At 38.0% G+C, this 72,089-nt stretch overlaps 1 protein-coding gene across 2 annotated transcripts; it reads right to left on the reverse strand.

Annotated features, from left to right (window-relative positions):
• Positions 1-4,991: 4,991 nt before the first annotated feature.
• Positions 4,992-44,483, reverse strand: HSF2 (heat shock transcription factor 2). Of its 2 annotated transcripts, XM_040239021.1 has the most exons (13): positions 44,269-44,483; positions 25,103-25,211; positions 24,810-24,937; positions 23,839-23,963; positions 21,535-21,610; positions 18,117-18,178; positions 17,112-17,199; positions 15,235-15,383; positions 14,571-14,810; positions 13,821-13,926; positions 9,696-9,749; positions 6,443-6,524; positions 4,992-6,020 (listed from the first exon to the last, which is right to left on the reverse strand). In XM_040239021.1, the coding sequence occupies exons 1-13, from the start codon at positions 44,359-44,361 to the stop codon at positions 5,728-5,730; spliced, it is 1,605 nt and encodes a 534-aa protein (XP_040094955.1). In that variant the 5' UTR covers positions 44,362-44,483; the 3' UTR covers positions 4,992-5,727. The 2 variants fall into 2 exon arrangements, with proteins under 2 accessions (XP_040094955.1, XP_040094956.1); XM_040239022.1 differs by lacking the exon at positions 9,696-9,749 and having other exon boundaries at positions 5,247-6,020.
• Positions 44,484-72,089: the final 27,606 nt, after the last annotated feature.

The raw sequence follows: 72,089 nt of genomic DNA on the forward strand, positions 1-72,089 counted from the left end.
GATAAAATCAACATTGTAAAATTATTATACTACCCATGGCAGTTTACAGGTTCAGTGCAATCCCTGTGAAATTATCAATGGCATTTTTCAAAGAACTGTAACAAAAATATTTTTAATTTGTATGGAAACACAACAGACCCCAAACAGCCAAAACAGTCTTGAGAAAGAAAAGTGAAGCTGGAGGAATCATGTTCCCTGATTTCAAACTACTACAAAGCTACAGTAATCAAAGCAGTATAGGACTGACACAAAAACACATCAATGGAACAGGTTAGAAATACCAAAAATAAACCCAAATGCTTCTGATGGACAATCTACTACAAAGGATGCAAGAATGCCCAATGGAATACAGTCTCTTCAATAAGTGGTTCTGGGGAAAAGATCAGTCTCCCAGAATAATGGAAATAACCAACTGTTGTGACCTGATTAAAGTTTTTGCACAGCAAAGGAAACCATAAGCAAAAGACAAACTACAAAATGGGAGAAGATACTTGCAAATGATGCTACTGATGAGATTAATTTCCAAGTAATACAGCTCATGTGGCTTAATATTAAGACATCTTGTCACTGGCCAGTGTTACACCCTTTTTAGTTCTGTCCTGTGACAGTAATAATTGTTCAGTCACTCAGTCATGTCCAACTGCAATCCCATGGACTATATATATGTATGCCAGGCTTCCCTGTCCTTCCCCATCTCCTGGAACTTGTTCACACTCATGTCTGTTGAATTAGTGATGCCATTCAACCATCTTGTCCTCTGTCACCCCCTTCTCCTACCCTCAGTCTTCCCCAGCATCAGGGTCTTTTCCAGTGAATCTTCAGGGTTGATTTCCTTTAGGATTGACTGGTTCGATCTCGCAGTCCAAGGGACTCTTGAGTCTTCTCCAGCACCACAGTTCAAAAGCATCAATTCTTCAGCGCTCAGCCTTTATGGTCCAACTCTCAAATCCATACCTTGACTACTGAAAAAACCGTAGCTATTTGACATGTGGACATTTATCAGCAAAGCGAAGTCTCTGCTTTTTAATACACTGTCTGGGTTTGTCATGGCTTTTCTTCCAAGGAGCATCTTAATTTCATAGCTGTAGTCGCTATCTGCACTGAATAAAGTCTGTCACTGTTTCCATTGTTTCCCCATCTGTTTGCCATGAAGTACATGATGGGACCAGATGCCATGATCTTAGTTTTTTGAATGTTGAGTTTTAAGCCAGCTTCATTCTCAAGAGGCTCTTTAGCGCCTCTTCGCTTGCCCTAAGGGTGGTGTCATCTGCATATCTGATCTTGATATTTCTCCCAGCAATCTTTGATTCCAGTTTGTTTCATCCAGCCCAGCCTTTCTCGTGATGTACTGTGCGTATAAGTTAAATAAGCAGGGTGGCAATACACAGCCTTAATGTTCCTTTTCCCGATTTTGAACCAGTCTGTTGTTTCCATGTCCAGTTCGAATTGTTGCTTCCTGACCTGCATACAGGTTTCTCAGGAGGCAGGTAAATTGATCTGGTATTCCCATCTTCTAAGAATCTGCCAGTTTGTTGTGATCCACACAGCCAAAGGCTTTAGTTTTTCTAGAATTCTCTAGCTTTTTCTGTGATCCAGTGGCTGTTGGCAATTTCATCTCTGGTTCCTCTGACTTTTCTAAATCTAGCTTGTACATATGGAAGTGTGTGTGTATTTATAATACACATTTATGTGGAGTTGGCTCACCAATTACAGAGGCTGACGAATCCAAAATTGGGCTGCTTGGGTTGGTTTTGAGACTGGTAGATATTCCATAAGTTTGGGGCTCAGTCTAAGTTGTAGTTAGTATCAACAATGAAAAATCAGGTTCATACACTGAAAATGGCACTTAACCTGATCTTCCCCAAAACTCATAATCCCATCTAGTTATGGCAAGAAACAGTGACCCCAAATGGAGGGACATTACAAAGTATCAAGCCAGTACTCCTCATAACTGTCAAGGTCTAGCTTATGTGTATTGTTTGTCTGAAACTAATTTCTTGAAATTTACTTTATGACTTAATCTGCAATTGATTCTCAAAGTATTTTTTACCTATGCTTGTTGTTTCATGTAGGTGCTAATTCTCAAATGTAGCATTTTATGTATGTTTATCATGTCATCTGGTCATCTTCCCAGCCTGTGGACCTTCTGTTCTCACACTTCAGCTTCTAAACTGAGTATACCAACCCTATGAAGCACTTAATGAAAGTCACTCAGTCGTGTTTGACTCTTTGTGACCCCATGGACTATATAGTCCATGGAATTCTCCAGGCCAGAATACTGGAGTGGGTAGCCATTCCCTTCTCCAGGGGATCTTCCCAACCCAGGGATCGAACCCAGCATTGCAGGGGGATTCTTTACCAACTGAGCTATCATGGGAGCTGGAAGCACATAGTGAAACACCCTAAAAGAACATTTATCTCTTAAGTCACTAGCTCTCTTATAGGCTTACTTGTATCCCAACTGAGGCAAAAGAAATTTGGAGGTGGTATGAAGATGAGGGGTACATACCTGTAAACCATACTGTGCTGTTTTCCACATAACACACAGAGACTTTTTGCAATAAACACAAGTTTATGTTATTTTTAAAGGAAGCAGTTTCCAGGTGTTCAATTTCCATGTGTACATTTTCCTAAAGTGATGTGCTTGAAAAGATGTCTCAGGACAAGGCATCATCCCTTTTAACAATTACTCTCTTCACACTTGAAACAAATCAAATAATTACTCCTCTTAATTCATCCTGAATCTTAATACCAAGGCACTTTGGATAAACTTGCTAAATACCCAAGTAGAGACAATTTTAAATACTGGTAAGAGAATGACACTTATTTAAAAAATCCTTTGCAATTCAGGTGATTTATATTTCTTTTCTTTCACTGAAATAATCAGGATGATCTAATTCAATTACCAGCTAATACAATTTTTAAAGTACTTGAATGAAATTTGAAGGACTTCATATTTGGTGACATTGCTGGAACAAAATTCCTTCTATTTTCATCTTTTTTGTGTGTGTTAAAAAGGTTCCTTCGGACTTGATAAAAACAAATTGATGCTCTTAATATATTAATATTATAAACCTACTGCCAGATAATAAAACATTTCGGGAAAAAAGTCCCTGAGATCTGTTCACCCCACAAAAAGATGTATTTCTGATAAATTTTTACTTTTTATGTTAACAGTTCAAAATTTAAACTACCTTAGTGAACAGTGAAATCTCTTTAACAGATCAATCCCCCAAAATTCAGAGGTAGAACATAATAAAGGTTTGCTCCCCCCTCACCTGAAATCTAAAGGAATATCCAAGATTGATGGATGGCTCTCCTGTAAGTGGTGATCCAGGAAGCCAAGTTTCCTCCTTCTTGTGTGTATACTCAGAAGCCACATACTCCTCTGCATCAAGCTAGCAGATGAGTAAAAGGTGAGGAGGGTTGCATGGGGGAAATTTCAGACCAGACCTGTAAGTTCTGAACACTGCTTTTCCTGATTTATTAGAATTCAGTTACATAGCTACCCTGTTTATAAAGATGGAGATAACACAACTGCATGATATGAAATGGTTCAGCAATCAGTTAACAGTCTCTGCCACATACCTTTATACTGTTGTGATCAACTGTGTATTTATAATTGGAGACAAACTTTAATGCTTGGAATTTTAAGGTTACAGGAAGTAATTTCCAATTTAGTTGCAGAGAAGTGCAACAATTACTGTCAATGTATGACTATCATGCATAATAAAAGTAGTATAAAATTCTTCGGAGGAAGTAGAATGGATAATGATGAACACCAAATCACTATGGTATTTAGATATACATTTAAAAGCATGTAACTTTTTTAAAATGGCAGTATTAACAGTATCCTAAATTCCTCCTGGCTACTTAAGGTGAAAGTGAAGTCGCTCAGTCGTGTCCAACCCTTTGCAACCCCAGGGACTGTAGCCTCCCAGGCTCCTCCGTCCATGGGATTTCCAGGCAAGAATACTGGAGTGGGTTGCCATTTCCTTCTCCAGGGGATGTTCCCAGCCCAGGAATCGAACCCAGGTCTCCTGCATTGTAGGCAGATGCTTTACCATACTTAAGATGAAAAAGTTTAAATGTCGCCTTAAAAAGTACTAGGAGATACAAGGTTTTCAAAATTATTTTTAAAATACTTCTAGAGTTATCCTTAAAGGAGAAGAAACTTAATCATATCCCCCAGTGATGAAAGGAAGGGAAAAAGAAAAAGTCTCTGAAGCGCTCTCTCCTGTAACTCTTGGCACTTTATGCAGAACACTGTTTTGAGTTCTTGAATTTGTTCACCAAGATCCCACTGTCAGAGCCAAGTATTTTAGGATCTGCTAAGGAAGGATTTCTTACCCCTCTGTGCTAGGCTTTATTTGAATTTTTCTATCATGTATGAGAAATTCCAAGATCCTAAAAGAGAGTCTATAGCCAATAAGGAAAGCCATCTCTGTAATTTCTCATCAAACAGCCCTATTTAAAAAAGCGTTCAGATACTAGCTCCCTGCTTCCAGTTCTCTGCTCGAAGGTAGAATTCTTCAGGTGATAGTTCTCTGGCCTTGCATTAAGTCTCTCTAATCCTTCTAAGCAAATGTTTCAAAGGGAAAAAAGTGATTTAACTGTTTCTCTTTTCTCTCAAGGTGAAAATTAAAAGGCACTTTGCATCCAGTGATAATGTTCATACCTAAATCTGGACAACTGGAAGCATACTTTTCTCAATTCTTTATTAGAAACATAGAAAGTAAGCCAGTATAATTTTTAAACAAAGAACTTAAAACACATTAAATTTGGAGTCATTATATTTTCCTCCTTGATATTTTCCTCCTTGTTGCAATACAACCTATCCTCTGAGATGAGGCACAAAGAGCTTGGTATGATTCATGTTTAGAATAATGGACAACAGACAAAGCTCACAGTCTACATCTACCTACTTCATATGAAAAAGAAAGACTCACATGTGGATGTCACTCCAAAGAAGACACGTAACAGACACTAGATACGCAACATTCATAATATTTATTTTACTAAATAGTATGCTTCAAAAAAACACAAAACAAACCAGAAAACTTTTACTTAAAACTAGTCCAGTGAGCTGGATGGGTTGACACCATCCCATCCCCTTCTGTCTATAATATATGCAGCTGAAACTGTATCAGACAGCAAGCACTCAAGTATATGTTGCCTTCCTTTTGAACATGAATGAACTTCTCTGAACCAAGAGAGACAAATGAAGTTTTACAAGATACAGGCACTTTATGTTCCCAGTTTTATAAAGAAGCCATGTGAAAAATACTCAATAAAAGCAACTGGAACAGAGAAAGCTTTAGGAGTTCTACCATTAGTTATAGTGACTTACACTCAATGCAAACAAGACAGCATCAAACAAGTAAAACAAACAAACGAAAAGTTTAACTGGGGTTAATGAACATATACGTAAAAAAGAAATCCAATTTAGTGTAACTGGAGAAAAATGGCCATTTGAATCCAACTTAAAGATATGCCAATAATGTGATTTAACACATCAAATCTTTATGTACCTACATAATTGAGTAACACCTGAAAGCTTTGCAAGAGTGGGTGGTTAGTGAGAAAAGCAAAAGGTGCTTTTGATTCCACAGTTATCTGATAAAATGAAACAAAGAAATTTACAAAAAAAAGTACCAAATGATACTTTAAAATAAATAGTTCATCATTTTGATGAATATATACACATAGAGTCCACTTCTTGGGGATTTAGCTATCTAAAAGTGGCATGTCACTATCCAGAGGTGCAGGAGCAAGTTCACATAAATAAAACAGTGTGGCTTCACTAGCTTCAGCTTCAGTCAATGGCTCCAGGCGAACAAGCTTACTTTGGGTTGGTTCTGGGTCCAAGCTGCTATCCAGAAGCTCATCAACTTCTATGGGTTTATCTACAGAGGACATAACTTCTGACGATGCGGTACTCCCCTGTTCAACAGAAGAAGCAGGGTTCCCATCGAGGAATGCAAGAAGTGGAAAAGCAGTGTACTGGATAAGCTGCTTATCTATAATGAAGATAAGAAAAATGCTCTTTTACCACCAGCTTATACAGAGTTCAAGCTAAAGGTGGAAAAAACGGAAGTAGATGTGCATATGTGCAATCATTACCCTTATATACAGTCAAACACGATACTTTGTGTCAGTAAATTTAAAAATATTTAAGTCAGAAAATGTAGTCTTCCCTAATTAAGAAATGAGGGTTCTTTCAGTTCTTCTGAAGTTAAACAGGGCAGGAAATTACAAACTTTAAGAACTATCACCACACCAATTTCCTTTATATGCTGGAACCTTGATTTGTTATGAATAAAACAAAGACTAATACATATCCATGTTCAATAATTAAGCATGGCAAAATCTTCCTTTGCTCACATTAGTTTCTAAATAGAAACTTTAATTTTAAAAAACGAATAACTACATTTACACCTACCTGTTTTGGGTTTAGATTTTCTCCCCTCTTCTGAAACTGGCTGAACTACATTGTTCTTGGTTTCTAATCCTTTATTCTCAGACTAAAAGAGAAAAAATAGTATAAAAATCCTTGTCTCATATTTTTTATGTTCCTGAAAAACAGCAAAACATTTAAAATTGGTACAATATAAGAATACTGGTATGTTCTCTGAAATTCATGGGAAAGGGGAGCATCAGGAGAGATGAACTAGAGAGAGAGAGAGAGAGAGAGAGAGAGAGAGATTTGAGTAGATGTAATCAAACTGGCTAAGAAAACTATTGCTGTCACCAAGTGGATGAAACAAAGAACTTGAACTAGGATGACAGTAAGTACAAAAAAGGAGGGCATTTCAACAGTAGAACAGACAGAATTTCTCAAGAGTGGAAGATGGTAATGAATCAAAGATGGCTAGTTTCAAACTGCTAATGAAGAGCTAATTCTTTAAACAATTTTAAACAGTTTTGACTTAAAATGTATTACACATTTCTTTTTGCTCACAAACAGAATATTCAGCATAAGTAAACATATTTATAGTAGCCCAGGATGACATGATGACATCCTTAAAACTATTTATATTTGGAAGCCTCAAATGTGAGGTGGTATTTCTTCATTTCCTTTTTGTGGCTCTTTCAGTTCTTTTTCTGTCATTTAAATTACTTCTTTTGATACTGTCTTCTCTCCTTACACCTGACTGTAAGGGAATTAAATCTTTAACGTTAAGTTCTTCAGTGCTCTTTTCAATCATGTTCAAACTGAGGTGCTGACGTTCACAATTTTTCCTGAATAGCTGTTAAGTCCCAGATATCTGCCTGCTTGTAAATTATATACGGTGTAACAAACATACTAATTCCTATAATTTCCCTGATATCAACATAAAATTAAGCAGTACAAATTTCCAAAATTTACAGATGATAATAACTTCATGACATAATAAAAACTACTTAAAACTTCCCCCCAAATTATTTCTCATTTAGCATTCACAATAAAAAAAGCATTAATGCAGTAATATTTTCTTTGTGTTTCTAGTTCCTGTGCTAAGCTGCTTCAGTTGTATCTGACTCTTTGCAACCCTACAGACTGTAGCTTGCCAAGCTCCTCTGTCAATGGGATTCTTCAGGCAAGAATACTGGAGTGGGTTGCCATTTCCTCCACCAGGGGATCTTCCTGCCCAGGGATAAAACCCAGGTCTCTTATGTCTCCTGCATTGGCAGGTGGGTTCTTTATCATTAGCACCACCTAGGAAGCCCTAAATATGTATTTTTCAAGGATGCCACTCTTGTTATTCTAATATGAGAACCAGGAAAACAAATGGGTTTCATCTCCCAAGCAAATTTGTGCTTATTCCTAGCGGCCACTGAGACTGCTATACTGAGATTGCTATACTGCATACTGATTCATTAGCAAAGAGTGCTTTAACACACATTGTACAATACTTGTCACCGGCAAGGGAATGAAAGCTGATGTGCCAATTATTTAAAATTAATCGGAATTCTAAAACATGATAAAAAGTCACTCTCAATTTTAATTTTCCTAATGTATTGTAGAATACTACAGAATTTGGGCTTCCCAAGTGGCTCAGTGGTGAAGAATCCACCTGCAGTGCAGGAGACATGGTTCGATCCCTGGGTCGGGAAGATCCCCTGGAGAAGGAAATGGCAACCCTCTCCAGTATTCCTGCCTGGAAAATCACATGGACAGAAGAGTCTGGTGGGCTACAGTCCATAGGGTTGCAAAAAGAGTCATACATGACTCAGCAACTGAACTAACAGTATTGCAGAGAATATGCAAACTTGCCACTTAACTGTTATTCCTGAAAGCTTTTGGGAACAAGATGACCCAAGAACAGAGAATGCCTTAATGTCTAACAATAAACAAACAGTACAGCACATTCACTAAACATATGCATGGTCCTTGTTCACTCAACCTAAGGTCTAACATTCAGTAATACTGTCTTACTAAAACACAATCAGATTGCGGTCCATAGATTCTTATAATATAAACCTAGGCAAACTATAATCCACATGCCAAATTCAGCATTCTACCTGTTTCTTAAAAAGTTTTACAGAAGCACAGCCACACATATTCTTTTACGTGCTGTCTACTATGGTTGATTCTGCAGACCTTAGTAGTTGTGAAAGAGAATACCTGGCTTCCTGGAAAGCCAAAAATACTTAGTCTTCAGAGAAAAAGTATGCCAACCCCTGATATAAACCATCCAAATACTGAATATATAACCAACTTCCTAGTTCAAAAATTTACAAGTACCTTCAATTTTTAAGTTACCCAAGCTATAACTTTGAAAATGTGGTGAGGCTATCCTCACACATGACAATAGTTAGAAAAATTCCACCTCCTCACTCTAATACCTCATATTTATTAGATACATGTTCATTTTTTATTAAAAACAAAAATAAAAATTAAATTTTGATTCTACTAAAGAATTTGTACAAATTTCAGGGGAACTGATTTACCTTTTTATTCAATGAAAAATAGGAATTATGAAATGATTTGGTATAAATACAAGATAAATGAAGTATACACCTACTCAAGACAATAAGTCATACAAAGTAACAGAATGATTTCTAAATGTCCACTCTAATAACTTGATATTATCCTTATTACTCAATGAAAACCAGTTCTAAAGAATCTGTTAACTAGTGCTAATTCCAACTATAGTTACTATGGTTAAGAAAATAAAAACTCCCCTTAAAAAAGTCCCAAATCCATACTTCACTGATTCAACCTGCCTTCCCTACAAATAATACAAATGCTTCCCTACAAATAATATATATGTTTTTACTATACGCTAATAAAATGAAGGAACTTGTTTCCAATATGAATACCCTTAAATTTCAACAAAAATGCTGAGTTGTTATTTATAGATGGAATAAGAATGTAAAATGAAGACATCAAAACATGAAATCGTATTTTAATAATTTCTTTCAGCAATATACCTAAGTATGCCAAATTTAGTCAGTTTATCTTCCAGCATGTTGAATGCTAATTTCACATTCACATTTAACAGCACAAGGCACAGAAGAATTGGGCAATGATTCACCCCATAACCAAAAGCGAATTTTTTATCTAGAATTTTATTATCTCGATTACATGTATTAGGTAAGAATATAAAATGCTTTTCGTAACTGGGAGTGACACTGCTCTCTATTTACTAGGATTTTTTTTTTTCAATTCTTACAGCTATGGGTCCTGAGCAACATGAATTAAAACTTACTTTTGTATTATTGATGTAATCTGTGGGATTCATCTGCACAGAACTAGTGAAAAGCTGAAAGACCAAACAAGAAAGATGATAAGTTTAAAAAGTATTTTAAAAAATTTAACTGTGTGTTCAAAATTTTATACAGCTATGTAGGGTGAAGAGATGTAGTTCCTGCACTAGGAAGTTTCCATATAGTAAAACAAGTTTGGAAGAGAAAAGCAAGAAAGCAGAAAGAAAAACAAACAAAAGCAGAGCAAGCTAGCCCATGCATTAGATGTTCTAAGAATTTCTACCCTATAACAGCAGTAGGGTAAATCACTTGAGACAAATGGTGGTTTTCCCACCTCCCCTCTCCTTCATTTATTTTTTCCTCCCTAAATGCCTTCAGCCTTAAATGGCAACCGGGGCTGAATTCTTTGCCCTTACAATGATCCTTCACTAACCTGTTAATTATGTGATAATTGTACAGAATCTGCTCTATGAGAATGGTTCCTAAATTACACCTCAGGTGGAGTGAACTGATCAAATGGTATAACTCCACGTTGATTATTTCACATAGCAAGGGAAGCCACATAGCAAGGGAAGCCACAGATGCTAAGACCACTGCTTACTGCACTCCTGAGACCAGCCACTTTACAAACATAATTTTTGTTTAGGTCATAAGCTTCTAAGTCATCCCTTCCACAGGGATTTACTGAGCATCTAAGAAATATTTGACATCATGAAGAATAAAAGATGACACTATATCTGCTCTCCAGGAGCTTACAATCTAAAAGGCAAGATAAGAACAACATCAAATAGCAACATATGATCAGATACAATCCAGTATTATAATAATTAATGGATGGTGGGGCTCAAAAGTACTAAGGAGCTAAGAGAAAGAGAAAATAAAATAGGGTGAAACAAAAAGTATTGATAAAACTATGTGACATGTATCAGTTCCTGGAAAATGGTTAGGACCCAGAAAAGAGAGGATGTCATACAGCATTAGCAACAATAGAGAAGAAATGGTTGTGACGTAAGTTCTACAAATGAAATGACTAGTCCAAATGACACAGAAGTTCTGACTTGAATAGTTAAGTTGTATACATAAGGTTTTAAAAAATAAGGCAAGGCCAATGGACAGGACATTCTGTCCACAGTAAGTGTCTTGGGAGTGGCCTGAGTCATGAAATATACTGACTAAAGCATTTTAAGAGAATGAGCACACCAAATGGTTTGCAGGACAGAATGAAATGCAGAGGCTCCTTCACCCTCTATAGACACTCATTCCTCTCCTTTGAAGTTCCACATTCACTGTGGCCCTAAAAATATCCTCAGCTCTTCCTTTCCTTTCATTCACTTTCCCTACTTTCATACCACCTACTGATCCAGGGAGAAGCAACAGCTCAGGTTCTTACCTTTAGGCAGGTAACTATACACGTCACTGCCAGTCTCCACCAGCTCAGCTTGCACACGCCTCGGAGGCCTGACCAGATTTTGTTCCTACTCAGAGTAGCGTCTGAGGAGGACCAGCAGTATAAGCTGCTCTCTCCTCCCTGGCCCCAACCCCCTATACGCTGACTCGGGACACCTTCATGTATTCCTAGCAGACGCATGGTCTCAAGTAGGAAAAAGTAGATCATATATGAGGAACTGACACGGTTCAATTCCAAGGTCAAGTCTCTCCTACTGATTCCACATTGTGTCACTTAGTACTGAACTCTGCAGCAAGAACCCATGAACTTCTCAGTATAGTTATTCACACATATACTTATCTTTTCCATTTCAGAGAACAATGCAACTTATGAGTAATTTTTCATTTATAACAACACCTCATAATTCAAGAATGAAACAGTGAAGGTCTTAGATGGGGAAGGCAACAGTGGAAACAGAAAGTAGGTGTGGTTTGTGAATGCTATTTTGGAAAATACACACTACTTGGTAAATGGGGAGATTATTATCCTGTGTCAGTAAAGAGAAGTCTGATACCACTACAGAAAATAAAACTAAAAGGTAGCTACTTTAGAGAATAAACAAAATTTTGGTGTTAAACACAAATAATTTAAGGCAAGATGTAACTGATGACCCCAAAGGCATGGAATTGGAATTCAAGAGAAGTTTACTTCAAAAAATATTAAGAGCTGGAGATACACTTTTGAGAGCAATCCTACAAGCCAAAATCCCTTGAGAGGCAAGACAGAAAAAAGAAGAGGCAGAAAAACACAGGATAAAAGACTGGGTACTTTGAGGAATAACCACAAGTGTAAGACAGCAAGAAAAAGAAAAGCTCTTAGAAGAAACAGAATGGTTAGGGACACAGGAACAGAACAAAGAGGTCCAGTGCCTTTAAAATCAACATAAAAAGTTCTATGGAAGAAAATCATTAGTGTTAAATAATAATAGTGTCAATTATTTATAATCTTTACAAAAGCCCTTCATGTCAGGCATTAGCCATATTTAACAGATGGGGAAACTGAGCAAGGGAGGTCAATTTTTCCAAGATTAATAACATAGCTAGTAATTAACATGAGCCAAAAATGGAACCCAAATCTGTCTGATTCAAAACAAACCTTCTTCCACTAGCCCAGTGGCCTAATTTAGGGTGAAAAAAAGTTGCAGCCTATTTACAATAGGTAAACCAAGGCAGCATAGAATTTGAGTAAATAAAGATATTTACTGTCAGATTTACTTGACATACATATATATATGTCAAGAAAATCCAGAACTTCAAAAGAAAATATGGAATAAAAAAAATAACAAACACAACCACTCATTTGTACAATTTTGGAGTATAAGGATTAGAGGAGCAGAATGGTAAACGAGCAGAACAACACATGAAAACGTTTTATAAGATGGAGATTACCTGTACCTACTAAAGGCAGTTGGGAAAGATCAAGGCTAGAGATAGAAAAATAGAGTGGCAGAGGGCAGGTGTACAAACTGGCTTTAAAGAGGAAACAGGTACTTACTTTCTAAGAAGAAAGTATATGAGACTGTACAGCTGATGAGAGGACTAGGGCATGGTGAATTATGGTGACTTATGCTCTGTGAATAGGGAAGAATTGGCTAGATAAGGTCGTGAGGACAAAAGAATGTGCTAACTGTTCCAAAGTTAAATGACCTAGTTGAAGACAGAGGATTTGTAGAGAGTAAGAATTATAGGATTTTATTTCCTTCTATGTGACGTAAGGGACAGATACTCTAAAAGGTCTCTAAATTCAGACTGGGAACAAAGACCGTAGAATGAAGAAGGGCTGTCAAGTTATTAGTGTGGATGTTAAATTTACTAGAGAGTAACATGGAAAGGGGTTCTTCTAAAAAGGTGAAATCCGTCCTGTGAGGCACTAATCATTTAGGAAAAGTAACAGTCATCTGACACTAACAACGCTTTCCAGGTGGCTCAGAGGTACAGAATCTTCTGATGTGAGAGAAGCTGCATTTTAAGGGAAAAATATACCAAAAAAAAGGAACAAAAGTTTTCAAGAAAAAAACACAACAGAAAATGGAAATAGAGGAAAGAACAAGATTCTTCTGGATAAGACCAGGCCACATAGGAATCTTTAGCTAAGGGAGACAGGAGTGGTAGGAACAAGAGAAAAGAAAGCAAGGAAGGTGGTTAGTGCCAAAAATGATAGACAAGGATTCAAAGTCCAGACAACACTGGAATCAAGTTCATACAGGTGCTTGCAAGGACTGGAATGGGGGAATCTTGGGACTCAAAATATAAAAAATGTTTAAAAACAGCAAATATGACAATGTATACTACATTTGACTGAAAAATTAATTCCCAAATATTGAGAAGTGTCTCCATGATCTTTTCTACAAATTTCTACTAATTTCTATTCAATGACAATTTATTCCAGAGCAAAATATAACACAGCAACAAGTCCAGACAAGACCTGGATTTAACAGTACTTTTGAAAAGAGTTGATATGTTGTTACAGAGGGATTAACTGAACTTCTACTCAGAGACAAATAGTGATCATCCTCCTTCACTGTCCTGAAACCATCTGTCCATTCTAACAAAACCATTTCATTTAAAATAAATGAAATGCAAAAACAGTATAGAATTCAAGAAAATGATGCACTGATTTATAAATAATATTCACATATACATAAACTGATAGTACAACAAAGAATATTCAAAGTACCTACATCAACCAGGAGATCTGGGTCTATGCTGAACTGTCTTCCTGACAGCATGGCTTGGAAGTCCTCTAAACTGCAATCAATACTGTCAAGATAATCCAACAGCTCAACCCTAAGGAAAAGATATCCAAAAAAAAATCAAATATACGTTTCCTGGCTTTTATGTTTATAATCACACTGCAAACTTGCTAGGCAAAATATTCCTAGCAACTGCTGAATCCTTACCAATTCTTAATCTTAAGAGATTCTATTCAGAACTTAGGATTCAAAAATTCAGTTAATTGAGAACCTATAGCCTTTATATAAAACTTTAGTTTTTAAAGAAAAAAATTCTGCAATAACACAGTCTGACTTTATCTTTTTCCTTTGTATTATAAATTATAAAATGTTTCACCTCTTATTACTGGTCTTTGCTACTAACTTGTTTTCTTATACTATGAATAAGCTCCTTAAGAGATTGTATTATTCCATAGTCCTGACAAAAACAAAAATACACAAACACACACACACCTTGAAGACATTCAAAAACAAGTATTTCATTAAATAAATCTAATAAAATGACAAGAAAATCCCAAACTGCTCTTGGAATAATCAAAGCTTTCTCAAAATAACATTTGCAGAGGTCAGTCCAGACCAAAATAGAAGGTTGACTACCTAGGTTCATAACTTGAAAGTAAAATCATTCGAAAAGAAAAAGAACATGTGAAGTAAAAAAGAATGCAAATAAATTTAAACAGCATCCAGACGAGTACTCACTTTCCTAAAAGATTGATGTTATCATTTAAAATGGAATCCATCATGGTCACGGGATCTTCTGTGGTCAGACTAGATGAGCCATTTAGCTGGACGGCACTAGACATGAGAGGGCTGGAGCCATCACTGTCTGAACTTAGGGATTCTCTGGCTGGTTCACTCTGATCTCCACTTTGGATGACAGGTGCATATTCATCTTCATTGTCATCTTCAACAATGACAATATCAGGGTACTGGCTACAGCTAGATTAGCAATGTGAGAAATAGCCAATTACATTTTCAGACTATTTCAATCAATTCACCCTATCCAGTCATTCTCTAGGGAAACTCTCCCCCTATCCCCAGCAAAGCACCTGACAAAAGGTTTAATTTTCTTGAGTGTGTAGTTTAACGACAAATATTCATACTTCATACAATGTAAGAGAACAAAGACTCAATTAAAGGTCTTAAACTCCAAACCTTAAAAATGAGAATTCTCATTACTTTTTGCTGAGAGTCTTTTCACTGGAAAGAGGGAGGTACTTGGTCGAATAATTTGGCTTAATTTTTCAGTTCAACAATTAAAATATGGCTGAGATATTAGTTCATCAAAGAATAAAGTAGTTTTAAATTTAGATCTGTTAAGAAAAGTATTATTTTCATAAATGTTACTTCACAATCTCCTTACTTGGAGGGATCAGATATAACATCCTCATTAGTTTCTGGAATAACTGGGATATTTTCTTCATCTGCATTATCATCAGTAACGTCATAAATAATGATATCATCTGAAATCCGCTCCCTCGACTTTAAACCTTCAGTCCTACTGTGTGGAACCTAAAAAAATCAGGTAGAAAATATATCAGAAAACAAATTATTTTGACTACCAAACAACGTATCATTTAAAAAATGGTAACTGGGCTTTGAGATACAATAGTAAGCAAAACATATTTTCTCTGCCCTTATGGGACTTATACAGTAAATTGGTATTAGAAGTACCAATTCACAAAGGTATAAAGTGTATTATCTGCATGCTACTTAACTATTTCTTTCACTGTAAGGGGCTGTAAAGATGACATACCTCAGAATGTTTCTAAGAAAAGATCTTCAAATTTTAAAGTATTTCTTATACCCAAAGAGTTGAAAAGCTTAGGAATTCAGAAATCTCAAGCATAACCAGATGGCCACTGGGCTGGTGATTATATCATCTTCAGCTACTCTCATTAGACACGTTTTATTCTGACTCATTAGATGGTTTCTTTAACAGGGAAAAAAAAAACCACTTCAACTATCCTACAGCTAGATGTCAGTTTGGCTTTTTAGCAATGATTTTTTTGTTTTAATTCAGCTACAGATATATTCAGACCATAGGTACATTAATAAAAAAGCATTCATTTCTTCAGAGCAAACTTCAGTAATTATTATAATGCAAAATTCTATCAATTTCAACACTAGATAATAGGGAGGCATAAAATATAAATCAAATTAAATTATGAAATCTTCATCCATTACATTAATCTTCAATCCTAAAAACAGGTATCACTGATTATTTAGAAACACTGGGAAGAGGAACCAGATAGTTGGGTGACTCTAACTTGCCTGAGAACAAAAATCTCAACACCCTAATAAATCTAAAACAGTATTCAGAATTCTAGGACTTTAAAGTTACAATGATAATCAGATATTAATAAACCTGGATTCAACTCATCTTCAACTGGGTATAAGTTTGATAATTTATCCAGAGAGTTTGTAATAAAAATTAAAGTAAACAAAAATATATTTTGCAGTTGCTATACTAAAGGAGTCTAGTCTGTGTATATTTATAGTAAAAGCTGGAAAAAACTTAAAATAACCAATGGACAAGTACATAATTACATTATCATAATATTCAATTAATCCCACAGAGTAGTTAAGATGAACTAAATCTCTATGTTTAATAAATCACAAAAGACCAAGTGAAAAAAGCCACACTGCAAATGGCTATGTACAAAATAATATTTGTATAAAGTTTAGACATATACAGGCTTTCCTTGGTGGCTCAGATGGTGAAGAATACGCCTGCAACTACGATGCAGGAGACTTAGGTTTGGTGCCTGGGTTGGGAAGAGCCCCTGGAGAAGGAAAGGACAACGTGCTCCAGTATTCTTGTCTGGGACAGAGGAGCCTAGAGAGCTACAGTCCATTGGGTCACAAGAGTTGGACACGACTAAGCAGACTTTCACAACAGAGGTATACAACATAATACTAAATACTGTTCATGGATTCACACATCAAATAGTCATGGGAATAATAAATACTAATTCAAGATAGTGATTTATCTCTGGATGAGAGGCGAGACTGAGAGGGAAAGAAAAACGAACTTGGAAATAGGCAACTAAGACAATTGTATGTGTAATAGTTTATTTTTAAAAATAATCTAAATTAAATAATAAAAAAAGTCACAATTTTTAAAAGCTGGAGGATGAGCAGTTAAGATTATTCAGTAAACTTTTTTAAATGCATGAGATACAGCTGTATAAAATTTAGTTAGAGATAATAAATAGAGAACAGAATTTGAAAAATTACTTTATGATGATGATTATCAGCTGGTTCTTTTACTATGTGCTGAAACAAATTCTTCTTTTGAGCTCCATTAGTGTTCAGAAGTAGAGGCCTGAAAATCAGAGGATATATATGAAGTTTGGTAAAGCAAACATACAAGGAATTTAGGTTGCTTCTAATAATTTACCCACATATAAACACATTCACTTTAACAATGAATAAAAAATTTCAATAAGGGTCAAAGAAATTCTTGAAAAATATTACATCTTAAGAATAGAAAGTGGGGGATGAGTGTGTCTAGGACTTTTATTTCTCCATTCTTCTGTACTGTTATAATAAACATAATAAATTACTCTCCCCAAATACACTTCATTGTGACTGAACTACATTAACTCTTTACAGTACTTACATAGTTTAAAAAAAAAAAAAAGGTAGTATCACAAAAAATTAGTAGAAGCAGTTATTTTCACAGCATAAGTTGTAAGGATAAACAAGGTCTGCTAAAATCCTCAGCCTTACAAGATAATCTTTTTAATCTTTTTCTCCTTCTCCTATTCCTCTGTCCACTGTTTTTCTTGTTTTAACTGTGACAAACGTAGTTATTCATATTTATGGGTATTACAACCCATCATCAATACACAGGTTTTTAAAGACCCTTATGAATGGATTAAACACGAGATAAAAATTTAAACAAGTAAAAATTTTTTGTTCTCTTCAGCATGTATCCTCTTTTAACAGTTTCTCTCATGAGGTCTTCTAATACTATAATAATTTGCTAATGTAAATGAAAAATGAATTATCAACCATATGTACGTAAAATGACCATTCAGGCTATCCTGATCTCTCAAAAACACAAGATGACTATCGTAGAAACAACGCCACTCTTGAAATGTTGAAAGATAATACACAAGGGAGGACCGTTCATCTGGGACAACAGGCATATTAAGCAAATAAAGGCCATTCATGATTAAATTCTAACATGTTTGGTTGTCTACAGATAGGTGAAAATGAATTATCAAAAAAACTTACCTTTTACGTTTTAAACTCACAAGTTGGTTATTCTGAACCAATGTAACAATAAACTGGACGATCTAAAAGGAAAATACAGGAAATATCCCATCACAGATTCCTAATTCTTCCATCTACATTACAAGTCTTATAAAATTAATTCAGGTACTATATGTCCTCTATTCTTAGTCACATAAGCTTTCACATTTAATAACACTTTAAATTTGGATGCATCTTATAATGATACCTAAAAAAAAATACCAGCTTCCAGGCAGAATAACCTGTGATAAAGTTGCTGCTACTTAAGATATAGAGGTACCCCTGGTGGCTCAGATGGTAAAGTGTCTGCTTACAATGCGGGAGACCCGGGTTCAACCCCAGGGTCGGGAAGATCTCCTGGAGAAGGAAATGGCAACCCACTCCAGTATTCTTGCCTGGAAAACCCCATGGATGGAAGAGCCTGGTAGGACAGTCCATGGGGTCGGAAAGAGTCGGACACAACTGAGCAACTTCACTTTCACTTTCAGGACATCCATCTTCCTATATATATCTATATCTAGCTTCCTCCCCTGCCATCCGCCTATCTCTCCGATATTCAGTTCAATTATCTGTCTTGGTGATAAGTACTAAGCATGCCTGGATATAGATCCTTATTTTTAAAATTCTTTCAAGATTATGATGCAAAAAAGAAAACTGATGTTTGACAGATATTTTTCTTGTACTGGGTAACAATTAGAAACAAAAGAGACTGCCAACTCTCTCAGATCATAATGTTTTCAAATTACAAAAGTTATTGGCTAATTCTAGAAAATTATTGAGACACTGAACATCTGTCAAAGCTTCCAGATGACAATCACAGGAAGCTGATCTTCAGTCTCATTAAATTTAGAAAAAACTATTAAACAGATCCAGACATGCAATCAATTTTTTATATTTTATGACAGTGTTTCTTAAAATATAGTCCATGGACCAGCAGTATTGGCCTAGGAGCTTTTTAGACATTCAAATTATCTATCCTACTCCAGAAATGCTCTAAAATTCTGAGGATAGGGTCCAGCGATGTGTGTTGTTCACTAGCAAGAGCTCCAGGTGATACTGATGTGAATGTGAGAATCACTGGTTCAGGGTATGCCTTGAAATTGTACTGCCTAAAGGAGTTAAAGAAGTAAACTGTGAAAATCAGTATATCACTGAGATGCTATGAATAAAGCTATAAATAAAGACTGACTACTATCTAGAATCTTTGCAGAAGAGTTCCTTGTACAAGCTTATAAAATGTAATTACATGATTAAAGAGAATTGACAACTGAAAACACATAATGTATAGCTTTAATATTGAACACTCTTCCCCCAAATGAGGCTACTAAATAGCTTGCCAAAATCAATATTAACTTTTCCACAGAGAAAATACAAATATTTTAATTGAAGAGTTAGACAGCATTAGTCTATGATGCTTTCGAACTGTGGTGTCTACAGATAAGTCAAAATGAATATTTATTGGAAGGACTGAAGCTGAAGCTAAAGCTCCAATACTTTAGCCACCTGATGTGAAGAGCAGACTCAGTGGAAAGGCTCTGACGCTGGGAAAGATTGAAGGCAGGAGAAGAAGGAGGCGATAGAGGATGAGACAGTGGGACAGCATCACCAATTCAATGGACACGAACCTGAGCAAATTCTGGGAGACAGTGAGGCACAGGGGGGCCTGGCATGATGTCCCCCTGGCATGGAGGTCACGAAGAATGGGACATGACTTAGTGACTTAACAACAGAGTCTATGCAAAGAAGGTTAGCCACTAAATTTACTTGTTTAAAAGGAAATGCTGACAGCTGATGAAAAGACAATATTTAACCTTAAAGATATGTATGAAACAGTTTAATTATTTTTGTTAATTTATAAAAAACTGTTAGGGAAAATTCTAAAAGCATTAGTTAGCGGAATTTATAAGAACATGAAATGCTGGTTCAATTTCTCCTGAAATCTGTTTTAAGCTTCAGCTCTCTTTTGACACTTTGGCACTATGTTGTACACAGTCTGTTTCCTGAAGATGAGGCATTTAACATTTATATCACTGGACTTCTGTACCTGACAAGTTCTCTAACAGATACCTCCAATATATTATTCCAGTTAATCCAAGGCTAAAGAGGAAATGGCAGAGTTAGAAACAAATTCCAGGAACAGGGAAAAAATTATCAGCAATCTATTATGCATTATGGAAACTTCCTAACCCCAATAAAACACATAGGTTCAAACTCAAATTTGAGGAGACAATGGTTGCTTTCATGAAAAAAATGAAATATTAAGTATTTTACCAACTATTCTTGCTTTCAAGGAAAAAGCAACAAATTATGAAGTATTATGAGTTAACATTTAACCAAAACATTATTTTGTATTGTGTATCTGAGAAAGATACACAAATTTTTTAAAAATAAAGCACAGGTTAAGATACATCTATTATTTAAAATCAGGTATTCCTAAATAGGACTTCAGGTTGCAATCAACTATGGAAATTATAAAAATACATGTGCTTGGACTAAACAATAAAAACTGAATCTTACATTCAACCTTCCCCTGAAACTTATTTTTAAAAATCAGCATTATCTATTCTGACTATAGGCCAAAGGGGGCAGCTACCATTCATCTTTGTATTCTAAACCTCTCCACTACATCCAGATCCTTTCAGTCATACTCCTATTTTTAGCTAATGGCCTCTGAGTAGGAACAAACTGAAGCTCTCCCACCCTCCCTCCCCCCATAAAACCTGTTGCTTAAACTTAAGAGTACAGTTTACTCATGAGCAAAAAATAGCTGCCTTAATTACTTTTATGTTTCACCTCTTATTAACATATGAAAGCTGATATGAGAAGATTAAATCACAAGGACACAATGCAGCAAGATTTTCAGTTCCCCCAGTAATTTTCAGCTCAGATACTAAAATTTAGGATTTATAGTACACCACTACCTTAACTGCCTTTCTGCACAGGCTAATAATGACATACTTTGATAACTAATTTTTTTGTTTGGCTGCTTTGAAAAATATTCGTCATTCATCTTTCATGACCGTATCTTTGCCTTTTAGAGTAAAAAACAGTAAAACAAAACCAAAAAATTTGACTCGGTCTTTTACATGTTAAAAAATTAGTAGTGTATTAACTATGTCCCTAAGAATGAAGTATATTAAAGCTGTCATATCAGGCAAAAGATCTTACTAAAAGCTAAAGAAACATTAGCTGGAAGTATAGTATGACTATATTTAGCTAATGAGAAATTTTTTTTATTCAAAAGAACATGTAACACTTGGCTTGATTTCATAGTTTTACTTCTGTGTACTCAATATATGTAAGAAACTAAGATCAATCACTGACTATTCAACAGAGGGTTTTTTGAGGGTCAAAAATGATACTCATTAAATTCAGATTATAGTCAGAGAAAAAAACTCACCTTTCGAATAACTTGTTGCTGTTGTGCATGTTTTGCTCGTAATTCAGACACCTCCTTCCAAAGGGACTCATTCTCACTGTTATCATTCATCAAAAATAAAAAATTTAAAAATTCAGTCAGAAAAGCCAGATCTCAACATCTTTAAGAACGCCAGAAAAATGAACTAGTTTTTACTATGTATCTTCGTTAGAGTAGGAAAATTTTGGTTCAATTACACAGAATGGCAACTAACCTTGACACAACGCAGAATCCTTACTTCGTTAACAGTAGTACCCTGTACTCGTGGCAATACATATATTCAAAAACTAAGACACACACCTACATCCATAAAATAGTAGGCCATTTACTCCTCTGACAATCTGGTTCATTATTTCTTGTTTAAAAAATTAACTTTTCAAATATCGTTACCATGTGAACTCTGGACTTGTGCTTAGGAAACAATTCTTAAAAGAAAGTGACATTTACTCAACACTTGTTACGCCAGGCACTATTCTAAACATTTTATGTGTATTACTTAAACTTTTCTAAAATCTGTCAAGAAAAGAATCATCTCTTTTTTTATAGATGAGAAGACTGAGACTCAGCTAATTAAGACGACTTACTCAAGATCATACAGACAATTTGGTAAGTGTTGATTACCAAGATCAATGATCAGTGATTACTATCAAGACTATAAAACAGTCTAAAAATCTGTCTCAAATACAATCATATAAATGTTTGGTTTTTTTTAAAGCATATTAAAAATGTGTTCTGTTTTGTTTTAAGGCATACCAGAATAATGACAGAGACTTTCCAGGTGGCGCTGTGGTAAAGCATCTGCCTGCAATACAGGAGACGCAAGAGACAGAGGTTCAATCCCTGGGTCGGGAAGATCCCCAGGAGAAGGAAATGGCAACCCACTCCAGTATTATTGCTTGGAAAATTCCATGGACAGAGGAGCCTGGTGGGCTACTCCCATGGGGTTGCAAAGTGTCAGATACAAGCAAGCACACACACACACAAATACATTACAAACCAATTACATGTCCAGTAGCAATAGCTTTATTTTTTCCCTCACTCATCATCTTCTATGGAAACTGCAGTTATTAAATGTTAATAGCAATGATAATTTTGAGTAAGACATGAAAGAATTCATCTATTAAATGCTTTAATTTTTGCTCTTTTGTTAATTAACTTCCACACAAAAGCAATCTTCCTCAATCCAGACTACTACAAAAGATACTGAATTTAAATATGGAAGTATAGAAAATAAGATTTTAATACTTACTAATAACTGTACTTTCTCTGACTCAGAAATATAAATATACTGTCATTTGCCTACTAAAGATAAGTAGGAGAATGGTTACCATGAAGATTTACAGGATAAATTTGGGATCCCAAGCCTTAAAAGCTAAACCTGAGATTCAAGGAACTGAGTCAAAGGACACTTTAGTAGACACAAGATACAAACAGTAAACCAACATAAGAGTTTAAATAAAACATGCAGAATGAGTAAGCTTAAAATTAATGCTTATTCACAAAGGACTCAAAGTTCAAGGTTACTCTCAATGAAAATACTTAAGAATAGCTAAACTAATGACCTATGTTACAAATGGGAGAGACAATACATAAAATAACTGCTCTTTAAGACCTTGGTGCCTATTTACATTGAGAATTCTACCTACTTACTAAGAACAGAAATATAGGTCTACTTTATATACAAGTTGTTAATGTGGCATTAGAATAATGGTGCCAAAAATTCTAGTAAAAAAAAAAATTTTCTGTAGATAAAAAGTATGACCATGACCTTCTCAAGACTATGTAAAGTATCAAGTAGGGCAAGTCTCTTGTGACCTTTTTCCCCTATTTTTTGTGTCCTACTTTTTCCTAAAAGATAGGCCACACAGAAAATGTCTTAAGAAATTTCTACAGAAGAAAGGACAGGTGACATATGTAGTTTTTATGCCTTGTGGTCCTCACATGTGTGTGAACAAATGAAAGTCAACCTAAACAGAATCATAATTTCCTACACCAACTTAATGATCTATTATTTCATCAGTAAGACTGTGCATCAAATTGTTTTGATTGCCCATGTTTATATATTCTTTTCACCACCATCATGAAAACATAATATTGGGGTAAAGTCTATGGCTACCAATAAAAATAGAGGGAATTAATACTTTAAAAAAATGGTTTTTGATCTTGGCTCCAACAACATAATCTAGTTACCTAAAGCACCAACCTCCAAACCTCAACACACACACACACACACACACACACTCAAACACCAACCCGTTATGATGATTATATTTGGAAATACTTTACCTTTTTAATTCAGAAAGCCTGGACTCAATTGTTTCTTGTTTTATTTGAACCTTTTGAGCACTACTTATAATTTTTGTTAAATCTTCCTGACGAATTTTATTTTCTTCTGGTTTTGAAGATGAAACCTTTCAAAAAGTAAATGTAGGAAATTAAACAAATACTAAACACTGTGGTTATAACTCAAAGTTTTCTTGTTATAAACGGTTTTATACCCTGTCAAGAAGGTAAGATCTAGTTCCAAAAGCCCAGGAAAATAACAGCATTCATGGCTCAAAGAGACGATGAGGAATAATCTATTTATTTATTTTCAATGTGGAAAAGTTTCTACGAACAGAAGCAAATAAGGGCTTTTTTTTTTTTAATTTCCTTCTGCCAAATTTCCTGTAATTCCCCCAAGCCTCTTTATTATCACATTCCACTTTTAATTAAATTTACACAGAATAGCTGCACACTAAGGCCATGTTCTTTCATGGTTCACTACACTTTTATCCCTACTTCCCTTTGTGGATTTAGCCAAAATACCTCATTTCAGCAAAAGATATCATACATTCAAAAATGTTATTATTAAATACCTACCATATATATGGGAGTTAACCTTGGGCATAGGATATTCAGCAGTGAATTAAAGAAAAAGACCCTTTAAGCAGCTGACTTTCTAGTAGGAGTGTATGTTTTTTAAGCTAAATTATAAGGAGTGAGCCATCATAATACAGTTGACTCCTTATCCTAAGTCAGAATGTAAATATTTCCTTCCCTCTAAAAAAGTATTTAAAGACTGAGCCCTGTACAGCTGAACACAGAGGAAAAATCAGAAAATACATAGAGGGCATACTTAAAGCATTATTAGGCTAAATTGTCCCCAACAAAATCTGTCTATTTCAGTACATTTTTACTTTCAACAAATGAAATATGTCTTGACCAAGTATAATACACATTAACGCCCTAATTAAATCATGTTAACAATAACTCACCTTCCTTTTAATGTTCTCCAATAAATCATCCTGGCCTTGTTTGAAGTAAGGATGTTGAAATTCAACAGGACCGTCTCGTTCCTGCTTCACAATTCCAGAATCAATATGTACTACTTTACGAAAACCATCTGAAATACATTCAAAATTCAGGTAAGTTAAATAGACAAAAGTAAAAAACTTAAAAATTAATGGTGCTTCTATGAATATATTTTCCTTTATCATCCCAATGGGAGGAAAATGGTTTAATCAGTGACTGATGACAGTACTCCAGTTAAACTGTTGTTCTTACTTACACATATTCAATTGCCTCACAAAGCTTGCCATGTTATTGTGCTTGAAGTATTTGGGAAGAATTTCTTTTGCAAATCTTTGTTCATCCAAAACCAGAAAACTCTGGCCATTCTGAAAAAATTTGAAAATATCAGTGTTAAGATCCTCCAAAAGTAGGTGACACACATGAACCTCACAACTCAGCAGCCCTTCCATACACCTCAGACCATCATTCTGTTCCTGTTAACAGCAACAGAAACAAAATGAAATGAAGTTCTAAATTTCAATTAAGCTCCAAACTGCAACCGGGCATTTTGATGTCAATCTCAGAAGTTTAGAAGTACATCTCAAATCAAAAAATGCATCAGACTCTATAGCTAAATATTAAAAAGACTTCCTTCATCTACACAAAAACAAAAAGAAATACATTATCTAGCCAGTATAATTACTTAACACTGTCTTAAAGTCAATGGAATTAAGACAAAGATGAGATAAAATTTGAAAAGATGCCGTATTTTATTGGTTAAACATAATTATATCTTTGTACAATCAAAGGAAAAACCACAGGAGAATTCAACAGGATATCTGGCTACTAATTAATACATTAACAACAAAAGGGTCAGATGAGAAATTACAGAAACAATCTCATTCACCTTTGTATCAAAAAGAATGAAACATCAAGGAATGAATCTATCTAAGGAAACAAAAAGCCTGCACTCCAAAAGCTGTAAGACAATGATGAAAGAAATCGAAGACTACACAGATGAAAAGATATACCACGTTCTTGGATTTGAAGAATCAATACTGTCAAAATGACCAAAGGACCCAAGGCAATCTACAGATTCAATGCCATCCCTATCTAATCACCAATGGTGTTAGTCACAGAATTAAAACAAAACAAAACAAAATCTTAAAATTTATATGGAGACATTGAAGACTCTGAACAGCCAAAGCAATATTGAGAAAGAAAAACGGAGCTGGAGGAAATCAGGCTCCCTGATTTCAGGCCATATTACAAAGCTACAGTCATCAAAACAGCATGGTACTGGCACAAAAACAGAAATATAGATTAATGGACAAAATAAAAACCCCAGAAATAAAACAATGAACCTATAGTCAATTAATCTATAACACAGGAAGCAAGATTATACAGCAGAGAAAGGACAGTTTCTTCAATGGTGCTGGAAAAACTGGACAGCTACATGTAAAAAAATGAAACAAACATTCTTTAATATCATACACAAAAATAAATTCAAAATGGATTAGAGACATAAATGTAAGGCTGGATACTATAAAACTCTTCGACATAAATCACAACAATATATTTTTTGAGCCCTCTCCTAGAGTAATGGAAATATTAAGTTGATGAAAAAGCTAACTGCAGTTTCAGACTATGAATTTTAAATCATTATAACTAGACTCAAACACATCTTTAATCAAAATATTAACCATTACAAGATTACAATCAACACATTTTTGCCAACAAGACATAAGTTTACTCCTGTAGCATAAAAAACCATGTTTCACAACTGGCATTTTTTGCCTCCTGCTGGCTGTGGGAGCGTTTTCCCAGCAAAACATTGTTGAGATGCTTGAAGAAGTAGTAGTCAGTTGGCAAGAGGTCAGGTAAATATGGAGGATGAGGCAAAACTTCATAGCCCAATTTGTTCAACTTTTGAAGTGCTGGTTGTGCGATGTGTGGTCAGGCGTGATCCTGGAGGAGAACTGGGCCCATTCTGTTGACCATTGCCAGCTGCAGGCATTGCAGTATTCCGTGAATTGCATCAATTTGCTGAGCACACATCTCAGATGTAATGGTTTCGCCAGGATGCAAAAAGCTGTAGTGGATTAGATGGGCAGTAGACCACCAAACAGTAACCATGACCTTTTTTAGGTGCAAGTTTGGCTTTGAGGACTTTGGAGCTTCTTCTGGTTGTTGTATAAAAACCACCTTTTGCTGCACCTCATAATCCGATCAAGAAATGGTTCACTGTTGTTGCTTAGGATGAAGGACAAAAATACTTTAAAATGATGATTTTTTTGATTTGTGGTCAGCTCATGAAGCACCCATTTATTGACCTTTTTCACCATTCCAATTTGTTTCAAATGCCGAACGACCACAAAGATGATTGATGTGGAGTCCTTTGACAATTTCTTGTGTGGCTATAAGAGGATCAACTTTGATGACGGCTCTCAATTGGTCACTGTCAACTTCCAATGGCCAGCCACTACGCTCCTCACCTTCAAAGCTCTCGTCTCCTTTACAAAAGTTCTTGAACCACCACTGCACTGCATGTGTGTGTGTGTTAGTTGCTTAGCCGTGTCCGACTCTGCAACCCCAAAGACCGCAGCCCATCAGGCCCCTCCGTCCATGGGATTCTCCAGGCAAGAACACTGGAGTGGGTTGCCATTTTCTTCTCCAAAAGAATTATATAAAGAAAGAAAGTGAAGTCGCTCAGTCGTGTCCAACTCTTTGCGACCCCATGGACTGCAGCCTACCAGGCTCCCCCATCCACGGAATTTTGCAGGCAAGAGTCCTGGAGTGGGTGCCATTGCCTTTGTTAGCAGTTCCTAGGCCAAATGTGTTGTTTATGTTGTGAGCTGTCTCTGCTGCTTTATGACACATTCTGAACTTGAATTAAAAAATTGCTCAAATTTGCTTTTTGTCTAACAGCATTTCTAGAGCCTAAAATAAATATAAAATAAACAGCAAGTAATACTCACTGCAGCACTATTTACAATAACTAAGATATGGAAACAACCTAAATGTCTGTAACAAATGAATGGATAAAGATGTGGTACCTATATAAAATGGCTATTACTTAGCCATTGAAACAATGAAATAAAACCATTTGCAGCAACATGGATGGACCTGGAGATTACTATACTAAGTCAGACAAGGAAAGATAAATACTATATGATACCACTTATATGCGGGATCTTAAAAAAAAAAAAAAGGTACAATGAACTTACTTTTAAAACAGAAGCAAACTCACAGACTTAAGAAAATGAATTTATGGTTATGGGGTAAGAGGGAGGAACAGATTGGGATTTGGGGATTGACACGTACACACCACTATATTAAAAACAGATAACCAACAAGAACTTACTGTATAGTGCAGGGAACTATACTCAACATTACATAACAACCTAAATGGGAAAAGAATCTGAAGAAGAATGCATGTATGTGCTTAGTTGCTCAGTGTCCAACTCTTTGAAACCCCATGGACTGCAGCCCACCAGGCGCCCCTGTCCATGGCATTCTCCAGGCAAGAATCCTGGAGTGGGTTGCCATGCCCTTCTCCAGAGGATCTTCCCCACCCAGGGATCAAATGCGGGTCTTTACGCACTGCAGGCAGATCTTTACCATCTGAGTCAATGTAACAACCTAAATGGGAAAAAAATCTGAACAATAAATACATGTATGACTGAATCACTTTCTGTACAACTGAAACTAACAGGACATTGTTAATCAACTATGTTCTAATTTAAAATAAAAATTAAAAATAAAATAAAATCACTAATGTTTTTCTATATAAAAATAACAATGTGAAACTTCCTCCTAAATAACCAAAAACAGTATGGTACTGGCATAAAGACAGACTGACCAATGAAAGAGAATAAAGAGCCTAGAAATAAACCCTCATAAATACATACAGCCCAAGAATTTCTGACAAGGGTGCCAAGTTAATTCAACAGAGAAAGAGCCTTTTCAACAAACAACATCAGTAAAACTAGATCTTCACATGCAAAACAATAAAGCTGACTCCTCATTTTATACCACATATAAAAATCAACTCAAAACAGATCAAAGGCTTAAACACGACAGCTAAAACTACAAAATCTTAAGAAAAAACACAAGAGAACCCAAGAGGGAAAAGCTTCATGACAATGTATCTGGTAATAATTTCTTAGGTAACACCAAAAGCACAGGGACCAAAAGCAAAAACAGACAAATGGGGCTATTTCAAACTTACAAACTTCAATGTAAAGAATACTATTAAGAGAGTGAAAGGACAACCCACAAAATCAGAAAAATGATTTGCAAATCATGTATCTGACAAGAGTTTAATATCCGTAACAATTATTTTTTTAAAAAACTCCTATAACTCAACAACAAAAAATAAACTACCTGATTAGGAATGGGCAAGGACTTGAATGGGCTTCTCTGGTGACTCAGTGGTAAAAAATCCACCTGCCAATGCAAGAGACTTGGGTTCAATCCTTGAGTCAGGAAGACCCCCTGGAGAAGGAAATGGCAATCCACTCCAATATTTCTGCCTGCGAAATCCCATGAACCAGAAGAGCCTGGTGGGCTACAGTCCATGGACATGACGAGTTGGACATGACTTAGCCACTAAACAACAACAACAAACGACTTGAATAGACACTGTTTCCAAAAAATATATACAAATGGTCAATAAACACAGAAAAGATGCCTAGTATCACTAATCATCAGGGAAATAAAAACCAAAGCCACAATGCAATACCATTTCACTCATTAGAATGGCTATTAAAAAAAAAATACAAAAACCTAGAAAATAATTGTTGGTGAGGATGTGGAGAAACTGGAACCCTTGTGTACTTCTAGTGGGAATATATAAAATAGTGCAGCCACTGTGGAAAACAGTATGGTGGTTCCTCAAAAAAATTAAACATTTTTTGTTGGTATTAGTAATGACCAATATATCCAAAAGAAGTAAAAGCAGGGACTCAAAAAACGTACTTGTACACATATGTTCATAGTAGCATTAGTCACAATGGTCAAAAGGTGGAAGAAACCCAAATGTCCACTGAGAGACAAACAGATTAACAAAATGTGGTACCCACATACATTGTACAATGGACTATTATTCATCTTTAAAAAGGAAGGACACATGCCACAATGTGAATGGACCTGAAGACACTATGCTGAGTTAAACTGGTCACAAGAGGACATATACTGTATCATTCCACTTACCTCAGGTATCTGGAGTACTCAATTTCATAGAGACAGAAAGAAGAATGGTTACCAGGGGCTAAGAAGGAGGGTATTAGAAATTATTATCCAATGAGTACAAAGTTTCAGTCTGGGAAAACGAAAAACATTCTGGAAATGGATGGTAGTGATGATCACATAACCGGTGAATATACTTAATGTCACTGAACTGTATATTTAAAAATGGTTAAAATGGTTACAAATGGTAAAAACGGTTAATTTTAAACTAAAATGGAATAAAGATTCCAACAGTATAAAAATTCAAGAATTTAAAAATAAAATTTAAAAATACACAAGACTTACTTCTGCGGTGGTCCAGAGGTTAGGAATTCACCTTGCAATTCAGGGGATGGATCCCAAGACAGGGAACTAAGATCCCCCATGCCAAGGAGCAACTAAGCCCACATGCGTCAACTACTGGGCCCTCATGCCACAACTACAGAATCTGTACCACAAAGAGAGATCCCAAGGCTGCAACTAAGACCCAACACAGCCAAATAAATAAATACTTCAAAAAAAAAAAAAAAAAAAAAAAAACCACAGGACCTTTAAGAAAAAATTACAGAGGTTCAAATAGTGTTATAAAGATGTCAAGTCTCCTTAAGTTAACCAATACATTAAATTCTGTCTCAATTTTAAAAAAAAGTTTTGGAGACAAGATGAAGAGGTGCTACCATGACCAAACACTAGGCACTAAAGTTCATTTCATGAAGACAATTATGTAACAAATAGGCAGGAAAATACTGAAAACAATGGGGAGAGAGAGAGAGAGGTTAATCCTATCCTACACAGATAATAGAATTATAGTGTTTACAAAATTTGATACCGAAGATGGATACTAAAGTTGGAATAGCTGAATGGACAGACTAGAGAGAACAGAAGCAGCAACAAATCTATCTGAGAATTTGGCAAGTAATAATTAAGGGCAGTATTCAAACCAGGAGGAAAAATTAGGAGGAAAAGGACTAGTTAATAAACTTTCCATTTGGAAGGAAAAAAACAGAAGCTCACTGATAACTGAAAGCCACCTCACTTTTTATAACCAAGCTTCTGAAAGCACCATAAAAAAAAACAAAACAGAAGTCATAAAGGTAAAAATTAAAAAATTTATTCACGGAGACTGCTACCTGCCCACCCTATCTTCAGATTTCTCTACTTTCTTATTTTTAAAACTAAAATTGTATATATTTAAGGTGTACATGAGTGGGCTTCCCTGGTGGCTCAATGGTAAAGAATCCAGCTGCCAATGCAGGAGACACGGGTTCAATCCCCTGAAGTAGGAAATGGCAACCAACTCCAGTACTCTTATCTGGAGAATCCCATGGACAGAGAAGCCTGGCGGGCTACAGTCCATGGGATCGCAAAAGAGTCAGGCATGATTTAGCAAGATGTATATGATGATCGGACATATATTCTCACACATGGTGAAATAACTATTACAGCCAAGCTAATTCACCAACCTGAAAAGCTTCTGCACAGCAAAGAATAATCAACAGAATAAGATGGCAACTTAATGGAATGAGTGGAAATATTTACAAATACATATCTGATAAAAGGTTAATATACAAAACATAAAAAAGAACTCTCACAACACTAAAAAGACACACCCAATTAAAAAACAGGCAAAGATTTTGATCATACATTTTTCCAAAGACGACATACAAAAGGGCAGCAAGTATGTGGAAGATACTCAAAATCACTGATGAGCAGGCTTCCCAGGTTAGTGGTAAAGAACCCATGTGCCAATGCAGGAGATGTAAGTAACATGGGTTTGATCCCTGGGTCAGGAAAATCCCCTGAAGGAGGGTATCACAATCCACTCCAGTATTCTTGCCTAGAGAATCTCATGGACAGAGAAGCCTGATGGGTTACAGTCCACAGACTCACAAAGAGTCAGACATTTCTGAAGTGACTTAGCACACACTGATTATCAGGGAAATGCAAATCAAAACCACAATGAGGTATTACCCTATACTTCTCAGGATTGTTGTTATTGTTGTTCAGTCGCTCAGTCATGTTCAACTCTGCAACCCCATGGACTGCAGCATGCCAGGCCTCCCTATACATCACCATCTCCTGGAGTTTGCTCAAACTCATGTCCCATGAGTCGGTGACGCCATCCAACCATCTCATCTTCTGTCACCCCCTTATCCTCCCACCCTCAATCTTTCTCAGCAGCAGGGTCTTTTCCAATGAGCTGGCTCTTCTCATTAGATGATCAAACTAGCGAAGCTTCTGCATCAGCCCTTCCAGTGAATATTCAGGGTTGATTTCCTGTAGGACTAAGTGGTTTGATCTCCTTGCAGTCCAAGGGACTCTCCAGAGTCCTCTCCAGCACCACAGTCTGAAGGCATCAATTCTTCAGCGCTCAGCCTTTTTCATTGTCCAGCACTCACATCCATACATGGCTACCGGAAAAACCATAGCTTTCACTATACAGACCTTTGAAAGCAAAGTAATACCTCTGCTTTTAAATATGCTGTCTAGGTTTGTCATTGCTTTTCTTCCATGGAGCAAGAGTCTTTTAATTTCAAGGCTGCAGTCACCATCCACAGTAATTTTGGAGTCCAAGAAAATAAAGTCTGTCATTGTTTCCATTGTTTCCCCATCTATTTGCCATGAAGCGATGGGACCAGATGTCATGATCTTCGTCTTTTGAATGTTGAGTTTTAAGCCAGCTTTTTCACTCTCCTCTTTCACCTTCATCAACAGGTTCTTTAATTCCTCTTTGCTTTCTGCCATAAAGGTGGTATCTGCGTATCTGAGGTTATTGATATTTCTCTCCACAATCGTGATTCTAGCTTGTGCTTCATCCAGCCCAGCATTTCCCATGATGTACTCTGCATATACGTTAAATAAGCAAGATGCAACATACAGCCTTGATGTATTCCTTTCTCAATTTGGAGCCAGTCCATTGTTTCATGTCCAGTTATAACTGTTCTTTCTTGACCTGCGTACAGGTTCTCAGGAGGCAGGTCAGGTGGTCTGGTAGTTCCATCTCTAAGAATTTTCCACAGTTTGTTGTGATACTTGTCAGAATGGCTACTACTAAAAAAAGATTTAAAAAAAAAAAAACAAGTTTTGGTGAGACATGTAGAGAAAACAGAGCACTTGTGCACTGTTGGTGGGCATGTAAATTGGTAATGTCATTATGGAAAATGGTACTATATATTTCATAGTACCAGAACTACAATATGATCCAGGGGCCCTTTCTGACTATACACCAAAAGGAAATGAAATCAGTACGTTTAAGAGATGTGTGCTCCTGTGTTCACTGCAGCATTACTCACAATAACCTCACAAAACCACCTAAGTGTCCATCAAAGGAATAATGGATAAAGAAACTGTGATATATATATATATATATATATATATATATATATATATCTCCAACACCACAGTTCAAAAGCATCAATTCTTCAGCACTCAGCTTTCTTCACAGTCCAACTCTCACATCCATACATGACCACTGGAAAAACCATAGCCTTGACTAGATGGACCTTTGTTGGCAAAGCAATGTCTCTGCTTTTCAATATGCTATCTAGGTTGGTGAAAACTTTTCTTCCAAGGAGTAAGCGTCTTTTAATTTCATGGCTGCAGTCACCATCTGCAGTGATTTTGGAGCCCCTCCCCCCAAAAGTCTGACACTGTTTCCCCATCTATTTCCCATGAGTGATGGGACCAGATGCCATGATCTTCGTTTTCTGAATGTGGAGCTTTAAGCCAACTTTTTCACTCTCCACTTTCATCAAGAAGCTTTTTAGTTCCTCTTTACTTTCTGCCATAAAGGTGGTGTCATCTGCGTATCTGAGGTTATTGATATTTCTCCCAGCAATCTTGATTCCAGCTTGTGCTTCTTCCAGCCCAGCGTTTCTCATGATGTACTCTGCATAGAAGTTAAATAAGCAGGGTGACAATATAAGCCTTGACACACTCCTTTTCCTATTTGGAACCACTCTGTTGTTCAATGTCCAGTTCTAACTGTTGCTTCCTGACCTGCATATAGGTTCCTCAAGAGGCAGGTCAGGTGCTCTGGTATTCCCATCTCTTTCAGAATTTTCCAGTTTCTTGTGATCCACACAGTCAAAGGCTTTGGCATAGTCAATAAAGCAGAAATAGATGTTTTTCTGGAACTCTCTTGCTTTTTCCATGATCAAGCGGATGTTGGCAATTTGATCTCTGGTTCCTCTGCCTTTTCTAAAACCAGCTTGAATATTTGGAAGTTCACCGTTCACGTATTGCTGAAGCCTGGCTTGGAGAATTTTGAGCATTACTTTACTAGCGTGTGAGATGAGTGCAACTGTGCGGTAGTTTGAGCGTTCTTTGGCATTGCTTTTCTTTGGGATTGGAATGAAAACTGACCTTTTCCAGTCCTGTGGCCACTGCTGAGTTTTCCAAATTTGCTGGCATATTGAGTGGAGCACTTTCACAGCATCATCATTCAAGATTTGAAAGAGCTCAACTGGAATTCCATCATCTCCACTAGCTTTGTTCGTAGTGATGCTTTCTAAGGCCCACTTGACTTCACATTCCAGGATGTCTGGCTCTAGGTGAGTGATCACACCATCGTGATTATCTTGGTCTTGAAGATCTTTTTTGTACAGTTTTTCTGTGTATTCTTGCCACTTCTTCTTAATATCTTCTGCTTCTGTTAGATCCATACCATTTCTGTCCTTTATTGAGCCCATCTTTGCGTGGCTCTGTTATTCAGTTCAGTTCAGTCGCTCAGTTGCATCCGACTCTTTGCAACCCCATGAATCGAAGCACGCCAGGCCTCCCTGTCCATCACCAACTCCCGGAGTTCACTCAGATTCACATCCATCGAGTCAGTGATGCCATCCAGCCATCTCATCCTCAGTCGTCCCCTTCTCCTCCTGCCCCCAATCCCTCCCAGCATCAGAGTCTTTTCCAGTGAGTCAACTCTTTGCATGAGGTGGCCAAAGTACTGGAGTTTCAGCTTTAGCATCATTCCTTCCAAAGAAATCCCAGGGCTGATCTCCTCCAGAATGGACTGGTTGGATTTCCTTGCAGTCCAAGGGACTCTCAAGAGTCTTCTCCAACACCACAGTTCAAAAGCATCAATTCTTCGGCGCTCAGCTTTCTTCACAGTCCAACTCTCACATCCATACATGACCACAGGAAAAACCATAGCCTTGACTAGACAGACCTTAGTCGGCAAAGTAATGTCTCTTTAGAAAGTAGCTATTAAAATTTTAAAGTGCATACATCTTTCTCTGTCTTAAAAGGACTTTTCTCTACCTTTGACGTCTTCTTAACCACCCCATCTGTCTTTTTATTCACTACTTAAAACTTCCTTCTCCAATTCAGGCCCAGCTACTTACTCTCACTAAAAACTGCTTTCAGTTTTTCTCAGTTTACTGAAACTTTTTTCTAAATTGTCAAACATCAAGTTCAATACCCTCTTTTCAGTTCTCAACTTCATACGCCTCTCTGTAGCATTTCATTTGGCACTATAGACACTCCCCTCCTTAAATGCTCTGCTCTTATGGCTTTGAAACTATACATTGGGTCTCCTATCTCTCATATTTCATTTGTCTTCCACCTGTCTAGAGGAAGTTTTTTTTTTTTTTAGGTTTCTATCTTTTATCCTGATACCTTTATACTCTTTCCTTAGGCAATCTCAGCCACACCAGTGTATCTAATTACTAACCTTATTACGTCTAATAATTATCACATCTATGCCTCTGCCCCGAACCATATCAAATTTCCCCCTTGAATTATCAATCGTTAACATTTATACACCATGTTCAACATTTATACATCATGTTCTTCAACTTACTGAGTTACAGAACTCAATGTTCTTTAAAATTGAGACAGTGTTCTTAACCTATTGTCTATTTCAAATCTATCATCCTATTCCCCCAACAGCAACTTTTTCCTGTATTTTCCATCCTGGCATGCCCTGTGCCCTCGAAATTACTCAATTAATTTTGTTATCAATACCAATATGGTAAATTAAAGCCCCTCAATTCTAACAGCTAATAATTTAAAGAATAAAACTGTCATATTCAGATGCCTATGGATGTACACTTACAGAATCCAAATCAGTAAAACAATTAGCTCACTGGTTTATTATCAACATATAAATGTTACTTGTATTTCTAATTACCAGCAACAGTTCATTTTAAATAAATTGAATATAAAATACCTATATTTTATTTTTAGCTTTAGATATATTATAAATGATATTATAAAATATCTGTTATATATTATCTATTATGTTATATTGGAGAAGGAAATGGCAACCCACTCCAGTACTCTTGCCTGGAAAATCCCATGGACAGAGGATCGTGGTAGGCTGCTACAGTCCATGGGGCCACAAAGAGTCAGACACGACTGAGCAACTTCACTCACTCATTATGTTATATGTTATCTATACCTATTAGTATATATAATTATATATTATATCATAAAATATCTATATTTTGAGTATAAAACATCTATAAACTCTAACAAAGATGTACAAGACCTAACTGCAAAAAACATTAAACTTTATTAAGCAATAAATGAATTTAGAAATACGCCCTGTTCATGGGAATACTCAATATCATAAATATATCTATTTTCCCTAATCTGATCTATACTTCTCAGTATAATTTCAATTAAAACTCCTAATAGATTTTTTTAATAGAACATGATTTTAAAACATACATGGAAGAGCAAGAGTAGTCAAGACACTCCTAAGACTAGGTTGCCCTCCCAAAAGCAAGACTTTTTACAGAGCTACAGTAAATAAGACATATGACATGGGAAAAAGGATAAATTATCCAATGGAACCAAATAAGAGAACTTAGACCCCCAAAACACAATTTATCTACATATAATTTTGCTTGTAAGACAGGTAGCAACACAAACCACTAGAGGAAGAAGAAACTATTCAATAAGGGAAATAGAACTACTAAATATTTATGTGGAAAACAATGAAATGGATCAAACAAAAATCAATTCCAGGTGAATTAAAGATTTAGGTACAAAATGCAAACCTTTAAAACTTTCAGAAGGAAAAAAAAAGAGATGGAAAAGTATCTCTCTTTCTTTGGGGTAAGTAAGCAAAAACATCCTGAAAAAATGAAAACTGTGAACCACAAAAAGGCAGATATATCATACTAAAATTAAGAACTTATACTCATCAAAATAAAGGAAAAAAAAAAAAGACAAGCCACACCCAGGAGAAGGCATAGGCAACACATACATTCAAAAAATACACAAAATTACAAGAAATTTCTACAAATAATAATAGATAAACCACCCAATAGAAAAATGGTCAAACATTTCATACAACAGGAAACACAGATGGCCAATAAATATGAAAAGATGTTTGAACACATTAATTATCAGGGAAATATAACCTTACTGAAATAATATTTTATACTCACTAGATAGGTAAAAATTCAGAAAAATTAGAATATCAAGTTTTGAAGAGAAAAAATAATGGAAAATCTCATGCATGGCTCATAGGAGTACAAGATGATCTGACTTTGGAAAATAATTTGATCTTGAAGTTGAACATTTCATATCTTATTTTCCATAAATTCCACTCTTCAAACTACCTTAGAGAAATGTTTGCCTATATACACCAAAAGAGATACATCACTATTCATAACAGCATTTGAAATCATCGGTCACCTCTTTCTTGAAACTATTTTCTTCCATTAACTGATATGACATCACTTCCTTGTGTTTCCTCCTTTCTTACCATTCCTTCTCAATCTCTTTTGCTGTTTTTTTTTGTTTGTTTTTATACTCTCCAAATATTGGAATACCCTATCTTTCAGGTCCTTCGATCTTCATTTGTCTTGCTGAATGATCTCATCCAGTCCCATGGCTTTACCACCTGCATCCTCCAAACTCCACCTGGAATTGCCGGAGTTTTACATTATCTAAATAACCTATTCAACATTGCCACTCAAAGGTCTTGGAATATAGAAGTCATTCATGTTGTTCTCCTTTTCAACACCGCAGTTCCTACCTACTTTGAAATAAGGTGTGACCATATGACCGAGTATGGTCAGTAAAATGTAAGCAAAACTCTCTTAAGGTAATACTAGTAATCTATTTGTAATCTCAAAGTTAATGTGGCCAAAGAGAATCCCACCTGTACTTCTCTGAATCTTTCCACATCTCAGCAAATGGTACCATCATCTATCCTTTGCTCAGACCATACATACGAGTCATTCTAATTCTCTTCTATCCCTCAACTCCAGACAAATTTATTAGTAAGTTCTGTGACTTTGCTTTTAACATAGATATTATATCCAAAAGTTTCTCACTGCCTCCACTGCTATTATCCTAGTCTCAGCCACACTATTTTTGATACATAGAGGAAAACTATGTCTTCTATTTAGTTCCCTCATTTCCAATCTCCTTACCATGCCCTAAGGCCCTTTAACATCTGCTTCTGCCTACCTCTCTCTCCATGATATCTAAAGATAATCCAACCACATGTGCCTTCTGCAATTGTGCGAACATGCCATGCCCAAGGTCTTTACATTTGCCATTCCCTTCTGTCTATCTGGCCTATCTTTTCTAATCATTCAGATCTCTGCTCAAATGTCACCTCCCCAAAGAGGCTTTCCTCATCACTCTATTTAAAATATAATAAATTCCAGTCATTTTACAGGTTAGTCATGAATTTACTGCTCCAAATTCACTCTTTAGTGTCTGCTCTACAAATATGGAGCTGAGTCTTAAGTATCTTTATTTTTTGTCAAGATGTTAAACTTTGTCATAGAAGATACTATACAGATATTATAAGAGGAAGGGGCTTCCCCTCCTGGTTCCAGTGTGAACTTAGCATGTTCCTGCTGTGTAGGTTCTCCAGCACATAGCTCTCGCAGTGCATGGGCGGCAGAAGCACCCTAAGGCCAGCTTCCCCCAACACTCCCTTTCCTTCGGGAAGCTTCAAATCGGAGTAGTTCTGGCCAGACATCTCCCCATGAACAGCTTTCCTCAGTACTCTAGAGCACAGACAGATAAGCATATTCTTAAAGATTCAGGTAAGAAATATTTTAGCTTGCAGGTCATAAAGTCAGAACTCTGCCCCTGTAACAAGAAAACAACTACGGTCAGTAAGTAAATCCAGGGAGCTTGGCTGTATTCCAAATAAACTTTACTTGTAAAACAGATGGTTGGCTCACAGACCATAATCTGCCAACCCCTGCCCTAAAAGGCATATTTCCCACAAGTTCTGAAGGATGGATTTCTAGTAAGTTCCACGAGTGTGGTATCAGTGACTTCTCTGCCATTCAGTGAGATATCGTATGGAGATAGTCTCTCTCCAACAAGGTCTCAGAAGTTGGGGGGAAAGGCTCTTTCTTGGGCACTGGATCTTAAGCCTACCTAAGAAGCCTGGTTGCTTCTTAAAACTACTGTTCTTATATTCTTTAGAGTTTTCTTTAGGCTAATTCTCCTGATATAGTTAGTTAATCCTATTAAACTTTCCTCTGTTCAAAATACTTGTGACTTCTGTCTCCTAATTAAACTGATACATTCTCCTTATGCTGCTTTATTTATCATTAACTGAAACTATATTATTTGTGTTTGCTTACTTTTTAATTATCAGTGTCCTTCATTAAAATGTAAGCTCCATAAAGACTGCTAGTTTTCTCACTACTGAACAAATTCCTACTACCTAGGCACACTGTCTTGTCGTAAGAGATTCACAACTACTACTTGGGAGTGACTGAATGATGAGTCTTTGGTCACAGTGGACCACATTATATTTTTATAATTTCAACTCTTGGATTATATATAACAAGTGAAAAAAATGACTGCCTCTTGTTTATATCTGCTCTGTCAAACACACACAACCCTAACTCACTCATATTGTTCTGTGTCTCTATGGTATTCCTTCAGTCTCTACTTCAAAATTAGTACATAAGCTCTTTGAACACAAAAATTCCACCTTACGGCTATTTAAACTTGTGAAGTTTAAGTACTGTAAAACAGAACTCTCCTGATACATTTTACAAGTATCTCAGAAGAGTGAGAAGGATGGTAGCCTCTCTTTAGGCCTTACCTAAAGTTTCCAAAGAGTAGTAATGACTGTTTCAGCTAAAATTGGTACTCTGGTTAAAAATGTCCAAAATACTTTTAATAATAATACTTCAGCCCCATTATTTTAAAACAGTTTTCAAAACAGAAATTGGTATTATTTTTTAACCAACCAGTCTATAATTTCTTAATGTTTACCAATCATTCCTTGTGAGTCTCTAGCTCATTCTCTCTTGCGTGCGTGCATGCTAAGTTGCTTCAGTTGTGTCCGACTCTGTGATCCTATGGGCTGTAGCCTGCCAGGCTCCTCTGACCAATAGGATTCTCCAGGCAAGAATACTGGAGTGGGTTGCCATGCCCTTCTCCCCGGGATCTCCCCAACCCCAGCAATTGAACCCATGTCTCTTTTGTCTCCTGCATTGGCAGGCTCGTCCTCACCACTAGCATCACTGGGAAGCCCCATTCTCTCTTACGTATACAATAAAAAAGCACTTGCCAATGAATCAGTCAACTTTTCTGTAGGCTCATCTAAAGTGGATTTAACCTCTATTCTTCTATATTTGTGGCCTTTCTTGTTTTCACTAGAGAATACTGTAATAATACAATGTTTGCTGGGAAGTTCAGAACAATACCATAACATTGGTAAATCTAAGGATCTATTGTTCAAATTCATCCGAAACAAGTAGGAGACACCGGACAAATTTTAGTTTTGCTTCATTTCCCTCCTATTTCCTTGATTTGTTTCTGCTGACTTGAGATGGATAGGGAAATAGAAACTGCCATAGGGCCCAAAAAGGGGAAACAAATGAGTAAGAAGTCTTTGGTGGAAATCACTTCTTGGTATTCTCAAGCAACCTGAAGAACTGAGACAAAGCTAACAACCCTGGTAAAACAATGACCTCCCATTCTTTCCTTCTAATACTGCCTCACACTGAGTATCATGTATCAGTAACAGTAAAGGCTGTTCCTATCAATGGCAAGAACTTCCATTCAGCTTCCACAACCTCTTGTCCCAGAATATCAAGTTTCCCCAGTTGCTACCAAGCTAAACCTGCGCTTTCTGTTTAGGGCTCTGTTACATTTAAAACAGCTTTAATTTGTCCAACAGTACTATCTCTGTCCTTGATTCTAATAAAAGACTTCCTATCAGAGCCAAAACAGCTACATAAAACTTTGAAGTTACAGGAAATTTAAGAACAAACAAAAAAGAAAGGAAAATGAAATATCAATGAGGAACTTTGGGGGATGTACAATTTCTACTGAGTCTATAACAGTACAATTTTGATTGGTGAGAATATTATATTTTTTTAATCAATGACATGAATGGGGATATTTCATTTTTGTTATATTACAAATTTCAAGGAAAATTAAAGCTATGTAAGTCTTCAGGAATATTAAGCCAAACTTTTCAAACTGCAGTTGGTAAGTTTTCTCCTCTTGCCTTATACTCAAGCTACAGGAGTAAATTATTTTCCACAAGTGAAAACAATTGCATAAAAGACTGCCTGGTTTCCAAAACATCTGCCATTTCTAAAAAGTCCTAATATGATTTTCACTCAGATAGTATAAATGCTAAATTACCTCAACAGAAGTCCAGCAAAACAAGTTTGAAGGAAACCAGAAACAACCATAAATAGCAACTTTTAAAAGATGAGAGTAAATTATTTTGGTTTTTCCATCTAGCATCATTGTTCAATTAAACTTTTACCTTTCATTGTTAACAGTGTTTTTGGAAAAATCTGTGGGAGTGTAAGACAGCTTTCCTAAGCTTAGCCCTAGATAGCATTAATCCAGAATTGTCCACTAACTTGTGGAAGTAACATTTTGATATGACTAAATATTCTAACAACTTGTATTACGTGCAGTGCTATTGATGGAAAATTATCTGGGAGATCAGAAATCTATATTAGAACACTACCTCCAATAATGGCTGGCTTTGTATTTACAGATAAATAATCTAACCTGCCTAAGTCTCAATCCTCATCTATATAATGAGACTAAACCAGATGATTTTTAAGATTCTCTTCAAGCATCATTCTACCTTATTCTTTCCTACCACTTCCACTATAGTCCATGGATTTCACTGCTTCAGCAAACATTAAGTACCTACTGTGTCCCTTGGCACCGATACTGTTCCCTTCCCTCACTGAATTTATGTTTTAATTGTCCCACCATGTATTAAAAAATGAGTAGCCAAAAAAGAAGCTTCGATTTAAAGGAAAAACTAAGAATGATTTTTAAGTGGTTTGTTTATTTGGCTTAGAATTCATAAAACGATGCTTTTATGGATTAGTATGAAACTCTACAGGGGCTTCCCAGGTGGGGTAGTGGTAAAGAATCTGCCTGCCAATGTAGGAGACATGGATTTGATCTCTGGGTCAAATCAGGAAGATCCCCTGGAGTAGGAAGTGGCAACCTGATTCAGTATTCTTGCCTGGAAAATTCCAATGGACAGAGGAGCCTGAAGGGCTGCAGTCCATGGTGTCACAAACAGTTGGACATGACTGAGCGAGTGAGTACCAGCCACATTAAACTCTACATATTTGATACTGCCCGCAAAAAACATTATTAAAATATTCTGACTAATGCAAATCTATTAGACCTGCCACTGACATACGCCTTAATTAAGAGCAATTACCAATATATTTAGGTACCATTTCTTGGCAATAAAAACAAGGAACATCCAAGACAAACAGGTGTGATAAAGTCAGCCGAGAGTGGGCAGACTCTCAGTTCAATCTCTTACATGCACAAGGCTGAGTAACAGCAGTCCGTGTTGATCCATCCTTGTCAACTTTTAATCCTTATGACTGATGAAAACATGAGACATATGTTTATTTTTAAGTGTATACTGGTGGCTGGCTTCCTTATTTTCAGCCCTTCTTTTTACAATTGCACAGAATTCATCAAATGTTTTAAATACAACATCCAGTTCATGATACTGACCTTGAGGAAAATTAAGTCCTGGAGAGAGGTAAAGAAAATGAACAAATGACAACATGAAAGGCAGAATATGGTATATTGAGTAGCCAAAACTCAATATACTGCCCTCTGTCAATATGAAAGTAAATAATAAAACTGAAAATAGAGGAAATAAATAAAGAAGGGAGCAAGAGGTAAGACAACATTTACTCAACACCTAACAGGTGTCAGGCACTGTGCAAGCAGTTTTCACTTACTCTTTTCCAGACCTCTAAAACAAGATAATATCCAAAACAGATGAGTATCTACGATAAGAGAACTCCACCCCCCTTCACAAAATGATTCCATAGCTTAATATTCTAACGCAAACGCTCTGTTTATGTAATAATCATTCTAATCAAAATCAGTATGTGGAACTAGAGGGGATCTTGGAGTAACTACGTAAACCATTCATCAGACACTTGGGTCAGATGAGATAAGAAGCCTGTTTAGTGGCAGAACTGGGATCAAACCAATTTTCAAGGCATCTATATACTACACTGCCGGCAAGTGTTTAGGGAAATTTAGTGATTCGTTTTTGCTCTTCACTATGTTACTCAGCACCTGTCCATTCGCACTTTTATTAAAATAATCATTAAAAAATCCATTTACACAAATGGCTCAAAATCGTCAAAGAATAATGTGTCATTTTTCTGTAACACGGTATTTGTAAAACCTACTGATAAGCAATGCCGTCCTCACAATGATCTCAGCTGCGAGGCGGGCTGTGTGTCTGTTTTCAGGGACGAGAATCAGGTCGCGGAGGTGAAGACCGCCTCGCAAAAACCCCGCGTCGAAGATCCCGGCCGGGTTGCCCGGCCCCCAGCGAGCCGCAGCCCGCGAGCCGGGCGGGAGGACGGAGGATGAGTGTGCAGTAACGTGGCTCCCGCGCCCTGGGCTCGTCGGCCGCCCTGGCTTCGCGGGGCTGGTTCCGAACGCCGCCCGGGTCGGACCGTTACGGGGTCTCCCGGGCCGCGGAGCCCCGCGCGGGCCGCCCCTCCCCCACCGCGGCCTGAGCCCGCGGCGCGGCCGGGACCCCCGCGGCTCCCCGCGCGAACAATACCGGGGTGCCCCGCGAGGCCGCACGCCGAGGCCCGCGCCACCCCGCCGCCCCCGCGCCGCGGGCCCTCGCAGAGGGCGTCGAGCCGCAGGCCGCGAGAGACAGCCCCGCGGGAGAGAGCGAGAGAGGAGGACGTTAGTCAGGGGGTTCGGAGGCCGCGGTGCCCGCACCCTTACCTGACTCCAGGTGATAAACTCGTTGGTGTGCGTTTCCTCCACAAGCGTCCACAGCTTGCTGAGGAAAGCCGGCACATTCGAACTCTGCTTCATTGTTAACGAGGCGCAGGAATTCCAGATTCTACACCCAAACGCGGCGGTAGCGACGGAGGCGGCGGCGGCGGCGGCAGCTGCTGCCCGAGAACGCCCACAACGCAGGCGCAGCAGCTCCCGGGCCCCGCCCCCCTCCCCGGCCCAGCCAGGCGCGCTGTGAGGCGGGGTGGCCGGGCAGCCGCACGTGACGGACAAGTCTCCAGTTCGGCCCGTGCGCACTGGTCCCGCGCGGGTCCCGTTCTCGGCCAATGCCAGGAGCCGACCGCACAACAGGGAAAAGCGATTGGATGCTGTAGACGGGGAGGGGTGGGAGCAAAGTGGGGGGCGCTGCCCTCTCATTCGCCTTTTATGTGGGAGCTCTCGCCTTAGCGGACCTTGGGCTTGGGAGGTTGTGTTTGGTTGTTTCACGTGGGAGCATCTTTGGGTGTGTGGCCTATGGCTGGAAGGCTACAAAAAGTCCTCAGGAGCCTTTGAGTCATAAGTTTGGTAGGCAAGGTTGTAAGCTGCGCTAGTCAGGCAGGAGGAAGTGTAATAATTCACGTGGGGAAAAAAACAGCTTTCAAGCATGACTTGCTAGGCCCCAAATTGAAACTGTCTTAAAAATAATGACCCTTTTCCTTAAATTCTCATCAGGGAAAAAAACCATTCCTTTAAAATACGTTTATCAAAAATAGGAATTTAAGTAACACACTCCGCATGTACTGCAGTGATCCAAGAACTGTAATAGGCAGCTTACATGTTTAATTCAACAGACACAGAATGCCCAGTATGTGCCCAACGTAAAAAGAAATAGTATCATTTATTCTCTTTTAATCATTTAAAATAATTGTTCCTGTAGGTACTTTACAGTTACGTTCTTAAAACAATTGTTCCTGTATGTCCTTTACAGATTTGGTATGGTGGAAAAAATATTAGGCAAGGAGTCAGCATATGAGTTTAGACCCAGTTTCAAGGACACATCAGTGGATGTTTAATTACACTGATAGTGTGTCTAATTTAAGCAATCTCTTACTCTGTTCCAATATTTCCCTTACTCTCATTGGGAATAAAACTCTCTTTTCACCCATGTAAGTTAACATCAATAACATAATAGGTGTGAAAATACTTTGAAAATATAAAGGATTGTACAGAGTTTTTAAAATTTTTTATAAAAGTCAAAATTTGAATATAAGAATGTACAAACAAGTTGGAGATAATGAACATTTTATAAGTAATTCAACGTAGAATTGTTTTTCTTCCTGTATGCATGTGATTTAATACAAGAAAAAATATAATTTCCAACAAGCATATATTTATTGAAATTTGTTTTTGTGTTTAGCAACTGTTTGCTAAAACAAACTCAGATGTGTGGAGGGAGATATCCAATAAATGAAATAATATTTTATGAGAATTTATATAAGAGAACTTTCTAGGTGGCACCAGCGGTAAAGAACCTGCCTGCCAATGCAGGAGACATATCTGATGCAGATTCAATCCCTGGGTTGTTAGGATCCCTCAAGGAGTGAATGGCAGCCCACTCCAGTGTCCTTGCCAGGAGAATCCCATGGACAGAAGAGCCTGGCAGGCTCGTGTCCATAGGTTGCAAAGAGTCGACTGCACATGACTAAAGCAACTTAGCACAGCATGTATATGCCCAGGGATTTACATATATCATTTAGTCCTCACAACAACCCAGTGCAGTAGGTCTTATTATCCCATTTTTCCAATGAAGATTCTGAGACTCAAAAGCAAATTTACCTGTATCACAGCTAGTGAGCAAGAGCGGTGATTTACACCCAGGCTTTATAGAGTTTGAAATCCCATGTTCTTTCCATTGTATGATGATGACACCATCTCACAACTCAAGATGTTTATATTCTGATGTAAGAAACAAGAGGAACAGAATGATCATCATTAACATTTTAAAAAGAGCTATATTTGTAATAAAACCATTAATGACAAGTTTAGAAAGACAGAGTTGAGTGAGTTAAATAAAGGAAGACTTCTCAGAGGATGGAGACCTTAAATTGGGTCTTGAAGTACAAATGCAGTGGGCCTGCTAAAAAGAAGACAACACTGAGAGAAGATGGGAAGCCAAACAGCATGGTCTGTCTGTGGACATTGACAGCACAGGAGGTAATGTCTGAGGCCCTCTTTCATGGTACTGTACATTTCCATTCAAAAACAAAACAAAATGGTGTGGTTAGACACAAGCAAAACTCCTCTTTGGGTGTTCCACCTGTGTAGTTGTAGGCCTATGTTTAATAGGACCTCATACTTCATGTAATGCTCCTCCTGTCACCATCTTGAAATTCTTATATTTTGAACAAAGGACCCTGCATTTTCATGTTGCATCAGGCCTCTCAAATTACGTTAACTGGTCTGCCTCCAATATATTACACTTACAGACCAGTGGTTCTCAAACTTAAGCATGTATCCAAACCACTTGGAGGTGGGAGATTGTCAATAGAGCAAATAATCAAGTATCACTTATAATGTTCATGAGGCTGGCTATGGGATTAAGTTATTAACCAGATAATGTGATGAGAGCACTAGGAAATAGATAATGTGTCTAAAATCAAATGTCTGGAGTTTGAATGGAAACCACGTATTTTATAGTCTGAAACATACATGCTTTTTTTCTTTTATACCGATGTACCTTGTACTTTAGCCTACATCAGAATCACTGAGGGCATCTGAAAAAAAAATCCGTTCCCCTGCTCTACTCCACACCTTGCTCAGCTCAGTAGATCTGGGGTTCAGGGTAAGAATCTGTATTTCTAACAAGTTCCTAGGTAATGTACATGGCGTTGGCCATGGGATCCCAGTTTGAGAACCAGTGTTATAGAGGAAAAATAAGGAAGCTGACTTTCCCTTGCTAATATTACAGACTTATTGCTATTTACCCTTCACCTCAATGAAATCTAGAATTTCCAGGGATAGTTTTAAGTAATGTTTTCTTTTTCTATGAACATAATCCTTAATATTCATTGTAATTAATAAACTGAAAACTTCAGAGATATTTGGGGGAAAAGCAAATCATTATTGGCTTAATTTCACTTAAATATAAAACTGAGAAGAAAACCAAACCACAATTATTTGACACCTACAACATCCCACAGATAGCAGAAGAAACAGATTTCAACCTGTGTCAACAGTTTTGAGATGTTTATAATATCCAAGGATAAAAATGTCACTTTCTTAAAGTGAATTGCCTCCTGTTGACTAAAAATTAGAGAAGTTGGAAAGTTCCTGTGGTTCATTTGCAACCTGGAGTGTAAGATTTAGAAGATGCAGAATAACATTAGAAAATATGAGTGACCCAGGCCTTTGCCTAGGAAATAGAAAAACATATTGTGGTATGCTTTGATGCTTAAAAGTGTCTGATTCAAATTGTAAAAATTATATCTAATTCATATAGAAAACTAGTTGGAGTCAGCAGTGCAACCAGAACTAGCTTGCAATTATTATTTTCAAGAAAAGCAAGATAGGAGCCAAAGGTAAACTGCATAGAGGCTTCCATCTACATTCCTGTCTGAAATTATTTTTTATCAATTTTGAAATGGCTTATGGGCCCTAAACAAATTACTCGACACCTCTCAGTCTTAGATTCTTATATATAAAATGTGAGTAAAAATACCTGTTATATTCACTTCACAGAGTAGTTTCGCGAATCAGATAAATTACTTCTTCCTCTAGTCCACCCTCTTCTTTATAAGACACAAATCCAAAAAGGTCACTTTCTGACTTAAAACTGTTCCCTGTCTTCTTATAATTTTCAGAATCAATCCAAATCCCTTGAGAAGGCATAAAATGACCTTCTGTGATCTGCTGCCACCTACCATTCCAGTCATTATCTACCAGTCTTCACAAACATCTTGACCTTAACCACACCCAGCTCTTGTAGTTACCTTACTGATCATGTGCTTTCACACCTCCACATACTGGGTTGGTCAAGAAGTTCATCCGATTTTTTCTGTAACATCTTATGGAAAAACCCGAATGAACTTCTTAGCCAACCCAATATTTCCATGAGCTGTTGCCTCTGTGTGGAGAGTCTTCTTCTTCCCTATTATGCCTAACCTTCAAGGTCAAGTACAATTCCACAGAGAAGTTGCCTTTCTCAGTCAAACTCTCCCTGATTACATCATATTGTAGTTATTTATTTATATGGACTTTTGTCATACTAAACTAGGAACATTTCCAACATAAAGACTAAAGATTACATTCATTCTCATCTACAATGGCTATCACAGTGCTGGTACACATAAGACTTTCAGCAAGTATTTGTGGGATTAATCTATGAATGCATCAACAGATGAGTGCTAACCCTCCTTTTAATCTTCCATGACCCCCAAATTTGGATGACTTGTTCCTCTGCTGTGCCCACATAGCATGACGAGCTTGACCTTCATGGTATATCTTTCCCAGCAATGCTTGCTAGGTTGATAGATTGTGCTTACATTGTTCAGTCTTATATGTTTAGTAGTAAATACAGTGCTATAATATAGGAACAGCTCAATAAATATTTGTTAATGAATAATTTTAGTTCTGATACCTTTTGCATAAAATATACTCTACCCAATAATAAGGAAACACCCTATTAGTAGGGCTCAGTCTGTACAAATTTTTAGTTTTTAGGAGAAGAGAATGAAGAGAACAGGAACTTAAGGATAGCTCAGCTGAAAGGCATGTGATTGAAGAGCACTTAGTGGAGTAAATATCAGAATCTTGGAAATGTCAGAATGAAATGGAATGTCATGGAGTCCCAGGCTTCAGGTCATCTGTCTTTGAAACAAGCAAACCTTTGCTGATAGTGGCAAAGTGCTTCAGTTCAGTTTAGTTTAGTTGCTCAGTCGTGTCCGACTCTGTGACCCCATGAATCGCAGCACACCAGGCCTCCCTGTCCACCAACTCCCAGAGTTCACTCAAACTCACGTCCATCGAGTCGGTGATGCCATCCAGCCATCTCATTCTCTGTTGTCCCCTTCTCTTCCTGCCCCCAATCCCTCCCAGCATCAGAGTCTTTTCCAATGAGTCAACTCTTCACATGAGGTGGCCAAAGTATTGGAGTTTCAGCTTTAGCATCAGTCCTTCCAAAGTACACCCAAGACTGATCTCCTTTAGAATGGACTGGTTAGATCTCCTTGCAGTCCAAGGGACTCTCAAGAGTGCTTAAAGACCCTTTAATAGGTTTTCAAATAAGTACAGGGCCAACACATTATGAAAGTTAATTTCTTAAAATTTTAAAGAAAGTCAAAGAGGCTTCTTTTTTTTTTTTTTTCCTAGGACTGCAACTTGAATGTAAAAGGGACTGGCTGGAGGAGTTTTTTAAGTCAGAGATGTGTAGGTACCAGGCTTGTGCTGGTGCCACTCCACGTGAAACTTCCATTGTGTGCCACCTATGATAGAATCTAACCAGTCACCCAACAACAGTGACAAACTGGTCCAGATTTGCCCAGGACTTGACCATTTAAGTACTGCAAATCCTATGCCCCAGGTACTACTTCACCCCAAGGCAAACCTGGATGGTGGTCACCCTAACTCAGCCTCTTCAAGCTACTGATGTTGTACAGGAAGCAGGAACTCATCAAACTAAACCAGGTGACTTGTATAGCAGCTGGTGTGTGCTGTGTGCTAAGTCACTTCAGTCGGATCTGACTCTGTACGATCCTATGGACCATAGCCTGCCAGGCTCTTCTGTCCATGGGATTGTCCAGGCAAGAGTACAGGAATGGGTTGCCATGCCCTCCTCCAGGGATCTTCCCCACCCAAGGATTGAACCTGCATCTCTGACATCTCCTGAATTGCCAGGCAGGTTCTTTACCAGTAACGCTACCTGGGAAGCCCATATAGCAGCTAGCAGAAATGAAAGATCTGCAACTTTAATGCATTTCTTAGCCTTTCTGGATGCAAGTTACTTTTCCTCAGAATCCCAATAGGCAGCTGATAAATAGAAGGAATATATGAACCCCACAAGCCAATATCCTGGTGGAGGCCCAAAGCCATGCTGAAAGATGATAAGAAAGAGAATATAAAAGGACTGCGAGCAGTAGAAAAAATATAGTAGACTGGGTCATGACCTGTGACTCAGGTCTTCCACTAATGTTCTAGTTTCTGTTCACCTGGGACTGGTTTTGCTCCCAGTGAAAGTGGTAGCCAGGATAGAAGGTGTTTCGACCTCATCTTTCTAGATACTGTGTGTGTTAGTCACTCAGCCATGTCCTACTCCTTGTGACCCCACAGACTATGGCCCAACAGGCTCCTCCATCCATGGAATTCTCCAGGCAAGAATCCTGGAGTGGGTTGCCATTTCCTTCTCCAAGGGATCTTCCCCACCCAGGGATTGAACCCAGGTCTCCTGCATTGCAGGCAGATATATAGTGTGGTTTTACTCAAATAAATAGTGGGACTTTATTCATTTTAGACAGTGGGGTTTTATTCATTTTATTCAAATCATCTGATGGTGGGGATCTGAGCCCCCTCAATGATTAAATGAGTTGGGTTTTATGGCTTGTGGGGGCTTCCCTAGTAGCTCATCTGGTAAAGAATCTGCCTGCAATGCAGGAGACATTGGTTCAATTTCTGGGTTGGAAAAATCTCCTGGAAAAGGGATAAGCTACCCTTTTCAGTATCCTTGGGCTTCACTGGTAGCTCAGATGGTAAAGAATTCGCCTGCAATGCGGGAGATCTGGCTTCAATCCCTCGATTGGGAAGATCCCCTGGAGAAAGGGATGGCAACCCACTCCAGTATTCTTGGCTGGAGAATCCCCATGGACAGAGGAGCCTGGCAAGCTACAGTCCAGGGGGTCACAAAGAGTTGGACACGACTGAGAGACTAAGCACACACATACGGCTTGTGTACAGAAATGTACCCATACCTTGAACACAAGACTGAATGGGAGAAATCTGTTTTCAGTGAGGAGGTAGCCACTCTCAGAGATGTGTGTGGAGATCTGAAGGGTGTGTAGGAAGAGGCAGCAAATGTTTGTTATCTGTTTAATTTGAAGCTGAGTACTATGAGCAGCATCGAGGAACGAACTGGAAAGGGAAATGTCCTTTCTAGCCTCTGGGCTCCCAGTGCAGGTTCCGAACAATAGAGATCAAATTAGGATAGAGTTGAATCAAACTGGAATCAAGATTGCCAGGAGAAATATCAAGAATCTCAGATATGTAGATGATACCACCCTTATGGCAGAAAGCAAAGAACTAAAGGGCCTCTTGATGACAGTGAAAGAGGAGAGTGAAAAAGTTGGCTTCAAGCTCAACATTCAGAAAACTAAGATCATGATATTTGGCCCCATCACTTCATGGCAAATAGATGGGGAAACAGTGGAAACAGTGGCTGACTTTATTTTGAGGGGCTCCAAAATCACTGCAGATGGTGACTGCAGCCATGAAATTAAAAGACGTTTGCTCCTTGGAAGAAAAGTTATGACCAACCTAGACAGCATATTAAAAAGCAGACACATTACTTTGCCCACAAAGGTCCGTCTATTCAAGGCTATGATTTTTCCAGTAGTCACGTATGGATGTGAGAATTGGACTATAAAGAAAGCTGAGCGCCGAAGAATTGATGCTTTTGAACTGTGGTGTTGGAGAAGACTTTTGAGAGTTCTTTGGACTGCAAGGAGATTTAACCAGTCCATCTTAAAGGACATCAGTCTTGAATATTCATTGGAAGGACTATGCTGAAGCTGAATCTCCAATACTTTGGCCACCTGAGGCGAAGAACTGACTCATTTGAAAAGACCCTGATGCTGGGAAAGATTGAAGGCAGGAGGAGAAGGGGATGACAGAGGATGAGATGGTTGGATGGCATCACCGACTCAGTGGACAAGAGTTTGAGTAAACTCCGAGAGTTGGTGATAGACACGGAGGCCTGGCGTGCTGCAGTCCATGGAGTTGCAAAGATTTGGACACAACTGAGCAACTGAACTGAACTGAACTGAGGATAGAGTTGAATGACTTCTGCCCTTTCAGAGAAAAGTTTTGTAATGTTTGAATGCAGGATAACATTAAAGTGCTGCTAATTAGTGGCAGAATTCATGACTAGAAAGCCCTTATATCTGGTGATTGTTACACTTGCTATCATATATTTTAAAATACTGCTGTTTGAACAATGATATATAATATGATAGTTCGGTGTAATTTACAACCTAAGGGCAGTTTGAACTATGGTGTTGGAGAAGACTCTTGAGAGTCCCTTGGACTGCAAGGAGATCCAACCAGTCCATTCTAAAGGAGATCAATCCTGGGTGATCATTCGAAGGACTGATGCTAAAGCTGAAACTCCAATACTTTGGCTACCTCATGTGAAGAGTTAACTCATTGGAAAAGACTCTGATGCTGGGAGGGACTGGGGGCAGGAGGAGAAGGGGACAACAGAGGATGAGATGTCTGGATGGCATCACTGACTCGATGCACATGAGTTTGGGTGAACTCTGGGAGTTAGTGATGGACAGGGAGGGCTGGCGTGCTGCAATTCATGGGCTCGCAAAGAGTCAGACACAACTGAGTGACTGAACTGAACTGAAGGGCAGTTAGTTAACATTTGAATTACACTAATTAGGTATGCAGACTTCAAGGGTGGTTAGTTAGCACTTGAAAGATAAAGCAAAGCTCACTCTCCAAAGGCTTTATCCTAATTTTATTAAAAAAATAATAATAACCAACACCAAAAGTTTTGTTAATTAGGAAATGGATGTGGAAATGATTTTTCCTTGGTGAAATGACTGAACTTCAGGTGTCGATTAGAAACAGAAAGCCAATAGGCTCTCTGCTTTGAACTATACTGGGCAACAAGGTATAGTGAGCCAGCAGCCTCTGCCTTTGGGTAGGGGCTCTAACCTTAGGACTCTGCGAAATCCTGTATTCAGGGTACTTTTCAGACTTGTTCAGAATATTCCGGTAGCCTAGATCAAAAGGAAAAGGAGAGGCCCGCATACATATTTTAAAACCTTTGAAGATCACAAATCAAATTAACAAACTGTAAAACCAAGGTTGAATTCTTCCTACCCTGACAAATATAGCTTCATAATGACATTTTGAAAGATAACTGTAAAATTATAGTTTTATAAAGTCACTAAGTTGGCAAAATATCCAAAAGACCAAATTTAATTATTATTGTCTGGTGACTATTGAATAGGAAGTGTTTTAGATGACTAATAAAATCATATATAATTCATAAATCATTATGTGTTTATTCTATGAACTTTCTTTCTTGCCTTTATTTCAGAAAAATCATTAGATTGTTATCAAGATTTTTACATAATCTGTGTTCTAATGATAATGATGATAGAATTAAAAAATGTAATTGTATTCCAAGCATGATTGCATTTAAAATCCCAATTTGAACATATTTTATAAAAATGTATTCTTAAGTAAATGTAAAAGATTTAAAATTAAGGTTATGTTAATGTTTTTAAATTACAAAATATTATGAGTTATGTAATCGAATTTTAAACGCTTCTACCTTTTGGCTATTGTGAATAATGTTGCTATGAACATTGCTATAGAAACAGTTTTATGCATTTTGCTTTTCTCACTTGACAACACAGGGTGGAAATTCTTTCGTCATCTGGCATAGTTGTAATTTACTTCTTTTAATGACTCCGTGATGTCTGTGATATGTGTGCAGCACAATATATTCAGCCATTCTGTTACTGGTGGGCATCTTCTTTGTTTCAAGGCTTTTATCTATTTATTCACTCTGGAAGCTGCTGCTGCTGCTGCAAAAAAAAACCCTAAACATAAGTTATTAAATACTCGTGCTTTTATTTCTCTGGATTAGTGAGTTCAGATATCCATGTAAAATTTGCATGGCAAATCTATACGTCCTATTATTGTACTGGCATAGAAAAAGAAAGTCCTGCTGATTAAAAAGCCCCACATCTAAGCTGACAGAATGCTATTGTATACGTACGCAATGCTATGACGCTCCTAGCAACCAGAAATATCAACACCACGTTTCTATGGCAATAAGCAAATGTTTAAGCTTGACAGAGAATACTCTAATATGTGGTGTTCAGGGAAGTTTTGACTAGTAGATAGAAATTAAAGGGGATACCTTTGTTCTTAGATATTTGCATAATATATTAACGCAAAGCCAGGAAAATGTAGATTTATTACATGTGATTTTGTGAGCCTGGGTGACTGAAGATACATTCCATGTTACTACTGGCCTTGTTTAATTCTGGTTTATTTTTCACTAGATTAAATGTAAAATTGGTAATTATCTCCTTCAGTCCAACTCAGCTATGCAAAAAGAGTAAAGAAAAAGAATTAATGTTTACAGAGATGTTTACTGAAATTGAGGGCTTTCCTGGTGGTTCAGATGGTAAAGAATAAAATGTTTACAGAGATCTTTACTGAAATTGAGGGCTTTCCTGGTGGTTCAGATGGTAAAGAATCCGCCTGCAATGCAGGAAGCCCGGGTTTGATCCCTGGATGGGGAGGAGCCCCTAGAGGAGGGCATGACAACCCAGTCCAGTATTCTTGGCTGGAAAACCCCATGCACAAAGGAGCCTGGCAGGCTACAGTCCATGGGGTTACAAATAGTTGAACACCACTGAATGACTAACGCTTTCACTTTTGTCACTTATTGAATTTGAGACCCAAAGAGGTGTGATCATATTCTGACAGATTAACAATCAGTACAACACCTATTTAGTGTTTTGATTCAGAACTTTTTCACTTTAAAGCTGATGTCTTTCCACCACTTTCCTTAGGATCTACCCTTTGAGAACTCTACATGAATCCAAACCAAGCCTGGTAATCCCAAGTCTCCTATTTGTTGTGCCAGGAGTGAGTGTGTGGTTTTCCCTGTCCACAGTGGCAATCTTCTCTTTCAACTCTCTTTACTCCTCTGGACCCTATAACTGAAATTCACTATAACTGATAGTCTTATGACTTGTATTCTAATTCCCATGTTAGGCCAGAGCCCTGCCTTGGCTACCCATCCCCTTACCTGGGCTGCTCCCTTAGTCCTTAGCCAGGGTGACCTAAGACCAGCTTAGACCCTCGGAGGATAATTAATGGGACGAGTATAATAAGTAAAAGAAATGTCTGCTTTTTCCGTGATGACTGCTTTGACGCTTTCTGAAAATATCAAAATCTGCAAAAACAAACAAACCCCAAACACAAACGAAATCATGTTTTGATTCTTCTGTTTTGCCTTGTGCTCAGTTAGGGAACTGGATGCTGCATTTTGAGTTTTGCTTCAACCAGATAGATGATTCCGATCTTGTTACTAGGTGTTAGGGGCTGGATTGTGTCTCCCGCCTCCCCAGATTTCTCTGTTGAAATTCTAATTATTAGGACATCAGAAAGTGACTGTTGGGAGGCAGGGCACTTAAAGAGCTAATTAATGAGGTCAGATGGATGGCCCCTGATCCAGTATAACTGGTATCCTTATAAGAAGAGATTAGGACACAGACAACACACTGACCAAGGCATGAGCATGCGAGGACATAATGAGAAGGCGACCATCTGCAACCCAAGGAGAGAGGCCTTGGAAGAAACCGAAACAGCCAACACATCAATCTTGGACTTCTAGCTTCCAGAAGAATGAGAAAAAACATTTCTGTTGTTGAAGATAACTATTTTGTGATAGTTGGGTTACTATTAAACCTTTATTTATTAATCTTATCATTAATAAATATTTCATTATGGCAGTTTTAGCAGGCTATACCTTAGGTGAGCATTACAGCAGCCCAACTACTCCCTGGGTTCCCTTTCTTGGGCAACACTACTGGCCCCAGTAAGGAAGAAGTTCACTCCACCCACTGAACACTGCGATGGAGCTGCTGGCCCTCCGCTCCCATCAGGTATGCAGCCAGCTCCCTCTCCTCCTTTGGTTCTTTCTAGTCCCTCTTCCTCCCCTGCGTACTGTTATTACTGGAAGCCCTGCTTCTGAGAGTGCTAATCTATTTTCTGCAGGAAGTCTGTGACCTTCAACTATACCAAAACTTGAGCTCTCGCCAAAAGTCAACCACTTATCGTATCAAAGCAACTTTAATCAAAATATTTACTAACCTAGTTGATTTATAATGATTGGACAAACTGATAAACACATTATCAGTGCAGTTCAGTCACTCAGTCGTGTCCAATTCTTTGACACCTCATGGATTGCAGCACGCCAGGCTTCCCTGTCCATCATCAACTCCTGGAGTTTATTCAAACTCATGTCCATTGAGTCAGTGATGCCATCAAACCATCTCATCCTCTGTCTTCCCCTTCTCCCGCCTTCAATCTTTCCCAGCATCAGGGTCTTTTCAGATGAGTCAGTTCTTTGCCTTAGGTGGCCAAAATATTGGAGATTCAGTTTCAGCATCAGTCTTTCCAATGAATATTCAAGACTGATCTTCTTTAGGATGGACTGGTTGGATCTCCTTGCAGTCCAAGGGACTCTCAAGAGTCTTCTCCAACACCACAATTCAAAAGCATCAATTCTTTGGCACTCAGCCTTCTTTATAGTCCAACTCTCACATCCATACATGACTACTGGACAAACCATAGCCTTGAGTATGTGGACCTTTGTGGGCAAGGTAATGTTTCTGCTTTTTAATATGCTGTCTAGGTTGGTCTTAACTTCCAAGGAGTAAGTGTCTTTTAATTTCATGGCTGCAGTCACCATCTGCAGTGATTTTGGAGACCAAAAAATAAAGTCTGACACTGTTTCCACTGTTTCCCCATCTGTTTGCCATGAAGTGATGAGACCAGATGCCATGATCATAGTTTTTTGAATGTTGAGTTTTAAGCCAACTTTTTCACTCTCCTCTTTCACTTTCATCAAGAGGCTCTTTAGTTCTTCTTTGCTTTCTGCCATAAGGGTGGTGTCATCTGCCTATCTGAGGTTATTGATATTTCTCCCAGCAATCTTGATTCCAGCTTGTGCTTCTTCTAGCCCAGCATTTCTCATGATATATTCTGCATATAAGTTAAATAACCAGGGTGACAATGTACAGCCTTTATGTACTCCTTTCCCAATTTGGAACCAGTCTGTTGTTCCATGTCCAGTTCTAACTGTTGCTTCTTGACCTGCATACAGATTTCCCAATAGGGAGGTCAGGTGTTCTGGTCGATGGCTGTTAATATTTTCATTTTAATAACCAAAGGCTTATGGTGACATATTATGGCATTGTTGTAAGCCTAGGTGAATAGAAAATTATTTCTTAATAACAAAATTAAAATTTACTCTGTGATATTTGTCATTAGCTTGAAAAGATTTAATGAATAAGCAGTACTTGGTATGTAAAAAGAAAACACTTTATTAACCCTACTCCAAGTTATCAAAGAATGATCCACTAAAGGGTCAATAAAAAGTTTAGGTTGACCTTTAAAAATCAAAGAACTTTATTGTTATTATTTGTTCCCTCAATAAACATGTGTCTAAGATTTTCCACACCACCCATTAAAAAAATCATTTATTTCACCTTTGAAAAATTTCAGTGTAATGATTTGAGACTTTATAATAAAACTACAGAGTTCTAATATTTTATATTAGTTAATTTTTTACATTTGATAATTCTTGCTAAATTTCATTGGATAACTCTAGACATATGCCTTTTGATTTTTATTCCCCCTTTGTATGTATTTCCATAATCATTCTGCCTGTGTAATATAAATGTTTATTCCAAAAAATTATTTCTTCAATTCATCTTACTTGTATTAATGGAAGATGCTATAGAAGAGCACATATTAGAAGTTTGGTAGACATGGATTTGAACCCCAGCTTTGTCATTATTAATGACAGAGTGACTGTCTGAGCCTAACTCACAAAATCTCATAAGGTTGTTGTGAAAATTTCAATTAAATAATGAATTCATTGTGGATAGGTATCTGACAAATGTTCCGCGATACAGTCAAGTAACCCTGAGACAGCTATTTATTTATTTGAGCAGTTCTCAGATTTCTTCAGAGCTTATTTATAATTTTCAGTTTCCACTAACAAGTGTGCAGACTTACATGTCATACTAGTCACTTACTCACTTCTAAGATGTGGAATACATTGTTCAGTTTAGCTGATGTTTCTTCCAGTGTTTCTCAAGTATCCTCAATTATATTAGTTTCATGGACAAATCAGTCAAGTATACAATACTTTGTGGGATGTGCCAAAAAGAATATGTGATCCAATGAAGATACAAAATAAAAATACATAATTAAGAGAATAAATATTAACTAGGTATCACTGTCTAGCAGCACAGTGAAATTAAAGTCAGAATGAGTTGGATTAGAAAAAATTTCATGGAAAGAGTGTAGAGCACTATTTGAATTGGCCTCAACTAACCCTTAATATAACAAAAACGCCAGCAATAAGAGATAGTATGATAGCTCTTAATATGTTTTGGGGACAGTTGTTGCTTAGTTGCTAAGTTGTGTCTGACTTCTTTGTGACCGACCCCATGGACTGTAGCTCACCAGGTTCTTCTAGTCAGTGGAATTTTCTAGGCAAGAATACTGGAGTGGGTTGCTATTTCCTTCTCCACAGGATCTTCCTGACCCACGGATCGTACCTGAGTCTTCGGCATTGGCAGGAGTATTCTTTACCCCTGAGCCACAAGGGAAACCCTCTGGGAACAGCACTTTTATTAACTCACTTAATTCTCAAAAAACCCTTATGAATTAAGTACTATTTATTCCATTTTACAAAGAGGTAAAGAGGCAAAGAAAGGATGAGAATTAGTGGTTGTGATACTCAGTCTTTCCTACCAAATCTACAGAAGTGGCAGAGGTTAACGGAAAGGCAGAGTCTATTGTAAGTATTGCAGATGGACCATCCTCAGTGTGTGACAAAACATACAACCTCCCTGGTATTCTTCCCCCTGAACCCCATACTTTAACACGATTGCATTTTCCCCTGTTTTACTTCATGATATTGTTCACAGCCATGGGTTCGTGAAGAGTCAGACAAGACTGAGCGACTTCACTTTCACTTTTCACTTTCATGCATTGGAGAAGGAAATGGCAACCCACTCCAGTGTTCTTGCCTGGAGAATCCCAGGGACGGCAGAGCCTGGTGGGCTGCCGTCTATGGCGTCGCACAGAGACGGATGCGACTGAAGCGACTTAGCAGCAGCAGCAGTGTTGTTCACTTTGCTTTCTATTTACATTCATCCATTTTCCTCCATCCCTCAAGATTCTTCACAAAGGTTGTGTCTTTAGAAAGAGTTTTCATGTTAATCCTCAATATCCCACAGAAAGATATTACATTTTTCTGATAGTACTGATATTAAACCACCTTGGCATTTATTTGCATCTGTTTCTTTGCCTTCATAATTATGTCTATTTTTTTTTTATCACATCATGGCATGCGGAACTTCCCCAACCAAGCATCAAACCCATGCCCTCAGCAGTGGAAAAGGAGAGTATTTAATCACTGAACCACACCAGGGAAGCCCTATTTGTGTCTATTTCTTACTATATTATAAACAACAGAGGAAATGAATAATGTCTTTTTATTTTTTCTTTTCTTCATTCATCCCTTGTTGCTACCCCCAACCCTCTTGCCTGGTACCTATTTTTCATACTGTAGACATGCCTTAAGCATTCATAAAAATAAGTAAATTAGTGATTATAGCAGCTGCTTTTGTTCTTTCCACTTCACAAAAGTGGAAAAGAGGTAGCATTTTAAATAAACGTGAAAAGAAGGAAAAAAATCTAAACAATTGCTAATTATTAAAAAATTGCTAATTATAAAAGAAGAAACTTACAGATGGAAGAATATGATGAATGAAAAAAAGGAATAAATTATAAAAAAGAAATTAAAGAGCAATAAAAAACAGAGGTTGAAATAAAATGTGACTGGAAGAAAAGATAAAAATAGAAAAGAGCACATGGGCTTCATTTGGAGAAAAAGTTGTGGAAATGAAAGAAAAATTAAAAGTAAAATACAAAGGAAAAGAAATATATAAAAAGAATGTGAGAAAAACATGAGAGAAAAGAGAAGTGGACAGGAATTTTAAAACGTCCCAATTGTGGGAATAAGTTTGTACCGTCACAAGTCTTTCTTAATAGAAGTCCTGAGTTAAATAATTTGATTTGGCTTCACTTCCCACCAGCAAGATGGTAGGAGGGGCAAATAAAATTTAGAATCCAACCCCATACCTGCCAGAGACGCTCAGAAGGCTCAAACAAACCTTGTGCACACCAGGACCCAGAGACCCCCCAGAGACTGAGCCAGAACTATGTTTGAGCATCTCCTGTGGAGGTGCAGGTCAGCAGTGGGCTGCCACAGGGGCAGGGGCTCTGGGTGCAGCAGACTTGGGTAAGGCATAAGCCCTCTTGGAGGAGGTCACCTGTAACCCCACCATAGAGCCGCCAGAACTTACACAGGACTGGGGAAACAGAATCTTGGAGGGCACAAACAGAACCTTGTGCGCACCAGGACCCAGGAGAAAGGAGCAGTGACACCACAAGAGACTGAGCCAGACTTGCCCGTGAGTGTCCAGGAGTCTCTGGCAGAGGCGTGGGTCGGCGGTGGTCTGCTGCAGGGTTGGGGACACTGAATGTAGCAGTGCGTGCATGGGACCTTTTGAAGGAGGTCCCCATTGTCTTCATTACCTCCACCATAGTTTGGCCTGAGGTCAAATAACAGTGAGGAAACACAGCCCCACCCTTCAACAGAAAGTTGGATTAAAAATTTACTGAAAGCTATGATCAACCTAGAGAGCATATTCAAAAGCGGAGACATTACTTTGCCAACTAAGGTCCGTCTACTTAAGGCTATAGTTTTTCCAGTAGTCATGTATGGATGTGAGAATTGGACTGTGAAGAAGGCTGAGCGCCGAAGAATTGATGCTTTTGAACTGTGGTGTTGGAGAAGACTCTTGAGAGTCCCTTGGACTGCAAGGAGATCCAACCAGTCCATTCTGGAGGAGATCAGCCCTGGGATTTCTTTGGAAGGAATGATGCTAAAGCTGAAACTCCAGTACTTTGGCCACCTCATGTGAAGAGTTGACTCATTGGAAAAGACTTTGATGCTGGGAGGGATTGGGGGCAGGAGGAGGAGACGACCGAGGATGAGATGGCTGGATGGCATCACTGACTCGATGGACATGAACCTGAGTGAACTCTGGGAGTTGGTGATGGACAGGGAGGCCTGGCGTGCTGTGATTCATGGGGTCACAAAGAGTTGGACATGACTGAACTGAACTGAGCATGGCCCCACCCATCAGATCAAGACCCAGTTTTCCCCTCAGACAATCTCTCCCATCAGGAAGCTTCCATAAGCCTCTTATCCTTCTCCATCAGAGGGCAGACAGATTGAAAACCACAGTCACAGAAAACAATCTAATCACATGGACTATAGCCTTGATTAACTCAGTGAAACTATGAGCCATGCCTTGTTAGGGCCACCCAAGACAGATGGGTCATGGTGGAGAGTTCTGACAAAACGTGGTCCACTGGAGAAGGGAATGGCAAACCACTTCAGTATTCTTTCCTTGAGAACCCCATGAACAAGATGAAAAGGCAAAATGATAGGACACTGAAAGATGAACTCCCCAGGTTGGTAAGTGCCCAATATGCTACTGGAGATTAGTGGAGAAATAACTCCAGAATGAAGAGAAGGAGCCAAAGCAACAACACCCAGCTGTGGATGTGACTGGTGATGGAAGTAAAGCCTGAGGCTGTAAAGAGCAATATTGCATAGGAGCCTGGAATGTAGGTCTCATGAATCAAGGCAAATTGGAAGTAGTCAAACAGGAAATGGCAAGAGTGAACATCAACACTTTAAGAATCAGTAAACTAAAATGAACTGAAATAGGTGAATCTAACTCAGAACCATTATATCTACTACTGTGGGCAAGAATCCCTTAGAAGAAACGAAGTAGCCCTCATAGTCAACAAAAGAGTCCAAAATGCAGTACTTGGATGCAATCTCAAAAATGACTGATCTCTGTTTGTTTGCAAGGCAAACCATTCAATATCACGGTAATCCAAGTCTAGGCCCCAACCAGGAATGCTGAAGAAACTGAAGTTGAATGGTTCTATGAAGACCTACAAGACCTTCTAGGGCTAACACCCAGAAGAGATGTCCTTTTCATTTTAGGGGACTGGAATGCAAAAGTAGGAAGTCAAGAAATACCTGGAGTAACAGGCAAATTTGGCCTGGAGTACAGAATGAGATGGCAAAGGCTAATAGAGTTTTGCCAAGAGAACACACCGATCATAGCAAACAACCTCTTCCAACAACACAAGAGAAGAATCTACACAAGGACATCACCAGAAGGTCAATACTGAAATCAGATTGATTATATCCTTTTCAGCCAAAGATGGAGAAGCTGTATACAGTCAGCAAAAATAAGACCAGGAGCTGACTGTGGCTCAGATCATGAACTCCTTATTGCCAAATTCAGACTTAAATTGAAGAAAGTACGGAAAACCACTAGACCATTCAGGTGTGACCTAAATCATATCCATTATGATTATACAGTGGAAGTGAGAAACAGATTCAAGGGATTAGATCTGATAGATAGAGTACCTGATGAACTATGACACTGTACAGGAGACAGGGATCAAGACCATCCCCAAGAAAAAGAAAGGCAAAAAGACAAAATGGTTGTCTGAGGAGTCCTTACAAATAGCTGTGAAAAGAAGAGAAGTGAAAGGTGAAGGAGAAAAGGAAAGATATACCCATTTGCATGCGGAGTTCCAAAGAACAGCAAGGAGAGATAAGAAAGACTTCCTCAGTGATCAATGGAAAAAAATAGAAGAAAACAATAGAATGGGAAAGACTAGAGATCTCTTCAAGAAAATCAGAGATACCAAGGGACCATTTCATGCAAAGATGGGCTCAATAAAGGACAGAAATGGTATGGACCTAACAGAAGCAGAAGATATTAAGAAGAGGTGGTAAGAATACATAAAAGAACTATACAAAAAAAGATCTTCACGACCCAGATAATCACAATGGTGTGATCACTCACCTAGAGCCAGACATCCTGGAATGAGAAGTCAAGTGGGCATTAGAAAGCACCACTACGAACAAAGCTAGAGGAGGTGATGGAATTCCAGTGGAGCTATTTCAATCCTGAATAATGATGCTGTGAAAGTGCTGCACTCAATATGCCAGCAAATTTGGAAGACTCAGCAGTGGCCACAGGACTGAAAAAGGTCAGTTTTCGAACCCAAAGAAAGGCAATGCCAAAGAATGCTCAAACTTCCACACAATTGCACTCATCTCACATGCTAGCAAAGTAATGCTCAAAATTCTCCAAGCCAGGCTTCAGCAATACGTGAACTGTGAACTTCCAGATGTTCAAGCTGGTTTTAGAAAAGGCAGAGGAACCAGAGATCAAATTGCCAACATCTACTGGATCATCAAAAAAGCAAGAGTTCCAGAAAAACATCTACTTCTGCTTTGTTGACTATGCCAAAGCCTTTGACTGTGTGGATCACAACAAACTGTGGAAAATTCTGAAAGAGATGGGAATACCAGACTGCCTGATCTGCCTCCTGAGAAATTTGTATGCAGGTCAAGAAGCAACAGTTAGAACTGGACATGGAACAAGAGATTGGTTCCAAACTGGGAAAGAAGTACATCAAGGCTGTATATTGTCACCCTGCTTATTTAACTTCTATGCAGAGTACATCATGAGAAACGCTGGGCCGGATGAAGCACAAGCTGAAATCAAGATTGCAAGTAGAAATATCAATAACCTCAGATATGCAGATGACACCACCTTTATGGCAGAAAGTGAAGAAGAACTAAAGGGCCTCTTAATGAAAGTGAAAGAGGAGAGTGAAAATGTTGGCTTAAAACTCAACATTCAGAAAACTAAGATCATGATATCTGGTCCCATCACTTCATGGGAAATAGATGGGGAAACAGTGGAAACAGTGTCAGACTTTATTTTTTGGGGCTCCAAAATCACTGCAGATGGTTACTGCAGCCATGAAATTAAAAGACGCTTACTCCTTGAAAGAAAAATTATGACCAACCTAAAAGGCATATTAAAAAGCAGAGACATTACTTTGCCCACAAAGGTCCACATAGTCAAAGCTATGGATTTTCCAGTGGTCATGTATGGATGTGAGAGCTGGACTATAAAGAGAGCTGAGAGCTGAAGAACTGATGCTTTTGAACTGTGGTGTTGGAGAAGACTCTTGAGAGTCCCTTGGACTGCAAGGAGATCCAACCAGTCCATCTTAAAGGACATCAGTCCTGAATATTCATTGGAAGGACTGATGCTGAAGCTGAATCTCCAATACTTTGGCCACCTGAGGCGAAGAACTGACTCATTTGTAAAGACCCTGATGCTGGGAAAGATTGAAGGCAGGAGGAGAAAGGGAAGGCAGAGGATGAGATGGTTGGATGGCATCACTGACTCAATGGTCATGAGTTTGAATAAACTTCGGGAGTTGGTGATGGACAGGGAGGCCTCGCGTCCTGCAGTCTATCGGGTTGCAAAGAGTCGGACCCGGCTGAGTGACTGAACTGAACTGAACTTCCCACCAAGGGTTGCAAGACTTCATATGAGGATTCCAGACTCTGCATTGGTTGATGACACGATGACTGTAATTGAGGTGGTGAGAAATTTGCAAGTGGTGTTTCCAAAATATTAAAAAAAAAATAAATTGACAAAATGTTTTCCTAATTATATTTTACCAAGAAATAATATTTGACAAAAACGCACTTCATTAAAAGTAGTTAGAATTTCTCATACTATTTTTGAGAATAAGGAAATCTCTCGATTATTTCCGTCAGTATACTTTATCCGCCCTCACATTGAGAAGCTTTGCCTATGCACGCCTGCAAGAGTTCCAGGGTGGTTCAGCTATGTGGTGAGATACTACACTCACCGACACTCACAGCCTCGCCTGTGCCCTCGACTCCCTCTGCTGTTCACAATGCGTTACTGCTGAGACCGGGAAATGCACCTGTTAGTTTTTCTCAGTTAAAAAATATATATATAGCATAAAAAAAACTACTTGTAAGAAAAAACTGTCTATTAAAGAAAGCTGAATATCATTGTCCAAAGCTCCAAATGGTGTTTAATATGATTAATTTCCTAAATTCCACAATCACAGCACTAGAATTGCCCATTCTTAAAAAAACCTCTCTGAATATAGTGCTTCAGAGAGTTGTGTTCCTTAGGATCAGATTTTTCTCCCCTTGGTTAGTATCAGTTTTATATTAACTATTGGTAAAACATGAATACATAGCAAGTGGTTCTATTTGTAGGTATTTTTTTAAGTGTCTAGATAATGGAGAAGGCAATGGCACCCCACTCCAGTACTCTTGCCTGGAAAATCCCATGGGTGGAGGAGCCTTGTAGGCTGCAGTCCCTGGGGTCGCTGAGAGTCAGACACGACTGAGCGACTTTACTTTCACTTTTCACTTTCATGCATTGGAGAACGAAATGGCAACCCACTCCAGTGTTCTTGCCTGGAGAATCCCAGGGACGGGGGAGTCTGGTGGGCTGCCGTCCATGGGGTCACACAGAGTCGGACACGACTGAAGTGACTTAGCAGCAGCAGATGATGATGTTAAAGTCAGATGCTTTCTCTGAATATGTCAATGACTCACAGAGTTTTGTAATACTCTTAAAGTGTGGTTCATATTTATTTAACCACTTTTTAAAGGCTATTTTCTTAAATTTTAAAAGTGTGGTCACTTCTGAGATGCCAAGAAACCATTCCAGAGTTATAATATAGAATAAATTGCATTTATAATAGGTATTACAATAATTATATTATAGAGATGGATACATTTTAATTTCTGAAATAACTATTTCCACGGTCACCAGTCCACTGAGTATTAAATAACCCCAGGAGGAATAAGTAAGCACCATAAGACAGGCCATTAACATCCTAAAACTGAGGCAGGGCCACCAGTACAGAGAGAACAAAGACAATGAAAGAACCAATACAGAATTGTAAAGTAAAACAAAAAATAAATAAATAAATAAAAAGCGGTAGGTAGGTTGCGGGGTGGGGGTGGGGGTTTGGGGTGGGGAGGAATGAAAGGAAATGAAGGGGAAAAAGAAAGGAGCAGTCCATGTGCATAGCAAGGAGGGATAGAGCACCTAAACATTTCTGCATGGAGATCATACATAGAAGGATGAGAATTTGGGTTAGTTGCACTCATGTTGATCCTTAATTCGATTTGACTTTATAGAGATCTTTACTACTGTTACGGAGAAGGCACTAGCAACCCACTCCAGTACTCTTGCCTGGAAAATCCCATGGACAGAGGAGCCTGGTGGGCTACAGTCAATGGGGTCGCAAAGAATTGGACACGACTGAGAGACTTCACTTTCACTTTTCACTTGCATGCACTGGAGAAGGAAATGGCAACCCACTCTAGTGTTCTGGCCTGGAAAATCCTAGGGATGGGGGAGCCTGTTGGGCTGCCGTCTATGGGGTCGCACAGAGTCGGACATGACTGAAGCGACTTAGCAGCAGCAGCAGCAGCAGCAGTTACTACTGTTACAGCACAGCTTAAAAATTCATCATATAAATCTAAATTTGGCACCTTTAAGCTTTGGAATTAACCTTAATCAATGGTAAATCATGATTTTGAAAGTTATTATAAACAAATAATTTTTCTGTTATCAGAGCAATATTTATTCTTTTTTAAAGAATTAAAATAATATGAAGGGTAAGTAATGCAAATTAAGAGCCCTGTGACTCTCTTCCACATATTCATCAGTATTACTCATCAAGAGGCCTCAAATATACATACACACATTTGTATGTGGTGCTTACAATATATCCAAAATATTCAGAGAAAATTCCAAAAATCTCCAAAAAACAAAATTTGAATTTGTTATGCACATTTAACTATTCACATGGCCTTTACATTGTATCAGATATTTTAAGTAATCTAGAGTTGAATTAAAGTGTACAATGAGGATGAAGTAGGTTATATGCAAAAATCACATTATTTTACATAAGGGACTTGGGTATCCACAGATTTTGGTATCTGAGGAAGCTATAGAACTAATACCTTGAAGACACCAAGGGATGATAAGAGATTCATGTGTATTAACTCATTTAATCTTCACAATAAACACCTCACCATAGTATGTACTATTATTGTTCTTATTTTACAGATGAGTAAATAGGTATTGTGGTTGTTTTAGCTCTCACAAAGTTAATACATCTTCTCTAAGATATGTCTAAAATCTGCTTATATATCTATTGCTAGATTTATCCATCTTATTCTTTATTGACTTCTTGCTATGATACATTAGGATTTAGCTTGTTTTTAGCAGGCTTTCCAGTGTTCCCCTGCTTCTCAATATATTTTTCTCAAAAAAGCCTAATTTACTGTGTTGTATTTAGTTTAGTTTGCGTGCGTGCATGCATGCTAAGTCACTTGAGTTGTGTCTGACTCTTTGCGACCCTATGGACTGTATGTAGCCCGCCAGGCTCCTCTGTCCATGGGATTCTCTAAGCAAGAATACTGGAGTGAATTGCCATGCCTTCCTCCAGGGGATCTTCCCAACCCAGGGATTGAACTTGCATCTCTTACATCTTCTGCACTGGCGGGCGGGTTCCTCCCTAGTGCCACCTGGGAAGGTCTTAGTTTTTTAGGTAGTATGATTTTTTACTACCTTGATTTTTTGTTTCTAACTATATAGAGTATCTACAAGGTATATACTGAGTATCTTTTGACTCCACTCAGTAAACATGGACAGTAAGTTTTTCTACTTTCTCTTCCACCTTCACTTTTTGATACTGAACTTATATATTTTTTCAAGGTTCACACCCCTTACATTGTACTCTATAACCACAGTATTTTCCTACTTTGTCCATAAGTTGATTCTAAAATAGAAAAGTCAATAGACAATGTTATTAATGATTGTGTAAAATATAAATATTGTTGACTGAAGAGTCAAAAAGTGCCTTGTATTTAGCTTGCCTTTTACAGTTGTTTCTTTCTTGTAGAGTTTCTAGTTGATTATGTTTTTTTCCCTTGAATCATTTGCCTTTATTACATTTTACATTCTGTTCAGACTGCCCATCATGTTTTGTATGATGCTGTGGGCTTTTTTTCCCCCACCAGATTCTCCTGCTTGGAGATTTCCATCATCCTCCGGGCCTAGTCAGTATGACTTGCTGTTCTGGTGCCCTGTTGCTTTGCAGTTTACTGTCATTGCCCTTCTGAGTAGGAGTTGCTCTTTGCTGGCATTTTACTTTTTCTTGGCTTATCCCTTCTTTTTTTTTTTTTTCTTGACGTATATCCTAAAAGGAATTTCGTCACAAAGCACCATGGTGGCTAACCTTTCTGATTGCACACACGTCTGAAAGTGTTTCTTGTTCCTGCCTTCACATATCATGGGTGATTTTGCTGTACATAAGTTTCTAGGTGGAAAATCATTTTCCCTCAGAATTTTAAACATTCATCCACTGTTTTCTATCATCTAGTATCGCTGATAATATTGATGACAGTCTGTGTTTTGTTCCTTTTTTAAGGAACTTATTTTTATTTCCACACTGGGAGTTTTAAGTATATTCTCTTGATTTATTGTTTTGAGGTTCTAAGATGAAATGACTCTGAATGTCTTCCTTTTTTAGTCATTGAGCCAGACATATTTTGTGCTTTGTCGCTCAGTTGTGTCTGACTCTTTGCGACCCCATGGACTGTAGCCCACCAGGCTCCTCTCTCCATGGGGATTCAGGCAATAATACTGAAGTGAATTGCCATGCCCTCCTCCAGGGGATTTTCCCAACCCAGTGATCAAATCCAGGTCTTCCACATTGGAGGAAGACTCTTTACCATTTGAGGCACCAGGGAAGCCCTATTATGGGGTGTTTCATTCTGCAGACTTTCACTGAAATACTTTAGCTGTAGGAGATTTCTTCTAGGATGATTGTTAGTATTTATTATTATCACATCTCTTCTATGATCTCTGTTCTTTCTTTCTAATGTTGGGCATTTGAGAATAATTATCTATTTTGTTTTACATTTTTTGATTTTTTGTCTTTTAGTTCTACTACACTGGGAGAGTTTTAGTATTTGTATTTTAATTTGACATATATTGTAACACATTTGCTTTCTTTTATTTGAGTTTTAATAGCATCCTGTCCTTGTTTTTTATTTGTTAAAAATGCAATAGATATGATATCTTATCGAATGTTTCTTAGGATGTAATAAGAAGTTTTTTTTTTTTAATCCACTTGTTGATGAATTGCTTCTGTTTTTCCTAGTCATTTTTTCTTATTTTGATCTTTCTCATTCAGAGTATAGGGTTTTTTTCCTTCAGATATTTGGTGGTTCTTGCTTGTTCACTTATACCAGCTGAGTGAGTTTTTGTCAAAGGCGGTTACTGCCCTGACAAGCTTTGTTTTAAGGTGTGTGGGTGGGGAGCCGCAGGTTATAATTTGGGACTCAAATGTCAGAGTTGCAACTCCCACACAAGCTGCCCTACTTCTTCTCAAGCATTGTATTCAATGTTTATGGAGAGGAGTGGTTACTTTACTCCTTCCTTTCTTGCCTGCTCACCCTCCCTCACCCTCTTTACTTCCCTTCTTCCTTTTCATTGTTTCTCTTTTCCTCCCTTCCTCCCTCCCTCTCCTTTCCTTTCGTCCCTCCTCCTTTTATTCTCTTCTTCCTTTCTTTCTCTCTCTCTCTTTTACCCACCTTTGGGATGAGGGTGAATGCTAGGTCATTGGACCTTTTGAGAAAGATGCTCGATGAGAGAGGAGGGTGTGCGGGGACATAACATGTTTTCCCTAAAGACTTTCAATGAATTGCTTCATTTTTTTGGCCAGGCCTCACTTCTACTTTCCACTGTAGTTGATACAGTGTACTCAGTCATCTAGATTCCACTGGGCAGATCAGCTTTCTGCTGCAGCCCACTGTGTGTGCATACTTATAGCATCTTCATTTGCTTTATTACTCACTAGTTCATCACCATTTGCCCACCCCACCCCCCAGAATTTCTTGCAATCATTTGTTGAGTGCACTGCTTTCGACCCTCTTTTTCATTGTTCATGTATATTATTTTTAAGTATACCTGTGTTATTTTTACTGAGTCTTGGGAAAAAGAGGAGATATTTCATCTTGATTTTTTTTTTTTTTTGGACTGAAGACAAAAATGGCTTTTGTCATTTGTCTATTTGTTCATTGAAGAAATATTATTGAGGGCTTACTAACTCTATTCCATGCACTGAAAATATAATGATAAGCAGAACCAGAGAGTTTTTCTATGTTGGTAAGGATGCCAAAGCGGGCAGATAAGAGCCAGGATGTGGCCTAATCTTAAAGGGCAGGTTCCCTGAGAAAGTGAATTTGAGTTAAATTCTGAGGATAGCTGAGAATGAGGTGACTATATTAAAATGGAGTAGGAGGAAGTATGTTCTAGAAGAAGCAACAGTCGCCCAGTTCAGAAATGTTGGTTGTTTGAACTAGGACTGCAGAAGTGGAAATGGACAGGAGTTGAGAATTATTTAGTGGTCTGGACAATGCAGTGAAGAGCAGGGAAGAGGCAGTTTTTAAGGATGACTTTCAAGTTTCTCGTTGTCGTAGCCTAAATAAACGGGAGCTGCGAAAGAAGCAGACTTGTGGGAAAGAACGTGGCGCTTCCGAACATGTTGAGTTGAAGTGTCCTTGAGATATACAAAGAGAGACGCTGAGCTGGCTTTTTTTTTTTTTTTAATTGGAGTATAGTTGCTTTACAGTGTTGTGTTACTTTCTGCTGTACAACAAGGTGAATCATCTATATGTATACGTGTATCTCCTCCCTCGTGGCCCTCCCCTCCCCCACTCCCCGCCGTCTAGGGGAGCACTGAGCTGAGTTCCCTGCACTGTGCAACAGGTCCCTACTGGCTATGTGCAAACCGTAAATGCTGGGGAAGGTGTAGAGAAAAGGGAACTCTTGCACAGTCACTATGGAGAACAGGATGGAGGTTCCCTACAAAACTAAAAATAGAGCTAACGTGATCCAACAATCCACTCCTAGGCATATATCCAAAGAACATGATAGTTCAAAAAGACAAATGCACCTCAGTGTTCACTGCGGCACTATTTTCAATAGCTAGGACATGGAAGCAGCCATCCACAGTGGAATGGATAAAGATGTGGTACATTTATACAAGGGAATATCGCCGAGTTGGTTTTTGAGTATGTAGATGTATTTATTATATAAGGTCTGTATTGAAAGGAAAGGTGAAAGTGTTAGTCGCTCAGTCGTGTGTGTCCGACCCTCCAGACTCCTCTGTCCATGGAAATCTCCAGGCAAGAATATTGGAATGGTTAACATTTCCTTCTCCAGGGGATTTTCCTGACCCAGAGATTGAACTGGGATCTCCCACATTGCAGGCAGATTCTTTATTATCTTCCACCAGGGAAGCCCAAGATCTATATTACAGATATTAATCTGAAGTGAGTGGCATATAACTATTAACTGAGACTTCAGTTTTGAATGAGACTAATTAGGGAGAGAGTCTATAGTGAGAAGAGATGAAGACATAGAGTTTTAGTCTTGATAAAGTATTTTCAGTATAGCATAGTAAGAGTAAGGAGCGTTTTCTCATTAAAAAATTGTGTTTATAAGTACTATTAATTTTTCCTAGAAAATAAGTTGACTATATGCCAGAAAGACACAGTTGAATATTTAAAATGTTTACCCATAGAAAATAATGTAACATTAATTTTTCATTAATTTTAATTTATTATTTAATTTCTAATAAATTTGTAATTTATAATTAAATAATTTATTCTATAAAATATATAATATATTTAATTAATTAAATATATATCAAATATATTAATATAATATAATTAACTTATATAA

The sequence above is a fragment of the Oryx dammah genome, unplaced genomic scaffold (assembly GCF_014754425.2).
Source record: "Oryx dammah isolate SB20612 unplaced genomic scaffold, SCBI_Odam_1.1 HiC_scaffold_4, whole genome shotgun sequence".
Lineage (NCBI taxonomy): Eukaryota > Metazoa > Chordata > Mammalia > Artiodactyla > Bovidae > Oryx > Oryx dammah.

What these genes read in the sequence shown, in the direction of transcription:
- HSF2 (XM_040239021.1), bottom strand. Translation starts at nt 44,361, where the DNA reads ATGAAGCAGAGTTCGAATGTGCCGGCTTTCCTCAGCAAGCTGTGGACG. An exon ending in TGTGAGGCAATTGAATATGT is followed by an intron (nt 24,938 to 25,102) that starts GTAAGTAAGAAC and finishes AATGTATTTCAG; the next exon opens with ATGGTTTTCGTAAAGTAGTA. An exon ending in CTGATAATCATCATCATAAA is followed by an intron (nt 15,384 to 17,111) that starts GTAATTTTTCAA and finishes TGATTTTTTTAG; the next exon opens with GTTCCACACAGTAGGACTGA.